Source organism: Chenopodium album, chromosome 10, assembly GCF_948465745.1.
Source record: "Chenopodium album chromosome 10, dcCheAlbu1.1, whole genome shotgun sequence".
Classification (NCBI taxonomy): Eukaryota; Viridiplantae; Streptophyta; class Magnoliopsida; order Caryophyllales; family Amaranthaceae; genus Chenopodium; species Chenopodium album.
Genome location: NC_137843.1, coordinates 38,538,586 through 38,610,674, shown reverse-complemented (window position 1 = coordinate 38,610,674; position 72,089 = coordinate 38,538,586). Strand labels below are relative to the sequence as shown.

The 72,089-nt window shown below is 35.3% G+C and overlaps 1 protein-coding gene across 1 annotated transcript; it reads right to left on the bottom strand.

Moving 5' to 3' along the window:
* Window positions 1-18,986: 18,986 nt before the first annotated feature.
* LOC145562426 (protein virilizer homolog) lies at window positions 18,987-48,807 on the bottom strand. The gene is made up of 28 exons (XM_081622699.1): window positions 48,634-48,807; window positions 48,294-48,382; window positions 45,187-45,310; window positions 41,034-41,693; window positions 40,279-40,647; window positions 40,106-40,210; window positions 37,036-37,218; window positions 35,111-35,252; window positions 34,855-35,030; window positions 34,631-34,716; window positions 34,028-34,076; window positions 32,940-33,006; window positions 32,367-32,845; window positions 31,898-31,997; window positions 31,054-31,187; window positions 29,901-29,968; window positions 29,595-29,811; window positions 29,125-29,340; window positions 28,802-28,957; window positions 28,668-28,721; window positions 28,380-28,582; window positions 25,721-25,784; window positions 23,829-24,151; window positions 22,495-22,678; window positions 21,055-22,410; window positions 20,134-20,865; window positions 19,965-20,036; window positions 18,987-19,303 (listed from the first exon to the last, which is right to left on the bottom strand). The coding sequence occupies exons 1-28, from the start codon at window positions 48,727-48,729 to the stop codon at window positions 19,283-19,285; spliced, it is 6,525 nt and encodes a 2,174-aa protein (XP_081478825.1). The 5' UTR covers window positions 48,730-48,807; the 3' UTR covers window positions 18,987-19,282.
* Window positions 48,808-72,089: the final 23,282 nt, after the last annotated feature.

Here is a 72,089-nt window from a genome sequence, read left to right as displayed (position 1 = left end):
TCAAAGTGGTCGGGTCCTTTTGTGATATCAAAGACTACTCCTTATGGCTCCTTTGAGTTAGATGCAGATGGTAACAAGTTTATGGTTAATGATCATTGTTTGAAGCATTACTTTTGCAAGGAAGAAGTTGGTATCAGCGAATGTATAACGCTTGATCCTTTGGATCCCAAGCATCCCACTTGAAGAATTTTTCTCATGGTCAAGCTAGTGACCTCATAAATAAGCGCTTCTCGGGAGGCAACCCGAGTCTCTAACCCTTTTCTTTTTCCTCATTTCTTGATGCTTTGTTATTTTCCTATCTACAATGTTGGATTGTTGGATTTTTGAATTTTGATGGTGTTGGAATTTTTGATATGCTTTGCCTTAGCATGATGGTATGGTGTTTAGTGTGTTTTGAAGAGAGGTGTTTGTGCATATTGTGTTGCAAAATGGCATTCTTTGAAAAAGCCAGGTGGTTCGACTGAACTCCCTGAAGGTTCGGTCGAACCTTTTGAAAGGTTTGCCCGAACCTTCTTGAGTTCGGTCGCACCTCCTCTAGAACCTCAAGTTGAAAACTTTCTGCCAAAACTGCAGAAATTCATATTCTAGAGTAGGTTCGACCGAACCTAGGTTCGCCCAGACATAGCTGTGTTCGGTCGCACCTGCTCTGGAATCAAAACTTGAAAACTTTCTGCCATTTTTGAAAATTTCAAGTTAGAGAGAAGGTTCGACCGAACCTTGATCAAGTTCGGCCGAACTCACCCATGGTTCGACCGAACTTACCCATGGTTCGGCCGAACCTTTGTCGATTTTTTTTAAAAAAAAAAAAAAAAAAAAAAAACGGGGCTGCTCTTCTTCTCCATTTCATTTCATTTGACCCCCTCTCTCTCTATTCTCCTCCTTCTCACTCTAACCTCCATTACAACCCCCTCCTACAACCTCAAACCTCCAAAATCACTCCAATCTTCTCTTTTTCTCACTTATTTTCCATCCTCTACTCCATTTCTACAATCTCCACCAAAAATTCCTCACAAAAATCCCATCTTTTCATTTCCCCCAATTTCTAGGGTTTAAGTGTTTTGGTGTTTTTGGGTTTCTACTCACTTACAATCAATTGTGGTATGATTTTCTTAACTTTTGCAAGTTTATTTCTTCAATTTCTCATAGTTATACCATGTTTTACATGTTTAAATATGAATTGTGGTATTTTTAAAATTGTTAGTAATACCTTACTTGTTTCTTGTGGTTGTTTGGATTTACATGTTGCAATTGATTTGTAATTGATAGTAGAACGTGTTATTTTCATGATTATGCATGTATACCTTGGTTTTGTTTGATCTCAATGTCTTTGCTTAAAAATGTTGATTTCATGCTAGGGTGTTCATGCTACTATTTGGTGATTGAGAAATTCATGAATTGGATGTTGTTGGAGAATGATTATTATTGTTTTTGGTTTTATTTTGATGGTTTGGTGAATGATTATCACATAATTAGGAGATATCATGCCAAAATTCACCTAGACTTTGTTAGGACTTTTATATGAATGTCATAGGATTTCTTGCCCATGCCTTGGTTTAAATGTGTCCATTTATGCCTTGATTGTATTGTTGTCATCCTTTTTATCTATTTCACAACTCAAGGCAACTACTTTCACGCATACACTTTTACCGTGGCTAGCGTTCTTATGACATCTCTTATCAAATTTTCCTAATAATAGCTCTTGGTAATTTTGTAGAATCATGGTTTTCGGAAAGAGCAAGTCAAAGAGGAAGAGAGTGGGTGAATCTTCTTCAACTAGTTTCCCGCCTCCTCCCGGCATCAATGATCATAGAATAATTGCTCCGAATGAGCATTTTTGGGACGTCTACAAAGCCCTCATCAAGCGTCCCATCCGTTTAACACGGTTCTTTTGTCCTACCACTTTGCAAAAGCTCGGTATCTTGGATGAGGTAGTCTGGTTAGCACAGAATTTTGGTTGGGGCGACTTCATCTATCTTCACGCTCACACCTATGAGCGAGTGACTCTAGAATTCCTTGCCTCTCTTCGCAAGGAAGTCATTGAGCCGGAATTTAATGATGAGGAGCCTCAACTTGTAATACATTTCCGCATGTTCAATGAGGATCACACCCTCACCGAGAGTGATCTAAACGAGATTTTCCATTGGCATGCGACCGGGCTAGATCATCCATGCGAGATGACATCCACTCATCGCATCCCCTACAACGAGCAAGAATGGTGGAGGAGCATATCCACCAGGGATAGTTTTCGGACCAACACATCTAAGGTCAACAACATCATCCACATAGCCTTGAGATATTTTGCTCGGCTCCTCCAATATGTCGTGTTCTTCAAAGCAAACCTCGGCTCAATGGTTAAGGATGAGGTTGCTTGTCTATTCTTGGCCGACAACCCTCAGCGCCTAAAGTTCCAATGCTCCTCCACCTTCATTCAAAGGCTTTTGGATACTAGGGACTACCGTCTTGGTGACGATATTTTTATGGGGGGCATGATCACTATCATTGCCCTCTCCTTGAAAGATGGAGCTTACAAGGAGCAGATAGAAATGCTCCCCTTTGTGCACCAAACCCGAGAGGAAGTCACCGACGAGTTCCCTCCCTATTCTCTCTCCCTTAGTGCTCTCCGTCACAACCGTTTCACCAACTATTCAACAAGCAAGCGCAAATTCATCCTCTTAGTGGACAAAGAGGTTGAATGGTGTGTCCTTCCGGACCCATCCCTCACTACGGTGGACCATTCCTCTCCTCTCAAATGGAAGATCCCCCGGCAGCACATCCCTGATGAATTAAGAAGAACAAGAGCCCGGGGCGCAATTCCTCATCCTCCACCGGTCCACCGCCAGGAGCAAACCGTTCCCCCCCTTAGCGGGGGAGGTGAGGCATCTTCCTCTTCCTCCTTACCTCCTTTTGATATGAATGCCCTCCGTAGTACCCTCGAGGATATCCGTCGGGATAACCAAGCTTCCATTGAACAATGGGGGTACTACGGGAGGATGAATTATGATAACCTTGTACAAACGGGCATTCAAGCGCCCTATGTTAACTACCCCTACCACCCCCCTCAAGAGGGTCCGGTTCCACATTGGGACCCCTATGACCTCAACAACCCTACCCCCAACGTCTACCCCTATTGGGAAGGTCCCATAGACCCTTCTCAACGCATTGGCACCCCACCTTATGATCCTTAACGCCCGGGTGGGTGTGATCCGACTTATGATCCGGCTCGCACAACCATCCCAAACCCTTTTGATGGTGGATGGGGTGACTAGGGGTGGTGTAATACCCCGTATTTTTATGTACTTTTTATAAAATATTTAAGTATTAATAAAATGTATTGTTAAGGGCTCAAGTATTTTAATTAAATATTTTAAAGGGTTAAAGTATTTTAAGTATAAGGTTTTATAAAAGTAAAATATATTTTGGACCAAACGTTTATTAATTATTGGGCAATGTAAATTATTCCTACATACTCTTATTGGAATAACCCATTCCAAAACCCATAACTTAAGCCCTATCCCATAACTTAAGCCCACATTTTTATAAGCTCAAATTTAACCCTACATTCCCTAATCTATAAATACACCATGAATCCCCAAAAATTTCCCACACAAAAAGGTTAGTCTTATTTTCTTTCTCCTTTATTTTATTAATTTGTGGTTTTGATTTTATTGTTTGAAATTAATTTAATTAGTATCAAATTGTATTTTGATGATTAAACTTTATATCAGATTTTATAAAAGTCATAATTTTCAGATTTTGTAAATTTTATAACCTAGGGTTTTTAATTATTGAAAATCATGATTTTATGGTTTTTATGAACAATTGATTTAGTGCTTTTATAGTAATGATGTTTTGAAATTTTGGTGATTATAACTAATGATTAGATTAACTTAATTCCAGATTATTTTGAACACGTAAATTCGTGTTGTAATTTTTAGATTTCCGTTTGTTAATATTAATCTCGTTTTAATCCCGATCAGGTTCTGAACTCATCCGATTTTGATAAAAAAAAGTAGTGTTTTCCATGTGAAAACAACGTTTTAAGAAAGACTCACTACCTTTGGTAGTGAGCACCACCCTTTCGTGGCCAAATTCAGCCTCTAAATATGTTTTCGGGTAGTTTTTTTATTTTTAACGAAGTTTTTTTTATGCTTCTAAACCTATAAAATAATTATGGTGAGTATTTTGTGATTGAAAAAGCTTTGAAATTTATATTCTAACTTTAAAAATAATTTTCAGATTTCATACCTTTGATTTTGAAGCCTCTAATTGCATTGAATTGATATATTTTTGGGTTTTTAACACACTAACTTGCTATATAATGACTATTTCAAGTAATTATGCTTATGGGGTTATTTTATATACTTAAAACAAATTTCCAGATTTATTTACCCACTTTAAAGTTGCTGTAATTTGATATAAAACACTATATTTTCATAAATCTAACATATAAACTTGAAGTTGGGATGTTATATTACTAACCTTGATTTTGGGGACAATTTAAAGGCTTTATTTTGATGATTTAAGAGGTTTGAAAGTAGTTTAGTATTGCTGTAATTTTAAATGTTTTGGTATTGATTTATTTCTAATTGTTTGGTTTAGGAGAGGACTTTGTAGAAGGCGGCTTCTAGTTTTAAAGTGGCCAATCGAATTGTTTACTCAAGGTACGTACAAGTTACGAAACCTTGCTTGTAGGTGCATGTTTAAGGACGGATTGAGAACTTAGTATCATGTATAGGATTGACTGGGTTAAATTGTCTGGTTATACATTGTGAATTTCAAATGATGTGCACTAGTTTATAATGCAAGTATTATGTGTGCTTTAATTATGCAAGGTGCGCTTAAAGGCAAAGGTATGTGATTGGTGTAATGATCAAATTATTACTCATTCATGATTATGTAAACAGGATGAGTAAAGGAGAGATTCAAGTCTTGTAAGATGAGGTTAAGGTTTTGGGGTGCCTTATGCACTCAAGGTGTTTATACACCGAGGTAGTAATGGAATATTTAATAAATGTTGTTTATCACTAATAAATCAAGAATCTAAATTGAAAATTTGCCATGTTTGATTGAATTGTTTGGGATGTTTGTATTGAAATGTATATGAGTCATCACCAAGTCTAAACCTGTAAATCACGTAAAGTGTAAGATGGATGAGCAATAAAACTCTGGAATGGTGCACATCTGGAGTAATGACAATCAGGGGTTGGGGTACATGGGGTATTAGCCGTGTACTTTTATCAAGGTCGTCTGATCTACGAGTCTCCTCTTTCAAATATTATTTTTCTAAAACTAGGAGTTAGGTGAGATCTCATACTAACTACGGTCACGGAGTCGCGCCCGTGGTCGTTGGATGTTTATTGATGTTTCCGAAAGGAGGCATGGGGTTTTTCTTTATTGATGTTCCAAATGGGACATGGGTTGGACAACCTTGTCTATTGCTAAATCCAATGAACTAATTAAATGAGTCAGTCAGTATCCATTAGTGAGGTCTTAATAAATTTAATAGCCGAGTCATGAATTGAGTCTATATTTAATGATGCTTGTGCTTGATTATTAGTAGCATGTTAGGTATTTTCTTAATTTGATTTCGCAGCTTGTATGTACTCACCTTTGCTGACTGCGTGCTTTTGTGTGTGTCTTTCTTTGGTCATGGCCTTCGCCTTTCAATGACCCTATGACGATCCAATTTTTACACTTGTAATATTGGGGAGCAGAATAACCACAGGTTCTTACACATGCAGCATTCATCAGGGTTATGGGACCTTGAGTAGAGAGTTGGTTGTTTGCATTTTATTTCTTTGGCAAGTTTGAATTTATTTTAATTCGACTTTATTTGACACTAATTCCTTTGGGTTTGAATTTATTTGAACACTGAATTTAATCACTTACTACTTTTATTGGGTTTTAATAAGGGCCTTAATGGTTCCAACTTGTAATACTTATTTTGATTTAATTCCTTTGTTTTGAGGTTTATTTAAAACTGCTTTGGTTTTCCGCTGCTAATTTCAGAGATAGCCTTAACATTTGAACACGTGGCGGTAGCACGCCAGTAATTCTCTAGAAATTGTTCAGGTTATATACGGTTTCTCACAGGTTTTTAAGAGATAATTATTGGGGTGTTACAGGTGGCCCTATGAGCACTTTAACCAACCTTTCCACCCACTTATGGACACTCCCGGGTTCGATTTTGAGAACCCCCCTCAACCTAGAGGGCAAGGAGACAGGACCCCATGATGAGGGTTCCCTTCCTTCCCCCCGGAACTTCTAACTTTTAACTTTTGCTCGGGACGTGCAAAAGACTAGTGTGGGGGAGGATGTTTCTTTTGGGTTGGTTGAAGTGTACATAGGAGGGGAGGGTAGTGTGGTAGGGTAGTGGCTTGTACATGAGGAGGATTATTGAGGATTGTGGCCTTGTTGTTGTTGATGATGTTGTGATGATGATGATGATGATGATGATGATGATGTGATGGTGATGATGGTGATGTTTTGATGATGTTTTTATGATGATTTTTGCTGATTTTTGACGATTCCTGATGATTCTTGAGCATTGTGTAGGCGAAGATGCTCCCAAGAAAAAAAAAATCCAAAATTCCCGACAATCCAAATTCCCTTAATCCAAACTTTGTAGATAAATTTTTATTTATTTTTCTTTACTTTTTATTTATTTTTCTTTTTATCTATAACTTTAGTCTTTTTCTTTGGTTTCTAACTTTTTTTTTTTTATTTTTCTTGTTTTGTCATAGTTTCTTTTGTTTTGGCTCACTTTTCTTGAAGCTTGAAAGCGGAAACGAAGGAAGTTAAGGAGAAACACAAGCTCCCTTGGTGAGATTGTATGAAATATCTTGTCTTCCATTTCAAGCGGCATTTGGTGAGACCTTTCCTCTCGTTTATTTGCTCTTTCTTTGAGTGTTTAGTCTAGGTTAGCTTAGGAAGAAGTTGAATGGTTCGAGGATGTTTTCTTTTGGTTCTATGGAACCTGGGATCGTTGATGTTGTTATCGAACGATCACTTGTATGACGATTGGGATTTGAGTGAATTATATGCCTCGGATGTGAACCTTTTTGATTTCTTCCTCCTTTTGTTTTGTTTTCCCCTTTTTGTGTTACAAGCATAATATGACAATTTGAAATGATTTTTGATGTGTAATTTTCTCACCCTTTTGGATTAGTTTACCTCGATGCGTCTTTGAATGCTTATCTTCCTAGTTGATGAGGGTTTGCACGGTTTGAGAATGCTTTGGGTTGAGTTAGACACATTGTTAGCTAAGGTAGCCCGGTTTAGAACTTTTGAGGGCGTTTGAACCCCTAGTTCACGGGAAAGTGGTAAGATGGTTTTGCTTTCTATGGTGGATAGGATTCCCTTGGTTAGTATTTGCTATATTTCTCATCCCGTGTGAGCGTCATTTGTTCTAGCCTTCATCATTCTTGTGAGCGGCACTTAGGATCCTTAAATATGCATGTCTTAATCTTTGTGTTGGCGTGTAGCTCCCAAGATCGTGACCATATAACTCTAGAGGAGGAAGAGGGCATTTCTTCTCATTTTTCTTTGTTTTCTTTGTGTTTTGTTACAAATTTGGTTTTCATTTTTACATTCACCCTCTTGCTAACCAATTTGAGCCTTATTTCCCCTTTCTTGACTTAGCCATATTACAAACCTATCGGCCTATGTTCTACCAACCCTTGTAGTTAGTGAAGCATTGGCTTGTGAGGTTCGAGTTTGATAATGTTGAAATTGAGCAAGAAGGTTGTGTAATTTGGTTCAAATAAGGTTTTGAAAGACTATTCATGAAAAGAGTACGCAAATAGGTTTGGCAAGAAAGTTGAAACTCATGAAAACCAAGCACAAAAAAAAAAATGATGAAAAAAAAATTGTAGTAATGTGGTGTGGTTTGTTTTGAAAGGTTGTAAGTTTGAAGAATAGGTTCAATTCTTAGGATGTTCTTGAGAGATGGCCACTCTTACGCTTCACTTAGGAATTGCCACCAAAATTTTCAAATTTTTTTCCCAACCATAACCCCTAGCCATGACATTACAACCCTACTTAAGACCCTTGGATTCTAGAGGGGCGTGGTCAAAGAACGGTGGAGGGAGATAGATTTCAACCCTATGGAGAGAGTATGCATAGTTGAGATGTCGGGATGACCCTATGATTCCACATAAAATTTTTCTTTTTCCGGTTCCCTCGAGGAACCATGAGGAGCTAGCTAGGGGATGAATTGAAGCTAGTGGAGAGAACGCGGACCGTCTTGGTTGGGGCTAGGGCGGAGAATGAAATCATTAGTTCTCTACGCTTAGCTTAGGTTTGTCTTTCTCAACCTTGGGCATCTTGGAACGTGTTTTCCCTCTTTGAATTGAGAAAGATAAGTATTCTTTGGTGCATTTATTTGCAAATGAGTCCAAATTGAGCATTTCATTACCTTGAGGCTTGATTGGTTTTGCTAAAAACCTTGTCATGTTATGTTTGTTGTGTTTGTCTTTTTGTTCCAGTTTTCCTTGCTTGAGGACAAGCAAGAGGCAAGTTTGGGGGATTTTGATGAGTGGCATTTATGGCACTCTTTTATCCTTTTTCTCTAAGGATTCTCCCCTCATTTGCACTTGTTTGGCCCTTTTTCTAAGCATTCTTACTTAGTTTCGCTTCCTCCTTTCTTTTCTCCTCTATTTTCCCTTTTCTTAGTCTTCTCGCTTTGTTTTTATTGTGATTTCCATGCTTACGCTTTGTAGGAACCATCGGGATTTTCAAGAGGAGGAAGCTAAGCTCCAGGGAAGCTGAAGGAAGCATGATTCAGAAGAGGTTCGGCCGAACCTCCTAAAGGTGTGGTCGAACCAAGGTGTGGCCGAACCTGCTCAGTGGTTCGGCCGAACGTCGAGGCAGGGACAAGATGCAATTTGGCAATTTTGCAGGAGTGGTCGAACCACATAAGTTCGACCAGACCAGGATCAGGGAGGTTCGACCGAACCTACCCATGGTCCGGCCGAACCTACCCTGTAGTCCGGCCGAACCTTCCCTTTTGTTCGATCGAACCTCTCCTTTTTTCAGCTGGCTCTATACGGACTATATAAGTCCCATCTTAGAACGTTTTGACGGGATTTTTAATGGATGAAAACTTAGTACTAATTCCATAGAACATTAGCCTAATATAGAGAGAGAAAAATAGATTGTTATTCAAGCTTCCTTTATTGTATTCAACTTTTCTCAAGTTTTAATCTTTCTTCAATCAAGCAAGGATCCAGTTTTAATCTTTCATTAATCCCTTCTTTAGTAATCTCTTCTCCTTTCCTTTAATATTATTTATTTGTTTTATTGTTACTTATTTTTGTCAATCTTATTAGTTTATCTAGTTATTATTGATTTTATTGATTTCAATCATGTTTTGTTTTGAGTTTCTTGAGTTTATTGCTAGTTTTGATATTATGTTTAATCTCCCTTCTCTAGGCTAAACTTTTAGCTAGGGGAAGGGGGTGGAAGATATGATTTGATATTGGATGAATGATGATGGTTGGATTGAACTTATGCCATATATTGATGAAAGACATGATTTTTATTAGCTTGGATTATTGTTGCACTCTATTTGATGTTTTCTAGTTTAAATGCATGAAAGTGATTTGAACTAGATTAGGATCACCTCTATTTTAATGATTGCATGAGAATGAGTTATTAAAGTGGAGTTTTACGGATTGTGCTTCTTTATTCTCTTGATTTGATTGTAACTAATAGGATGCATGAGAATGATCCTTATAAGTGTAGACCTCTTTCATTGATTTGCCTAGACTATTGCATGAGAATGAATTGTTTAGGTAGAACCTTGTGTTCTTTGGCATATGTTTCATGATAATCACCATTATTCTCCTCTTTCTAATCATATTGGACACCCCCGTATCCCTAGCGTCATTTTCTATTGATTTTAATCATCATTTTCTTGCTTACTTTTAGTTTTAGTGTTCTACTCAACAAAACCAACAAAAACAATCCCCTTTTCACTCTTGCATTAGTGATATTTGATGTTGAATTAGCGTGCTTCCCTAGTGGTTCGACCCTTTACTTGCCACTAACTAATTTAGTGTAGGGTTTAGGTATTATAAATGATTAATTTGGTTAGGGTGGTAGCATAACGACCTATTTAACCCGTGATCAAGTACAAAGCATATTGGGCTATTAAAGAGCTTAATTTGGATGCTAAGCTAGCGGGAAAAAAGAGGCTTTTACAACTTAACTAATTAGATGAGTTTAGGTTGATGGCCTATGATAGTGCACGCGCCTATAAGGAGAAGACCAAGAGATGGCACAACAAGATGATCCTTCCAAGAGAATTCAAAGAGGGTGACAAGGTTTTGTTGTTCAACTCTAGACTTAAACTTTTCCCAAGAAAGTTGAAGTCAAAGTGGTCGGGTCCTTTTACTATTAAGAGGGCAAACTAATTTGGTTCTGTGGAATCAATTGATGAACATGGTGTGATTTTAAGGCTAATGGCCAATGGCTTAAGTTATACCACGAAGGGGCTACGATTGGTGCCATTGAATTATTTCACCTAATCGATTTCGTTTTATCTTGATCAACATATGGTAAGAAGGTTGTGCGGGACCTATATAAAACAGCGCTTTGCGGGAGGCAACCCGTATTTTCTTGCTTATTAGAATTCTTTTCTTTCTTTCTTTTTCTTATGTGAGAGGAGATATGATGGAAGTTAATGTGTTTTAGAGTGTTTTTGCACAAATTGGAGAAAAAGAGTTAGCCAAATTTGAAGGAACAAAAAGTAAAAAAAAATCGGACTCCTTTGTGCTGTAGCACGCCCGACCGGGCGCGAGAGGTGAGTTCTAAAAGAAGGAAATTCGCCCGACCGGGCACGAGAAGAGGAGTGGAAAATCAAGCAAATTCGCTCGACCGGGTAAAGGAGCACCCGACCGGGTGCGAGAGTTGACGTGTACGGAGCAAGAAATTTGCCCGACCGGGGCGAAGCACCGCCTGACCGGGCACGAGACCAAGAAACTTTCTTCACAACAGATCGCCCGATTAGGCAAGATGGCGCCCGACCGGGCGTGAGAGCAAGAAACATTAGAAGAAAGATCGCGCCCGACCGAGCGCGACACACCAATCCGGGCTCCCATTCTCTTTTCTTCTTCTTTCCTTCTTCTTTCCTCCTTATTTACTCCCTATCATCTTCAACCTCCATACTTTCTCTCTCTAAAAACTTAAATTTCTCTAACTTCTCTTTAAGATCTCCTCTCCATCTCTCACCCAAATCCAAAAAATTTTACATATTCTTTCTCCTCTCTTCATCCTCTACAATCCTATACCAATTTTGTTCACATTTGAACAAATTATTTCCAAACCCACATTCTAAAATGGCTTCAAAAAGGGCAAGGACTCAAGGTGGACGTGGTTCGGGTTCAAGCCAAGCCTATGATCCGGAATTGCAGCTCGGGCAATGGCCGACCATCCGAATTACCACACCGACTCAACGAGACCGGCTCATCAAGCTTTATGAGCGTGAGGTAATTCCCTCTCGGTGGCTACACCGACCCACTCTTGAATCTCTTTGGTTGTATGATCATGTTAGGAGTTTTATGAACGATATTGGCATGAGAAAATTTATGGATATGCATTACCCGACATACCGTGAATTAACTTGTGAATTTTTATCATCCTTGTGTGTTGAAAAATCTAGAAATGGCCCTATTTTGCATTTTAGGTTAAACAATAGAAATATTAGTTTAAATTATGTAGAATTTTGCAAGCATTTTTTATCTTGATTCCCAACCCCCTACTGCTTGGCATGCAAATTATAAAATGGAAGATATCTACACTAATTTACGGGTTTACCGACCCCGAATGCCCAACATGCTAGTGCCTGACCTATTCACCATCCCGTCCCTAAAATCTTCCAAAAATTTTCGGGAACTTGTTTTCTAGCTAGACACGAACCGCATAACGCACAAACTAACGAGCTAGCTATTATCGGCCACTATGTATTTGGGTATGGGACATTGAACATAGGTAGATACATAATTCATCACCTAGGTAGACATGCCACAGCTAGTGGTGGTGCCACCAAGACCCCTATCCGATTAGGAGGTCTAATTACTAGGATAGCGGCTAAGAAGGCCAGGTTTAATGAGGCACGGAGTGAGGTATTGACTAACTGTGGGGAGGACACTCTCATGAACTTGAGATACTTTCAATGGTTAGATTGGGTTACTGTAGAACCAACTCCCCAATGGAGTGTTAGGATAGAGTCAAACCCCCTTGGCTATCTTTCCCCATCCTAACCCTGAGCTTACTGCTTTTCCCCCTGGGCAAGAGTCCTACACCTATGACCTTCTAGTTGCCCATGCCCAGGGGCGAGGACCACAACCACCACCTCATGTACCACAGCCTGAGCCCATGGTACCACCATCACCGCCTCACGTCCCACCGCCACCCCCTAGACATGATCCCGAGACCATCTAGGACTTGCAAAGTATAGGTCAAACCATAGGTCGGATTGAGCAGTCCCACGGAGACCTTAAGAGGATGGTTAGCTCTTTAGACCAATGGTTAGGGTATGTTGAGAGGAACCAGGGTAGAGCCCTTTTTCCTATGTATGATGACTATGCTCGTCGGGGTGCTATTCCCGACGATGCTATTCACCCCAATTGGTATCAGCCTCCACCTCAGGGATATGTAGATCCCACTACCTGTGGCCTTTACACTAATTATTCCTCTTTTTCCGGCTATGGCCAAGACTTTCCTTTTGGGGGCCGGGGGGTGGGGGGGCATGTTTACCCTAACTATTTTGGTGGTAGCTCTTCTGGTGGTGCAGGTTGTAGCGACGGAGGTTTTGGAGCGATGGATGATGAGGATGAGGATTAGCCGTGTTGGGCTGATTCCCAAGTCAATGAGGACATTGTCTGATTTTGGCTTGGGGGAGATTTTTGGATTTAGGTATCTTTTTCTTTTTTTTCTTCTATTTTTTGTGTGTCTAGAATAGATTTTATTGCTTTGAAAAATACAAAAAAAATTAGAAAAATAAAAAAGACACAAAAATACAATCTAATGAATGATAAATCATGCTTTCCTGTGCCCCATACATACATGAAAATTGTTTTGATTTTTGGTATATGATGATGAGTATTGTGGATAGGCTGGCTATGATTTGATGTTTGATTGCTTGGATGCCTTAACATGAGTCAATTTTGCCCAACTATTTGTGAATATAGTGCTTGACTAGTTGATTTGGTTAGGAATGTGTGTTAGTTCCTGGTATGTCAATGAATTTGAGTATTGGTTTGCAACTTTGAGTAGTGTTTATATAACTCATTATTATGCACATTGAGGAGAACGAAGGCATTTGTTCTTTTAGGTAGCCTTCTGATGAATTTGGATACATTTGTTCCCTTCTTGCTGCCCATGTTGTTGCTTTTGCCCTTTTCATTGTTTATTAGCTACGTTACACCGATTTTTCCCCATTGGTTACTAGTCTCAAGTTTGGCTTGGGGGAGCTATTAGTGAGTGAAGTGAGGGAGTTTGTGGTGTACTTTTTATTTGCACAATTTGGGTTGTTATGAGAAGTCGTTTTGTTCTTGATTTTGGTTTATTTTTGGTGATTTTGAAAGTTTAATTTCTTAAGAAAAAATAAAGCATGATAGTGAAAAAAAACAGAAGTTCAAGAAAAGAAAAAAAAAAGTGAACTTCAAAAGAAAGAAAGAAAAAAAAGAGCTAAAAGAAAGAAATTGTTCAATGGTCAAGTGTTCTAAGTGAAGGTTGTTCAAAAGAAAAAAAATTGAGTGCAAAAGAAAAAAATCAAGTTGAAGAATCAAAGTTTGTTTATTCACTCAAGTTTTACATTGTTATATTTTTATGAGTGAAATTGTTAGTATTGGGAATTATTGTTGTTGATTGAATTGGATGTTTGGTGAACCTTTGGTAGAGTTAAGTTATGTTGGAGATGATTGGTTATTACTTGTTTTTTACCTTGGTTTATTAGGGTTATGGCTCCCTTAAGCATGGCTTTACTTTCACATTTTCCCAAATTTATCCTACCCTTTTCCCTAATCCTTACATTACAAGCTTTGAACACCTTCAGACCTTTGTGCATAGGGTTGTGTGAATGTGAAATTAGTTGCTTATCAATGCAAAGATTTGATATATTTCGAGTTGACTATTTAGGTTGAGTACATGTCATTCAAACACACGAGTGTTGTGAGTTGGGAGGGCATTGTTCACATAAAGGGGTTGGGATGGAGAGCGATCGGATAGATTTTATATCCGCCACATAAATGAGAGTTGAGTGTGCGAGCACTAGTCTTGAATTCTTTATGCTCTTTTGATTTGCTCTATTTGACAATTGTTAGGGAGGATGAGTGATTGGATGGATTTGATTGGTTAGTTTTGATGCATAGTTATTGGATTTGCCTTGAATTGGTTACTTGGTTTTGATTGTTTCAGGGTGAAGTATGTTTTATTTGTTCATTGATAAGCTCTTTGCTTTGGGACAAGCAAAGGATTGGCTTGTGGGAGTTTGATATGTCTATTTTATATAGTGATTTACCCCGTCCCTTAGTCATAATTAGGAGTATTTTTGGCTCTTTATAGCCTCTTTTATTACTAATATTTGTTTTAGTGTTTTCGTAGTTTTGGTAGTGTTTTGTAGGAAATTGCAGATTTGGAGCATTTTCCAGGTTTTATTTGGAGCCACTACGAGAACTAGAAGATATTGACCGTATTTCATAGCCCAAGGCCAATTAGAGTCATCAAACCGGTGATTAAGGGCTTGATTTAGAAGAATCGAGGCATTGGACAGAATGATTAAAGCCCCAAAGAGGAAATTAGTGTTTGGGCCAAGTTATTATCCCAAACGAGAGTCCAAGTGGTGCCCAAGAGCTCCGCCCGGCCGGATGGAGGCTCGCCCGAAGGCGCGCCCGACCAGGCGGGGCAGAGAAGGAAAGAGTAGTCCTTCGCCCGAGCTCGCGCCTGACCGGGCGCGAGAGACGTTCCCTTGAAGAAAAAGGCGCGCTCGACCGGGCAATGCACCGCTCGACCGGGCGCATGTTTTGGAAGACGATTTCCAACGATTTTTACTTAGTTTCTAAATAGGATTTTTAAGCTTTGTATAAATACGCTTTGTTAGTTTTGATACAATTACCTCTCTTTCATTAGCTAAATTCTCTCTTAAGCTTAGACTTCTCTCTCTACAACTCTTGGCTTTTACACAATTCATTATTTCCGTTAATTTTGGTAACGATTTCTTCCCTTTTATTTTCAATAATTTATTTGCTTTTGTTCATCATGTTTTGTTTAATTGCTTTGATTAGTTTAGATTTAATTATCTATGAGTAGATTATTTTCTAAGGTTGTGGGGATCCATAAATAATATGAAGGGATAATTTTTTATTGTTAATTGTCAATGCTTAATTAATTTCCTATTGATTGATTTAACGCTCTACAATTAGATTAGGCCTGGTTTAATTGTATAAGTTATGCAATATTGATTCGAGATTCGAGATTCGAGAGATGAGAATTGATGTTTAGGCTTAGTTTCAATAGGTAGGTTAATTTATAAATGGTTAAGTCAAGATTCGAGAGATGCGATTTAATACTGGTAGATTAATTCTGTGATTGTAATACGTAGCGAAAGTCCTTTATGATCTGATTAATTACTGCATTGATGATTGATTATTATGTTTTTACCCTGGAATATTGTTTATTGGTGAACCTATACCCTAGGCTTTTATAAATTGATTTCTTCCTATACTTAATCTCCGTAGTTTATTTCTTTTTACAACATTAAATTGGTTACTTAATAATTTAGATTATATTAATTAATTAGGAATAGAAAGACTTGTTTCCTTGTGGTTCGACCCTACTTCCCTATCTACTTTAGTTAAAGGACTTAGGTAATTCTTGTTGATTAGGAGATACGACTTTATCTTGTCACTTTGCTACTACTGTGATCAGAAGTATGATAAGGATCACAGCTGCAGTTTTAAAGAAACTCAGTTGTTTACTGTATAAATTCCAAGTGACATTGATGTTCAGGAATATTATGAGAAATTTGATGAGGATAGCTTGGTTAATGACAGTGAACGAAACCTTGTATTTCTATGAGTGCTTTGTCTGGCAATCAGAACTTCCATACTATGAGAGTGATTGGAATGATGAATGGGAAGCCATTACAGATCTGTCATTAGCTACCAAGTTGGGCTATAAGGTTGAGAAAATTAGTCCTCAATCAGTTACAGTTGCTAATGTAAATCATATTGCTTGCCAACATAAATGCTCTATGTTTGAATGGACAATAAATAAAAAGAATTTTAAAGTTGAGGTTATGCTTATTTCTTTGGCTGGGGGGTGACATGATGTTAGGAGTCCAGGCCAATGGCTAAGTACATTTGGGCAGATCAATTGGGACTTTAAGAAGTTGCATATGCAGTTTGAGTTTGATGGGGAATTGTTTTCCTTGAAAGTAATTCCTCCTAAGAAAGTGCAGGTAGTAGATTGTACACCTAATGCTAAGATGTTAGCTAATGTTGCACAATTTTATTTATTGCAAGTGGTGGAGATGAATGCAGGAAATATAAAAGCCGAAGGTATTCTGTCTGGAAACAAGACTGAATTACAGGAACTTAAGCAGCAGTTCGGTGATATCTTTGCTGACCCTGCAGAACTTCCTCCTCATAGAGATGTCTTTGATCATAGAATTCCATTGGTTCCTACAGCTAGTCCTGTGAATATCAGGCCTTATAGATACCCATTGAAACAAAGAGATGTGATTGAACAACTTATTCAAGAAATGGTTGATAAGGGTATTGTTCAAAATAGTTACAGTCCATTTGCTTCCCCAGTAGTCTTGGTGGGCAAGAAAGATGGAACTTGGAGGCTATGTGTGGACTATAAGGAATTGAATAAAAGGACTATCAAGGACAAATTTTCAATTCCAATAGTGGAGGAGCTTATGGATGAGTTAGCTGGTGCAAAGTTGTTCACTAAACTGGATTTAAGGTCTGGTTATCATCAGCTCACAGTGCTCCCAGATGATGAATTCAAGACTACATTAAAACCCCTTATAAGGCATTTTGAGTTCTTGTAATGCCTTTTGGCCTTACAAATGCTCCTACATCTTTTTAGAATTGGATGAATCGGGTTTTTAAACCTTTACCAAGGAGATGTGTGTTGATATTTTTTTATGATACTCTTGTTTACAAAAGCAGCATAACTGAGCATTAGGTACATTTGACTAAAGTCTTCAAGCTGATGAGACATCATATGATGTTTGCAAAAGAAAGTAAATGCTCTTTTGCAATGGAGAAGGTGGAATATCTTGGTCATTTCATTTCTGCTAAAGGGGTGGAGACTGATTCTTAGAAGATTGAAGCAGTTTCTTAGTGGCCAACTCCCAAATTAGTTAAAGAATTGAGAAGCTTCTATTACAGAAAATTTGTGGAGAATTATGCTGTAATTTGTAATCCTTTGAATGAGTTTACTCAAAAATGGGTACTTTTTCCTGGAATCCTTTGGCTCAGCAAGCTTTTGAAAGTTTAAAAGTTGCATTAGTATCTTCCCCTGTTTTAGCTGTTCTTGACTTCTCAAAACAGTTCATAGTTGAAACTGATGCTTCTCAATTGGGTATTGGGGTTGTTTTGGTTCAAGATGGGCATCCTTTGGCTTATATCAGCAAGACTTTAGGGCCTAAGGGCCAGAAATTGTTAGTATATGAAAAGGAGTTGCTGGCTATTGTTTTTGCTGTGCAAAAGTGAGAGCGGTACCTGATTGGTAATCACTTTTTGATCAAAATTGATCAAAAGAGACTTAAATGGTTGCTTGAACAGAAGATTTGTACACCTTCAGCAGTTTTGGTTATCTAAGATGGGTTTCGATTATGAAACTCAATATAGAAGTGGTCAAGAAAATTTGGCAACTGATGCAATGTCCAGAATGCAAGGATCTGAGATGATATTAATGGCTAATTCAGTGGTTTCCACTGACCTTGTATCACAAATCAAATCAAGTTGTCATTTAGATTTTAACTTGATTGAGATTATTGAAGAATTCCAGGATACTACAAGCTATGCAGGTTTTTTTTTTTAAGAGTGGACTATTGAGAAAGAAGAACAAGATTGTTGTTGGGCCAAATGAGCAACTAAGGTTGAAATTGATAAGTTGGCAACACTCATCTCCTGAAGGTGGTCATTCTGGCAGGGATTTAGAAGGTTGAAATGCTTGTTTCACTGGAAAGGCATGACAAAGCATGTTAGACAATTCATCAAAAGTTCTCAAAGTATGTCTTGCTTCCAAGTATGTCAAGCTTCCAGGTTTGTTACAACCTCTACCTATTCCAGAAGAGGTTTGGGATGATATCTCCATGGATTTCATCACTGGTTTGCCTAAGTCCATAAGAAAATCAGTTATTTTTATGGTGGTTGACAGGCTTAGTAAGTATGCCCACTTTATAGCCATGGCTCATCCCATGGCTCATCCTTTTACTGCTATTCAAGTGGCACAGGCTTACCTTGAGAATGTGTTCAAACTACATGGGTGGCCAAGAAGTATAGTTAGTGATAGGGATTCTGTCTTTTTGAGCATCTTTTGGAAGGGATTGTTTTCTCTATATGGGACAGATTTTTCGATGTCTTCTGCTTATCACCCTCAAACTAATGGGCAGACAAAGGTAGTAAACAGATGCTTAGAGACTTATTTGAGGTGTATGTGTGGTGAAAATCCAAAGGAGTAAAGTCTATGGTTGCCTTTAGCTGAGTGGTGGTACAACACCCACTTTCACACTTCAACTCAACTGACACCTTATGAAGCTGTGTATAATCAGCCACCATCCTTGCATCTACCATACTTGGCTGGTGAATCAGTCAATGAAGTAGTGGACAGAAGTTTGTTGAAAAGAGAAGCTATGAACAACACCCTCAAGTTTCATCTACAAAGAGCTCAATCTAGGATGAAATCTCAATCTGATAAGCATCGGTCACTATATATTTCTTTATGCTTGCTTTTGTTCACAAATATTGAATCATAAAGGTTGACTATTTTTCATGGAAAGGAGATTAATGATCTTGTCATCTTGCAGCTTTGCACTTGTTTTGGCTCAACAATGAATATGGAATGCCAATAAAAGCATTAATTTATCAACAAATTACAATGAACAAATGTACAAACAATTTGTAGACATTGATACAAAAATGAATGGCACATTGATAGTTATGCATATTTCGTATCTAATATACAGAGTGCAGACACAAAATATGCGCATATAATAAGGGCAGATGCAAGAAAATGATCATTCACTGCCTCAGGTTAAAGTTTAGAGATGCCCAAGTTGATCCTGCACGCCACAGAAAACTCATATATCAGATACATTGGCAATCAACAGGAGAAAAAGAAAACATAGAAGTACCCCATGTTTCTAAGTAGATGGAGTCACACAACATATAAAAACAGGACAAGGGAGATACAGAAATACGCTCTAATTCAGCTTATTTATCATCTGAACTTATATTATCCGCTTTCCCTGTTACACAGCTTACATGGAAATGTATAAGATATTTATTTACTGGTGAGCTTAATATTGTCTGAACTTTTTTGAAATTTTACTGCATAAACTCATTTTTGCCAGAGCTTATCTTATCTCAAGAGAATTGAAATTATGTCTTCAATAAGCCAATATAGTTAAATCAAACAGGCCCTAAACTAATTGAAACAAATAATATGAAATAATAAATAAAGTGCTGTATTCAAGAGTTCTCCTCTGTTAACACTCTAGTTACCTTTAAATTAGCTACGCCTACATTCAATATTCAATAGTCTGTACTCTGTAATCAAAGACAATTGCTACCCAACCCAGAAATCTTTAATCACTTTTAAGCATCCAAGCACTAAGTGGAAGTGCTATGCAGAAAGAAGGGATAAGTAATACACATGTCCAAAGAAGAAGTCCTAAGAAACATACTAAAACCCACTGGTCAACATAAAGGTAGTTCTCAAACCTGAAGCATCTGCATCAACTTTGGGTGTTGCTCTAGAAGTTGGCAAAGCTTATCACGATCACTCAACAAGGACTGTGATTTGATCATTGATTAGAGAATCAGAAGAAAAAAAAATACATAAAAATAATAGTTAAAAAAATGAAGCAACAGAACAATGGCCAATACAAACCTGAATTGCCTCAGGAGAACTGAAATATTGTTGCAGTGACATTGAGGAGTCCATCTGCTGCTGGGCGGCAGCATCTGACATGTGATGTGCTGCTTGTGGTTGTTGCTGTGTATGTGGCATGTTCTCTTGCAAATGGGTTTGATAATACAAATGATATGAAGATATTTGAGATTGTTGCAGAATTTGCTGAGGCTGAACCTGCATCTGAATATGGCTCTGTGACATGGAACTACTTTGCTCTGTATGTCCCGAAGTTTGGATTGGAAGTCGTAGTTGCTGAGGTTGCTGAGGGCCAGGAAGCTGTGGAGGTTGTAAGGGTTGCAAGTGGGGAAGCGGTTGCATAGATTGCATTGAGGATTGTGGGGCATGGCTATTCTGAGTTATGCCAGTTATATTATCACTTTGTTGAACAGCAATATTCCCATGCATAGTAAACGGCATTGAAGGTGGCCTGCCAAAACCCGGGGGAATAGGCAGAGATGCATACTGAGAAGCATCAGTTCCTGCATTATTTTGAATATACATCGTGGATTGGGATGTAGGAGACCTGGATGGAACATTCAGTGGAGTAGCTGAGAAAGGAGGGGGTGTAGGAGGAAGCGGTGGCATAGGTCTATTAGAGCTCCCAGGGGAAGAGTGAGTGGTTCGTGCATAGCGTGAATCCGATATGAAGCTGGAAGATCCTAATGATGTAGGGACATTGCCAAAAGAAGAGTGGTAATCATTCTGTGCCTGCAAATAAAAGAACAAATTTAGAATCCACAATAATGAGATAATAATTATAAAAAAAAAAAAAAAAAAAAAAAAAAAAAAAAAAGAACTTTTTTCTACACAATACGAATATAAAAAAACCCCTAGCATCTCCCCCCTCTTTACAAAATCCGAACAAGCGGAATTGAGGAACACAATTTCTTCTCTTACATAAGTTGGATACAGGGGCGGCTGCACATCATTGTGAGGATTCACGAATGGAGATCTGGAGGCTGGGTTTTCAGAGACCTGTGATCTTAAAGGCGAAATTGTTGATGGAGGTGGTGTCGGAGGTAACGGTGGCTGAGTTGGCAAATGTTTCTGCTCATGGAGACCTTGTGATCTACCACCTGACACATTCCCAACCCTTTGGAGATTATTATCAGGAATAAAACTGGGAGGTGGCACCCTCGAATCAGCTGGTACCTGAATCCTTGATGGAGAGCCTTTGCCATATACCGAGGCAGAGAATCCAGAAGTCTTTGCTCCTGCAACTGAATCAAAGCCACCAGAAATCATAGCTGTATTTTTGTTCTTCATCTCATCTGGCTGCTCAAAATATTTCTTTTCTGAAGAAACACTGGGTTCACGTCTCAATTGAATCCCAGGATGTGATACTGACATTCTAGAGGAAAGTTCACTTTGTGTATTCTCAACTGCATTTGAGGCCACAGTTGCTTCCACGTCCTTGGCTTCACTCTCTGATTCTTCAACAACTGAATGTTGAGGACTTCGCTCTGCTGAAGCTGATGCAGTCTGCTGTATGTCATCATCTGCTTGAGGAAAAGGCAGTTTATCATCAGGTTCATTTTCCTCAGCATCAAACACTATATCAATTCCTTGAAGATCATCATCAAGATCAACTTTGAGCTGCTTAGATCGGCTCGACTTTTCCATATCATTATCAGACTCAGGCATAGCCTTTTTCCCTCGAGATGCAGCCTCTACACCTGCTATGGGAACAGCATTTTGACGCTCCCTCTGCCTTGCCATGAATTCATCAACATGAATAGATGGAGGCCGCCCACCAGATGACCCAAGACGTGGAACTGCAATAACATTGGGATTTGAACTCTCATTTCTTTCTCTGGCAACATAGTCATCCACATGCATAGACGGGGGCCTGCTTGTATTTGGCTTGCGTTGTCGAAAGGTGTCTCTCCGAGTTGGAATAGAAGGTACCACAGATGGCCCAGATCCGCGTACATCGGCTGGAGCATTTTCTCCTTTTCCATGTCTGTTGGCTCCATCCACAGCTGATATTTTTCTCTTGCCAAGGAGACCAGCCTGCGACAATCTATTGCGCAAATTTTCAGAGCACTCCCATTGGAATTTATTACCAAACTCTCCAAAGTTCCATTCATTTTCAACCCTTTCAGAACTGCTATCTGTTAGCAAATGTATCTTTGAAGACAGTTTAACATCAGATGACAACAAGAGAACTTCCTCAGAGATAGCATCATCCTCATAAAGTGAATCAATAGGTTTCAGCAGAACTAAAGAAATGCATTTTGCAGATTCCACAACCTGCATATTACCAAATTATGTGAGATCATTAGAAACATTAGCATGTCTGCGAAGGGACATAAGCTGAAGATAAATGAAGAAAACCTGATGCAAGATTGCCTTCAGATGTGATGAACCCGCATACTCATCATCAGTTATCTTTGAACTCAACAGAGAAGACATATCCTGGACATAGTTCATGTTTTCCTCTGGAACACCAGTTGTTCCATCAACATCACTCGAATGCCCAAATAAGTACTTCATGACATCAATTCTATCCTTGTTGAAACTGGACAAAGAAATTCTTTCAGTATCCAAAAGGTAAAGCCATAATTATCCCAGACGTTTAGCACTTGTCACTTTTTGACAGCAAAGTACTAAATGTAATAAGCAAGTGGACATAATATTGTGTGATATTTTGTTAGCATACAAAACATAAAGCATCAGCAGCGGTGCTGAAACCTACAGCAATACTCACAATACAATCAGATACACAATAACAATACTGCATATGTTAGTAAAAAGTTGCACCATTTTGACATTCTGCAATATTTAAAACTTTACGTTGACTATCTTTTACTGATATAAAAAATAAATGGCATTATATAAAAAGTTATTGGATATTCCACAATGCCCATTCTCAAAGTACAATAAAAATTAAAGATATTAATGGTCAAAATTGAGGGTTGACAAACGTGAGTCAAAATGGTACAAATGTTTCTAAATGGAGGAACTATATATTTTGTGCTTCCAGCGACAAGCTTAGTGTGTAATTCGAGTGTATGGACCTGTAAAGCAATCTTTAGTCTTAAGTCATCAAATTCAAGTTTTACTACTACACATGAAATAAACGCTATTCGAAGGTTCACAAACTCCCATTAATTAGTTTTAGTTCCTGTGCAATAAATAATGTTCTTGTGGACTAAAACATAACCTTTTTCTTTTTTATTTTTAGTGGAACTGCAGTATCTAGTAAGTTTACGAGCCAATAGCATGTACATTTATCCCAGAGTCACATCTCTCACAAGTCCCAGTAGTAAAATGTTAGCACACCCTTCAAATAGCTCTCAGAGATATATTCCATAACAGTGTTATCAGAAATGCCTATGATCCGCAGAGACTGGACAATGATAGCTGTTTGGAAATTACATGTAGTTTATTTTCTTCCAAAAAAATAAAATAAAAAATAAATTTAGTTTATTTCTCTTCCATTAGTTTACTATAACTTAAGAGTATATACAACTTTGAAGCTTTTTGTTTCTTGTCTATTGATCTAGTCTATGAATCATTTCATCATCATTATCCCCAATGCTCATCATTATCCCCAATAACTTTTCATCACAATGATAACAAAGAGCCTATTTCAAGCAGACTTGGTTTTCAACAGTTTGAAGGGTTGGAGAGAAATGGCAGGAAATAAAACAAGCAAAGATAATCACCTTTTCCCATTCATACAAAATCTCAATACACCAACTGACAGCAGACCAATAGCTTCAACGGAATAAGTGGATAGACCCTCATTCTCAATTGATCGATATAAATTAATCCAGCACCGTAGCAGAGGACATTTCTCCCATTCAGCATCAATTATGCGATTGTAAAACTCATGACTTTCCTGTGATCTTCCTGATTGGATTTCGCTGTCATTACTGGATCTGATAAAAAGGAAGATATCGAGCAAAGCACTCTGACCTTCCGCATGAGAGGCTAGTTCTTTGAAAGTGGCTAAACAAGCAAGCAATTCACTACCAGCTGGTAGATGCTGCAGTATCCCCATAAACATAAAATTAATTGACTAATTAACGGAAAAAAAGCATATAATAAGCATAACATATAAAAGCAGATGATACAAAGACAACAAAATAGTGCACATTCTACCGTATCTCATGTTTAGAACATATGCAGCAAGAACACAATTGCTTTGCATGAATGCATTAGTAAATATGAATAGCTATTTTGCATAAATGCATGATGCATTGGTTAATGCTTCTTCAGTTCTTTAATAATCATAGCGTTTTGATTTTTGCGCATGTTGATGCAAACATTTGACCAATTATAACTTAAATTTTATAATAGTATAATTTTATAAAAAGTTAATATTTAAAAAATACACATTGAGACTAATCCAGCCTTTTACAACATAAGTAAAATTGTTTTTTCAAATATTAGCACAAAAAATATGATCAAAGTTAATTTAAGCACAGTGCAAAAGTCAAACTACTATATTTATTAAAGAATAAAGGTAGTACAATACTTCCTTGCATTAGTTGCATAGATGCATCAGAATACTTTCTCTTTTAGTTTGTTTCACCAACTTACAATAGACTTGAAAACCAGGAAAATTTTGAAATATGTGGGGGTTTAACATAAAACAGGAAAAAGTAAGGACCCGTTCTGTTCACCTTACTTTCACTAATTTCAGGAAAAGAGATAAGATAAGTTTGGGAAAATTAAGTTCTACTAAGTTAAGACAAGGGTTGATGAAGGCTAGGTCAAATAAGTTTTGATAAATTCAAATAAGATAAGTTTATACTTCATTATTTTTTTATTACAACGTTGGTGTTTTCACGAATTACACATTAGTAAAAATTAAATAAATTTAACATTATGAAAGTTTAAATCGAGATGAATCAAACAAGACCTCACATGACTATGTTTTTTACTAACAAATAAATCACAAAGAATGTGTGTGTGAATAGTGCAAAATCTCAAACGTTGTGATTAAAAATAACAAAGGGAAATTTTAATTGGGTGAATAGAACACACCATATGTAAGTTAAAAAGGTGGGTAAATGTAGAGAAAAGGTGAAAAATGAAAGAGTGAATGGAAAGGTGAATAAAGTGTGGGGTAAGGCGGGTAAGATCGTTAAAGGTTTTTGTATAAAATGAAATAAAGTAAAAGGTAGAGGGAAAAAAGGAAAGAAAAAAACACACACACACAATATTTAATAGAAATTGGGTAGTAAAAATAATGATCGGGGCGGCACTTGTTTTGCATTAATGCCTTAGCATATATGAATCTCTGAATGAAATATAGCTTGCTCCCAGCACCCCGAACTTTGACTAGCAGCTGGCGCACCACCAACTATGGATAAGGGTGCCACAAATGCCATTAATTACCCTTTAACTACTAGAAATGTTTCAGTTTAAGTGCCAAAAACACCCATTAATGACACACGTTGCACCTACTAGTCAAAATTCGATGTGCTTGGTGCACCCAAAATACAGTTCATGTTGGACCATTTTTGCCTATATTTTACTATAATTTAAAACAAAATATGTTGCACGGATAAATAAATAGAAATTAAATAATGTGTAAAACTGCAAATACCTGACAGAGTCTTAACACATAGCTAAAGATTACAGCAGAATCTTCAGTACTCAGGGTCTCATTGCTACAAAAAACAGCAAAACTATTTAGTCATTCAATCCTTTACCTTATGCATTCAAGTAAAAGAAAAAAAATTAAATAAAAATAAAAGTAAAAATAAAAAAGGTAAAATGAACAACTGCCACATCTCTCAAATAAGATACAGAAAATTTTATCTAACATATAAAGTGAAGAGGGGTGTTTTGGGAGATAAATTTCACTTTCCCAAATTACCCTTTCTCACCTTTTTATAAAAAAACTACCATCCTAATTTTTTTTTTTAAATAAAGAAACCCCTCCATCCTATCCTATTTTTTAGAATAATACAATTATACAAGTACTTATAGTAAAATACTCTATGACTTCATCAACTGTTTTTATAAATGACAATTTTTTGATAACTTTTTTTTTACTTATAATTTTTTTATCAACATTTTCAAATTTGCACCTAATAATACTAGTAGAACCTAATTGGTTCGTATATTGCGCGAACACACTCATTGCGTGTATTTCTTAGCTTGTAATAGCTAAAATAAAAGCCAAATAAAAACATTACGATCATCCTGAATAGTCATCGACAAAAAAAAATTGAAAAAAAAAAAAGTTCCTTATTGCAATAAAATCTGCCAATGATAGGTAGCCCCCCCGGAAAAAGAGCTTTACATGAATGCATGATCTAGTACTTCAAGTTAGTACACAGCATTTCAGTACATACTAATAAGAATTTTTTCACCTAATCAACACAGCAAACTAGAGCTCATTGTTAATATATAATATCCTAATATAATATCATGCTAGTTACTCCCTCAATCCTAATTTAATCTATACCCTTCCTTTTTATGTTTGTCCCAATTTAACCATTACACTCCCTTTGATGAGAAGAACCCACTAATATTATATTCTATGATGCATGGACTCGGATAGGAAGATTTGATACCGGTACGGATCGGAGTGTCTGGTACTCAATACAAATATTTCAGGACACAGGGACTTTGTACCTAGACACGGCAAAAATCTTTATTTTTCAGAATTTTTTTTTCCAAAGAAAATCTAAATCAAATATGAAGTCTTTATTTTATTTTTTATCAACATAAGAAAAAATCAATAAGTTATTTCGTACTGTAATAACTAATAACTACTACCTCCGTTTTCCTAAATCTTACTCACTTTCCGTTTTCATCTGTTTCTCTAAGATCTACTCACTTTTACTTTATTCCTTTTACGAAAACTTTTTACTCAATTTTTTATCATCCACAACTCCTGTTTGTGCTTATGTGGTGCATAATTTCTTTAATAAATCTTACTCTTTACCTCTCTTCTTTAATACTAAAGTATCCACATGTATGGTCCCCATTTTTACCCTTTTCTTTATATGTGTAGGTACAAAGTACCACTAAGCAAAATGGAGGTAGTTAATGTAAATAGGGTATTATTTTAAGATTATAAGTTAAATTTTATGGTTAATATTTTGTAAAAAAATTTATTGACATTTAATTGTTATAAGGTATTTTACTATTTTTATTTACTACTTGCTAGAAAAATAAATAAATTAAACAAAGATTAAAATAAATGAGATAATTACTTTAAAAAAATTCAATGAGAAAAGTCAAAGGCTGACATCTCAGATTAAATGAATATAAAAAAGAAGGATAAAAAAAAAAAGTAAAGGGAATTACGTGGAGGTATTCCGTCAACCCCAATCCACAGAAAAAAAAAAAAAAAAAAAAAAAAAGTATTAATTCCCCCCTACTTATGAAGCACAAAGCTACAGGGGAAAAAGAGGGGAAAAAAACAGGAGGTTTCAATCACTGGTGAAGTGGTGGTGGGCATTGAATCGGCAACTGGTGGTGGTTGCTTCAGTCTTCACTTCAAAGAGAGAAGAGGGATTGAGAAAGTGAGAAGATGGAAATGAGACAATAATGAACTTGAGACCCCAAATATGTTTGGATCCGTACCCAAATGTTGAGCGCGCCATACCCAAATTCCAGTTCCATACCCAAACTCGGGGACGTATTTTAGCCGTACCCGTACCCAATCTGTCCCCGGTACGAGAAACACCAGTGAATTGCCGTCCCCGTGCTTCCTAGCCACCCTTCCCTTCCCCAATCTTTAACTAACAAATAGTTGAGTTATTTTGCTAACCTTGGCTGCCTTTTAGCATATGCGATTAGGACATATGTGGTTTAGATGAGTTCTTTAAAAAAGTCTCCTCTAAATCTTGATTTTGAGGCTGGTAGATCATAAACTGTGGGTTGAGACTAGAGACTAAGAGAGGTGCATACATTATGAGTTATGTTGAACCAAGACCCAATGGCCCTAGTTTTTGTTCATGCTAGTGTAGCTTAGCCTTAGCCAATGCTTAAGAATTTCAATCTTTAGATTTCTTGCCTTTTTTTTTTCTTCTTTAGTGTTTACTGAGATGACAGTTATACACCACACCCCACAAACTGCTATTTGTTGTTATCCTAATACTTTTCAGTATTTGATGTATGTACATGTTAGTATATAATTTCTACCCAACTTTTTATGCATCAGTGGAAAATATCACACGAGCTAGTCATTAATGTTGAAATAAGCTATGATATTTACATAAGCTGAGGAAACTAGTCCATTCACTAACCTATTCGACAAACGATGTAGCTTTTGAGCAAATCGAGTTTCACATATTAAAGACAAGGACTTCAGCACTGGGAGGCAGCAATTATAGATACTGAATCCAGAATCTAGTGAGCTTCTTCCACTTGAAACAGACTTCACATGAGCATCAATTTTTCCAAGAACTTTTGTCAGAATCTGAAGAGAACCTTCTTTCAGGAGCAATGACTGTCGAAAAAGAAAATCAAAATCAGCAAAATTACAATAAAAGAGGTGACTAGGCCTTACAAAAATGGTAGGTAGGAGAAACAACCTTAGCAAGTGGATGTTCAAGCAAGAGAGAAAGGAAATCTAACAACTTGTACCCCTGCACAAACAAAATGACTCGTCAAAAAGATATTCAGCACATCTAAAACAAGACACAGTGCAAACAGTTAATCAGATCACCTTGTATGCATCTATCTCATCCAGAAGTGAAGTTCCAATCAAGTGATTCTGAATCCAAGAAATAATAGGCTGCAGAAGTAACATTGCAAATTCTGTCCTTTGACGTGCAATACGAAGAATGAGTATACGAAGCATATCTGGTACCACAACCAATGACTACAGAAAGAGATAGAATCAGATAAATGGACATAAGGTGAGACATATAGATGCTAGCGTTGCCAGTTGAATGAAAGAAAAACTAGAAGACAAGCTCTCTCTAATAAACCCCCTCCCAAGAAAAAATGGAATAAAGATATAAACCATGATTTCAGAGAAATACGTACGCTAACAGCATAATGAAGGACAACTTGTGCAATTTTGTCCAGGTGCGGACTTAATTGCCCAAGAAGAACCTCAACATATGGGTGCTCTAGGTACCAGTTCACTTTCGTCTCCTTTAAAGGTCCTAACAGTGTCCCAACAGCCAACGATCGGGCAGCTGTTAGCAAGGGCAAACCATTCTTCCAATGCCAGATACCCTCGTCGGGAAAGAGATCAATCTGGAAAAAAAAGAAAAAGAAAAAAAAAAAAAAACCAAATAACTCAAACATATGTACGGTTCTGCAGTTTTGGACATGACAGTTGAATGAAGAAAACAAAGAAATCAAACCACTATAAATGAATGCTAATATTAGAACAGCAAAGAGAAAAGCTTCTTTATACACCAAAATATATATATAAAATTCCACCACATTGTTTTAGATAGTCATGTGGCAAAAGTTTACCAGCCAATGGACCAAACAAAGTTACATACCAATAAATACAGCATGCTGAAAGTTTCCTTTGGACCCAATGTTAGCAATGAAGCTGCCTGAACACTATCAAGAAGCGTATGGAAAAGACCCGGAGCCCAAGCATGTGCAGGCCAGCAAGCAAGAGCTGACACAATTAGATGGCAAACTGTTTCTAAACCAAGTGCAGATTCAGGATAAGATGAGGATAGATCCACAGAACAAGCCGCTAATTTGGGGCTGCAAGATGTAAGAATTTATATTCTATCAAACAATGTTAGGGCCACGCTTTCCAATTGGAGAGAAAAAGAAGGGTACAGCACAATTACCTTAACTCACGGTGCAGCCGGAGAAGGACATTCATTAGTTTGGTGTTTCTATGCTGCTCTTTTGCTTCCTACAAAAGTAATTTCATAATTATAATAACAAATATTAAAAATAATAATAACAATAATTATATATTGCAAATATAAATAAATGCAACACTGGGGAAAATATGCACGCCATGTCATAACAAAATAGCATTATACATAAAAATTGAAGAAAGAGAGCTGTCAGTAAAAAAAAAAATAATAATAATAATAATAATAATAATAATAAATAAATATATAAATAAAAAACTTCTTACCAACAAATGCAAGGCAACACTTAATGAAGCATATACAGTGTCTTTTAGATAAGAATTAACTCACCAATTTATAATAAAGCTTTTATTACACTTGGCTTTTTTGTAGTATTAGTGAATTTGAGAAGCACTTACAGCTCAAAAAAAAAAAAAAAAAAAAAAAAAAAAAAAAAAAGGTAAACTAAGGCCACGTTCACTTCACCTTATTTTTGCTAAACTGAAATTATTTTTATTGATCTGAAATTATTTTTGGTGAACTTAAATTATTTTTACTAACTGAAATTATTTTTGCTAAAGTGAAATTATTTTTACTTAACTCAAATTATTTATACTAAACTGAAATTTTTTTTAGTGAACTGAAATTAATTTTACTGAATTGAAATGATTTTTACTGAATATTATTTTTTGAAGGTGAAGTGAACAAGGCCTAAAAGGACATAAAACAAGAAGAGGACCTTATTTATGGTAATCAAATTAAGTTGATTTTAAACTACCACACATATATAGGTTTTCATTTACCGATTCCTTGAGATATTGGTGATATTAAATTAAGAAAAAAAAAAATTGGATAATATTTTTCCTAGATTACGACACTAAAAAAAATTACTCCAACAGTCCAACCTCTACTAGATTCCACATACAAAGTATATTGAATGCAAGATGGGAACACAATCTAATAATTCAATAGTGATGTTAACCACCACTCTTTGTAATTTCAACAAATAATCTAGTTTGATTTGAACCTCGTATCAAGTAAAGTACCATCAGTATGAGTTTCCACTTATGCACACAGGGTGAAAATCATATATACCAAATATCTGGTTGAAGATGATTTTTAAAAATAATTGAGCTATAACCTTTAATCTTTGCAGAAGCTCTATAAGTAGCAGAAGCGAAGGAATTAAGAGATCAATCAGGTACTTCTCTCGATTACGCTCCAGCAATAGATCAGATGTAGAACTGCACTCTACGCCATCATCAACAAGATAATCTGTAACAATAACAAATTCAATCACACCAGAAGTAAACTTTACCCTAAATATTTAAGTCCTGTGAACATTGAAGCTACTTAGTCCTAAAATAAAGTCCATAATTCATAATGAAAATGTCAATCTTCATATATTAGACATAGCACCACTAGTATACTTCCTTGTAAGAGATGTATATCAATATACCATCAAAATCAAAAGGGAAATGTCATGACATATCAACACACTAACAAGACGTTAACAGAAAAGGCTCATTGAAATTACAGAAGAGAATCAATACCACAAAGTTATTTTTGGAGGTTTTTTTTTTTTTTTTTTTTTTTTTTAGGGTTTTCTCCATATGTAAACAGCCGAAGCATAGACTTACTACAAAGAATTTTTCAAAAAACAAACTATTTCTTCCTACCTTCTTTGTTCCCCCCATAATTTTTCAATATGATTATCAGAAACCTAGCATGAAATGTGATCTTTTCAATTATATACATAGCAATTTATTAACTATACTACTTGTCATTGTTATGACATCAAGGGGGAAAAAATCAAATATAAGGGCAGGGAGCATTATTCAAGAGTAAAAAAAATAAAGCATTAATTTTGTGATCAAGAAGAAAAAAATTTGTTGACTTCTTAATTGCCTCACTGGGGCACTAACAGAAGCCATCGGTCATCAAGAAGATTAGGCTTACATCACCCATTTCAACAAAGTAATTACCATAATTATTGGAGGATCTTTCAAGCATCAATCTGGAGTTGACAAGGATTATATAGACAACCGTCATAGCACCTTCATCAAACAGTGAAGTAGCAACTTCCTGTGAAAATAGTAACAAGAGAGAATTTAATGGAGCATATAAGACTTATTGTAAATACTGTCAAGCTTTTAACAATTTCCAAGTCCTACTTTATTGAACATTTTACAGGTCCCATTCTAATGTAATGAGCATCCTGTATTCAGCAAATTTTACTCTAAGTTCTTTGTGCTATGTGCTGTGCAGAGATTGAATCAGAATCATCATGATTCAGACAATCAAGTAAAGTGCATATAGACACCCGATACAACTATTTAGCACAAGTTACACCATGTGAAAGCGACTAGGGAGGTCCGGTCTCCAAACTACAGATAATATGCACGCTAGAAAGACAATATGTTCCTACAAAATGTACACTATTAAATTCCATACCACATTCTCAGAAATGAATGCCAAAATCCTCACTGCTGTGATTAACTGAGCCACTGACGAATCACGAAGCACAACCCCATCAAACGACTTGTCAGAAACAAGTTTCCCAAGCAGACTTTCAACAACATTGACATCGGATTCATTAGATGTATCTCCAACGACATCCTCCACATCCATTGAGTCTGAGACCAGAATGTTTGTAGAAGTTATTTTAGCATCACCTCCTGAAGCCAAAACAGCTGCGTACCGTAGAAGACCAACAGCCCCATTTTTATGGTAAACAACCCCAGCATCTATCCACTCCAAGAGCCTACTAGGGGCATCTTTTCTATTAGACCCAGGAGAAGAAGAATGCAAAGCTTTATGGAGATCAGTTGCATGGTCGATCCAAACACTCACTGAAGATGAAGTTGGATCCGTAACAATGATCTCACATATCTCAGCAGAAGCATGAAAGATAGCAAGATTCAAAGGTGTGCCTAAAAGCCAAACAACAATTAATTTGTCAATGACAAGATAAGAATATTACAGTAGAAATGTGACTCTTATTACATAAATATCATATTATAATACCACAGGACAAAGAAACTGTTTCCAACTCCTTGGCAGAATGCAGCGCTTCGATCAAAATTGTAAAAGCCTGCAAATTCAAATAAAATATAATTAGAGTGATTATGTTTTTGCATTATCATGTATATTAATCACGTTTATGAATACTACCTTGCAGAAACACTCATACAAGGAATTCTTTACTTTTATGAAGGATAATTAAAATGTCTGAATTGGCAATGGCAGTTCATTCATGTAATAAGTGTGTCAGATCCACAGCATGTAGACCATTACTCCATGATTCATGCAATAAATAATGAAATAATTAAACTACATATATATACTTCATCGCATAGCATTAAAAGAGTTATCAATAGCAAATCATCCTTAACTGAGCCTATAATCAAAGAGCTACCCCTACCTGCAGAAAATACAAAGAACTTACCCATATTTATCCATATCTTAACTCTATTTTTATCAGTCAAATATTAGATAATAACACGTAAACAATATATATGTATCCACATATTATTAGTGTTTTTCTTCTCCCATGTCTACATAAACATTTGAGTAGGAGCAATCACAAGGAGAGAGGAATGCTTATAATTGAGGATAAACAAGATTTACACGCTAAATCTTACATTTAACCAATGGAAACAGTTTAATATTTTAATTTAGAAGGAAATATCGACATACAAGTGTTACATGCAATTATAGTTTATCAGGAAGGAATTTCAAATTTTTTTACCAAAGGCCACTAAGGGGCAATATTCAAGAATTAATCTGCTACCCCAGCTAAAATGAGAAAGAGCTCAATTCCAGCAGCATGACAATACATATGCCTTTGTTTCCACATGATGCACCCATTCAGTTTACTCTCCATTAAAAAGCTCAAAATTTGACCACGAATTCTCACTATCATGCAAGGGAAAACATAGTCATGTAGGAATCGAATTAAAATCGTACCGACACGTTTTTAAAAATTATCTTTTTATAATTTTATGTTAATACAAAATCAGAGATATCGACTTAAAGAAGTGTGTTGAAAAGAGTGAAAAGACAAACAGGTAAAGCAGAAGAACACGGAGGGAGTATCATATATCAATTCATACCTCTGGAAAGTGTGTGAGAGCCAATAATGCTTGACGCCCACCATCAGACCTACATAAAGTTGCACATGTAAGCAAGAATTACTAGAAAGAATAATTGACAGTATATAGAAAAAGGTGAGATGTAATCCCGGTCCTTTTTTACTAGCAAAAATTTACAAGAAAAGTTTATATGAGGGCCAATAAATTCAAACAAGAGAAAAAAAAGGGGGCCAACAAATACACTTCATCCAATCCTTTAATATTGAAACACTTATTTCTTTGGGAAGTTTCATAAATATTACAACATTTAGGAAAACAAAATTCTCCATTCACATTGCAAATTACTCAATGTACACTTAGTTTTTAGTACTTTTTGCTGATTTAATGCTTGAAATTCCATGGAGTAGTTTGTAATTTTGCCTTTATCGCACTTCCTTTTCCCTGCTACTTAAAACCTTGTATACTCCCATCATTGAACTCTTACCCACATCACGAAAAAAAAAAACAGTGGGAGTAAGATTATGGCATGTTTTGCTTTTCACAATAACAAGAGAACATGCAATAAGAAGTTATGGCTGAGAGGGGAGGGAAATGAAAAAGTGAAGTTTGCACAGCCTAGGCTACCTGGATAGGCCACAAAGCTCCCACAGCACCCAAAGAAGTTCCTCTGAACGTGGCGTTGATGTAAGCAAGCGATCAACGGCATAAACCTGATCCACACAGAATAAAGCACCAAGAAGTTAGCAACAACCACCTTATTATTCGAAGATGGATGAGAGTAAAACAAAAGAAAGAATAAAACAATGAGGAGAAATTGGAAAAAATAAATATTCAGCAAGGCCACTAACCACCCTCAGATGCATCTCAAGGTTTATTCCAACCTCTTGCAGATGGACAAAGAACCCCTTTGATACCAAAGCAAATGCATATCGGAGAGGAATAAATTTATTCACATCATCATCCCCTTTAAATGCACGAATGATTGTCGAGGAAAGATCGGGATGCTGCAATAGGAAGACAAGACCTGCCAGATTTAATGTATGTTATTAACAGCACAACATAAATAGAGAATAAATAAAAGCAAAAATGAAACATTTTAACAACCTGAACGGCAAAACATAAGCGAAAGAATTGTGGCTTCAATAGAAGATGTCACATCCAAAAAAGCTTCGAGATCATGTCCTCTTTCAGCCCGCAACTCTGTTGACGATATTATTGCAACTGACAAGGGAAGAAACCCCCTCTCCTACAATAAAAGCAAATCGTGTCAAACCCAGCACAGACAAACAGTGGGTTCAGCCCAATTAAAAGATTCAGAAAAAAAAAAAAAAAAAAAAAAGGTACTCCCTCCGTATTTTATTACTTGCTCCTCCACTTTCCTTTTGCGGCCGTATTTTATTACTTGCTTCATTTCCTCTTTGGGAAACCTTTTACAATATTTTACTAATATCTTCTCTCCAAGTGGACCCCCCAACTATCATACTTTAATATTTTCATATTCTCTCCTCCCAACTATCATACTTTATTTTTCCACCAACCCCACTTCCTTCATGTTTTATTACTTTCTGCTATTTCTCCTAAATCTCCGTGCATGGAGAAATGGAGCAAGTAATAAAATACTAAGAGTATGGTATTTTTACAGGCAGGCCGGTGAGAAATGATGGAAGCAAGAAAGTAAAACATCCAATGTCAATAGACCACAACATGAACTCTATCTTTGTCTATGCTTGGAGCATGATGCCAAAGTTTTCAGATTTAAGCATAAATTCAGCTTATAATATAATTGGCTTGATATAAAACAAATTAATTTTCCTATATTTGATCAGGTTTCCAATCATGAGTTTTCTCATAATAAATTTTTCTATAGCCATGCAGTAAACAGTGTATGCATATGCCTGTTTATAAGTTAACTTATATGTGAGCAGATTCATTCTTTTGCAATAAATTCTACGTATAGGAATCGAAATTCAGGAAAATATGACAAAATCAAACAGATACTTTTTTTCTTCATGATTTGAGAAAATGATGAAAGAAAATAAATAAAACAAGAAATTACTGAGCTCAAATTTAAAATCTTCTAGCAGTTTTTTTGAAAAAAAAAAGAGTATAACAATTGATATATAGCATGTGACATCACGCCTCCACTGCTGGAACAGCAACCAAAAGATGAACAAGACTTCAATTCATATCAAGTTTATGCCCTTTGAAAACTAGATCACATCAATCGATATTTATAGTGGTGGCAAGCAGCAAGTTGTGGTGGCGGAGGAGCAAAGTGGTGATCGTTGAGGCAGAGGCGGGCAGTGGTGGGAACTGGGAAGAGAGTGGGTTTGGGCAAGGAGATAGAAAGAGAGTTGTGAGGAACTGAGAAACTTTTTTTTTTTTTGGCAAGAGGAACTGAGAAACTGTATAAAACAAAACGCAAGAAAATTGGGAGACTGAGGAAGGGTCATTTAAAAAATTAAAACTACACGTGTATGGGCACTTGTAAAATGCTTCATATATAGGGTCAAATCTGGATCTGTAAGCTTTGTGAAACCCAAACTCTTGGTTACAGCCAATTCCAAAAAAATCTGGAATCTTACACAGCATAAGGAAATAATTAAAAACAGGATGAAAGTGTAATAGATCAACAGAAGATAATTCTGCAGACTTGATTATCAATACCAAATCTGGATCTGTAAGCTTTGCTAAACCCAAACACTTGATTTTAGCCCATTCCAGAAAATTCTGGAATCTGAACTTACCATAAGGTAATAATTAAAAACAGAAAAGTGTAATAGATCAACAGAAATTAATTCTGTGGACTTGATTATCAGTACTTTCAAACTATCCAAGAAATTTTAGAAAAGTATATTGCCTTGAGAGTTGAGACATCTATATAGGTATATGAACTACAACTTCATGACCTCATATCGCAATACCCTGATTCTGGAAATTATTGTTTTTTCTTTTTAACAGATTCTGGAAACAATGTTAAATAAATTAAAAGAGGACACTGAGCAAGAAGCTATACTGGAAAAAAATACCTTCAAAAGCGAGAGCAACTTTGCATCAATTTTCTGATGCAGAAAACGACAACTTGATGAGGCGATAAGTTTGCTAGATGCTTTGAAAGACAGCAAACCTTCAGGTGCTGTCACCATTAATGAGCGGATGGCACAGGCTGTAGGAGAAGGATCCTCAACCCAACCAGATGAATTAATCATTTTCTGCATATACAATTGTCAACAAACAGAAACTAAGAATAAGTGCAACATTACAAGAGAACTAGATAACACATGATAGACATCCATTTCCTAGATACTACAAGACATGCAGTTGGACTACACCAAAATTCAACAGAGAATAAAAAGAAAAACCATCCCTCAATTGATTTTTTGACACATAACATAATTAAATTCAACTGTAGAGAACTTACAAATAAAGAAATTGCTTTTTTGACAGATAAAGAGAGTCAACACCTATAAACACAGCCAAAAGGTGCTAGTTGGGCACACAGCTCAACAACTGAAGTCAAAATATTCAAAATACCTACAGTGCCATAATGTAGTTCTATAATCTAAAAATTAACTGTTGTGGATTCAGGATCCTTTTATCGATAAAATAAAAGGGTATAAATTGAGCACCCTAATGGTATATTTTTTTACATCAAATGGACTTCACAAAATCTAGTAATATAATTTAGAGTCAAACGGACCTAAACAAAACGATTTGATCAAACGGAGCAATTAATAAACCAAACTAGAACCGCAAGATTGGGCAAATAAGCATTGCAATCACATGTTATCACAAATGACAACCTAAGACTCCTTATATAGTCAATATAAATCTAAAATAATCTCAAACCAATCTAAATAAATGAGAAAGTATACACCTAATTAGACTAGGACTTCTAATAATAATATACATCTTTTATTTTACACATTAAATCACTATTAAGGGATTAGTAAAACTTTGACTCCTAACAAAACATCAAAAAGATACGACTTATCCTGATTTTACTAGGATTAGGCCAATCCTAGTAGCTTCTTTGTACATCAAGCATCCTTCATAGCCCAACAACCCTCGTACCAAAACAGCCAAATAACCAATCCCAAAACAACAGCATATAGATAGCAAAATGATAATGTTAACTTTGAGTATTGACCAAAGCCACTCAGATCCACGTCACCTAATCACACATTTGGCATAATCACACAATATTTACAGAAATGATTTTTTATATCTGAAATTTTGTTGTTGTGGCAATAGAATCTTTTAATCTTATTTTGGTAGTTTCCTACCCATTTTGATGTTCTATAAGTACCAAAATCTAGTTGCTGTCCTCAAGACACCATCATACCCACTTTGGTAGTTTAGAAAAGTTCAATACATTTTAATTCACACCCTTAAGGCCCTAACAAATAAAAAGACCTTGAACAGGCACAGGCAACAAGCATTTTACAAATTCTCCTTAGAGCTTGAAAACATTAAGGTCACGTTTAAGTAGTCAGTTTGACATCTTATTTACTATAATCATCACATGATAGTTCAAAAAAACTGACATTTTGACCCTAACTTCATTATTCATGTCACTATTCACTGCATTCCATATTTCCCTTGTTTGGTTGGGAGCAGGTTCATGAGAAACTGGAGGTTTGACTAAATGAAACCATTCATTCAAGAGTTTGGTGTAAAGAGGTTTGTATAAGCAGATAAAACCCAAAATTTTGATTTTGAAGCAGAGACAAATTGCACCTTAAACTGGTATTTAATTTTATTTACATGATATTTGAAAGGATAGAAGTAACAATAAGTTTCCCTATAATTATTAGTGAAACATATAGAGCAATTAGCTTTAATTATAAATTGACTTGGCCACCCGATAAATTCTTGCGTGTTCATTTTTTCAATAAAAATAAGATCTGGTTAAACAAGTTTGGAGATCAAGGTGAGCTTAAAAAGAAAACTATTGGTTTCCAAGTTCATTAGATTTGAAAAATTGTTGGTAAGTGATTTAGAGAAGATAAGCAAAGACTATGTCACATGAGACTGCTTGCAGTTACAATATAATCAATCGGTTTCATGGGTTACAGAAAGATAAAATAAATTGAGAAAATAGTGAGCATTACATTGAGACACCAAGAATGGTGGAGAAAGAGCCAAAGAGAAGACAAGGAACTGAATACAAGGGAAAACGTGAAAATAGAGAGGGGAAAAAATAGAAAGGTCAAAGGACGAGAATATAGGCTAAAAATTAGGATGGGCTAATAATTGGGATATTTGTCCATTCCATTGTATTTGTTTTAAGGGAATTACTCCCCCCTTCCCTATTTTTATAATAATTTATATTCCATTTCTGATTTTCTCATTATTCCTCTTTTCCTTCTTTTCCTTTTTATTTATATCTTATAAGAAGTATGTATTAATATATTATCCATAATTATCTAATTACTCCATCACTAAATAATGCACCATTTGCTTTTTCATGAACTCCAATGCACTACTTTGACCATGAATATCTTTAATCGTGCATACTTAAAAATTACAAACAGTTGATATTTTGAAAATACATTTTGAGACGCTTCCAACAAAATCTCACTTGACAATATTTTCTTTAATATAATAGTGAAATATTATGGTCAGTTTTTAATGTTTGAACTTAAAATGAGAAATAGTGCAATTATTTAGAAATGCAGGTAAATTATTTTTATTGAAATTAAATTAATCTATTAATAAAAAATCCTCAACAATAAATTAAGCTAATGTCCTTATTGGTCATTTACGTGACCAAACTGATAATGAAAACAGCTAGTCAAACCAGCTATATCAAACAGTCAACTGCTAACCACTCAGGCACGCATAAACAGGACAATAATTGGAACGGCCAAACTTTTTTTTGTATTCCATGACATTAGTAAATTAATTATCAATGTGCTATTACTTCTCACTTTGGATACCAAAAAAAAAAAAAAAATTATATGCCACCATTGAATACCAATGCAAAAGCTACTCTGGCATACAAAACATATTAAAAAAAAATCTTTAAGATGGAATAATGCCTACCCTAGTAACACCCAAAAAAAAAGAAAAAAATTTGAACAACTTGATACTAACCAAAAGCTTCCTTAGCTGTAACTTGGCGTTCATTAACAGGCTTAAAGTCGTCATTGTAGCATTACCGTCACCTGAGAGTCCTCCCAATATGGATAACACTGCATACTGCCAATCAGAATAATGAGAATAGCTCCTTGTATCATAATTAAGCGTTCAGAAGCCAGAAAATATACCTCATATCTTGAAGCAACTTCATAGAAACGCAACCGCTGAAGGATATAAGTCGCCAATCCAGCAATATCATGCCGTTGTTTTTGCATTACTAACTTTAACAGTTGGCTATATCCCTCACTTACACCAGATGGAACATTTTCACCTTCACGAGGCCACCAACCTAAGAAACCTTCACACCCAACAGAGTATCGAGTTGCTTGTTCAACAGCCCCAAGAAGCATCAAAGTTACAGTCGCACTATTTTGCATTTCTGAGCTAAGAAAATGTGCAAGCTGCTCCATTCCTCCACCATTTACATAATGAAAACAGCTTTCCTTTCCCGAGCATAGAATCAGAGATAAACTCAACCAAAGAAGTACATTATTACTCTGGAATGAAAGGAAAATCAATGAAAGAAGGGATAAGTCAGATGTCAATGTATCAAAGAATCAACAAGAAACCGTGTATAGAGAATTAATAAAGTGCAATACTTCCCATTCATGATATTAAACAACGCCCAAAAATATAAGAGAAGGAAAAAAGCATCTCCCACATTTTATAAATAATATAATAAGCAAAGGTGGAAACAAGGATTGCAAAAATATTGGTACTGTGAAATTTAAGAAGTACAAAGAAGCATCTGGATTCTGGAAGCATAATATAATTTTATGTCCTCAAGCAAAACATGACCATGGAGGAGGGCAAAAATTCTAAATCATTAATATCCAATCCATTTGACAAGACTTTCCACACCATTAGGAAAATCATACTTTACCTGTGATAAATGAGGATGTCCAACAAATGCAATATCCCTATTAAATGGGAAATTCTGGAACAACATATCCACCAACTCTTTAGAAGTGGCTAAATCAGCTTCAGACTCTAGAAAACTGCACTCTACCAAAAAATCTCCATATACATGACCTGTTTCAACATATCTTTTACAAAGATTGAAAAGATTCCTCTGAGCCTCAGTGAAAACATGAAAAGAATCTTTCGCATTTGCTAATGCTCCCAAATTTAACTCTTGCAGCATGATTCCAGCACTAACCAAGTCATTTGTGAAGAAAGATGCAGCTGATGAAGTAATTATAGCCATGACCTTCTGACTTATATCACCAAAATTTGGTATATCCAGTAACTTATATATAAGTTGCAAAAATTGCCGCATCTCTACAGAAATATCTATCGCTGGAAGTATTGAAGACAAGGCCTGCAGAGAGGAAATTGCATCCTCAAATTTAGGATTTCTAGAATGTAATAGAGGTGGCAGGTCCTCAAGCTTCGCTTCAGAAGAAGAAACAAGATTCGCAACAGAGTTGTCCAAGTCAAAGTCAACATTAAATTGCCCAAGATCTTCAGCTGTGTTTCCATATACAACCAAGCTTAGACTCCGATAACTGCCCCTCACAACCAAATGATTAGTCACCACAGCCTGACAAACCGTAGCATATGTCAGTAACAAGAAGGTTATTCTGAAAGCATGTATGTTTCTCTTTTTTTATTTTAATTTGGGGAAGCGGGGTGGGGGTGGGCACTCAAGAATGAATAAAACTCATCAATAATGAAGAAGTGCCAAATACCAAACCCATGTCCACAAAGATAAATGAACAGTATTTTGGGAGGAGGGAAGTACACAAGAATGAATACATTTAATCAATAAAGAGATGTGCCAAATACCAAACCCATGTCCATAAAGAAAAATGAAAGGAAAACAAGAATAGTGCTTCAGCAATCCTAGTAAGGGTGAATTTAAGGTCCAGGATACAACCAAAAATGAAATGAATAATAACATTTAAACGGAATAACAAACCAGGAGAATAAACTATGTGGGAAAGAGAGTGACAGAATAAAACATAGTACAATAAGCCTAACTACCTCTAAATCTCTAATTCCTTGCCATAACTATTCCAGACATAAATTTGATATCTTATATGGACATGGACGCTTGGCTGTAACCCTTCTAATAAAAATAACACTAAAAACCTTGATGTGTTTATGATAGATAGTTAGATACAGCTAGAATAAAGTGTAAGTAGCTTAGACATTATGGAGGCACTCTTTTAAGATAGAACTTATTATATCATCAATGTGCAAAGTAATGAAGTTGCTAATTGAGAGCCTTTTTATTATTTGAACAAATCTCCTTTCAAATATTTAAATGGAATTTTACTTTCTAGCATAGATACAAGATATGTTGATGAGTAATTTAACAAGATAAGGAAGATCAAATGTTCTTAACTTTTTAACGTTTCAATGGCTTCATGACATAAAGAATAGATTATAATTGAAAAATTCCTAAAAACATAGTCGGCCAAAAGTCTAAATTTCTAAATTCCACACATACATTCAGGCACAAGAGCCTTACAAGTTTCAAGTGCATGAAAACTACAAAGTGAAACACTTATCATAAAAATTATGCACCCCACCTTAAGGCATCAACCACAAAGTTGTCACAAAAATATGTTTTATCAAAGGCATTTGTCCTTAATATCTTGTGACTCATACATTTACGTTATATAGATGTGACTAAGCAAAAGCCATGATGGATTAAAGAAGAAACCATACGAGACTAATATAAGCATTCACCATTACATTAACAGCCATGCTTTTCCATTGCTACATATTTCTATGCACTCCCTTCTTTATCCAACTAGGAGGAATTCAAATGTTAAACTAGCTGGTACAAACCACAATAGCATGCCACATGACTACCAAGCACATTTCTCATAGAAAATGTTTTATTTTTAAGATTAGAAGGGAGCTCAAATGAAGAGGGGGGAGGGGGGGGTAAGGAAAACACTCAAATGAACTTTATGAGATTTGATTACCAGACTACAAGGCTTTAAGGTTGGGAAAAATGCCACTACTCCCCACCCCAATGGCTCAACCTCATTTCTCATAGGATATTCATAGACACTCCAACTCTAAGAGTTTAAATAAGCCCTTAACCCATAATAAACCTTCTTGAGAAACATAAAATCAGAATTCTAGCTTCTAGCTCCGAAGAAGGTGACACGGAATAAGTATTACTTTTCCAATTAGAAAATTTAGAAGTATAAGCAACAATGTCTCTAATACTTCCTCCGTTCCCAAATATTACACCATGGTAAAGGGACACAAAATTTAAGAAGAGGGGAGAGATAGAGAGTAATAAAGATAGGGTCCATATGATGAGGAGAGAGAAAGAGAATTATGTGCAAATAGGGAAAAATGATAATTATTGCAATATTTGTGGAACAAAGGAAGTAGTAGACCAGGTGCCCTTAACCAAAGGAGTGAATCCTAAACGGCTAAAACCTTAAGTACGAAAAAAGGTACTAGATAGCCACTACAAGGCACTACAAAGGAAGTAACACCCATTATAAGATCCTTTTCCAAGTAATCATATAAGAGAAGAAAAATATTTCTTTACATATTAACTGACTGAAAATAATATTTACAAGGATTCTCCAAAATATTACTACCTCCATTTCCATTTACATCCAACACTTCCAATAAACGAAAAATGTCACAATACTTGCAACACACCTTTTAAAAAAAACTTTATTTTGCCAAATTCACAATTTTACCCTTATTTAAGCAACTTAATTTCATTTAATTAACCCTCTCCTTCCTTATAAATCTCTCTCTCTCTCTCTCTCTCTCTCTCTCTCTCTCTCTCTCTCTCTCTCTTTCTCTCTCTCTCTTCCTCTATTTTCACCAGCATCCCAGTTAACCACCCACTCTAACCTCCACCCACATCACTGAAATCAACCCCCCACCTCCACCACTCTTGCTGAAACCACCATCAACCTTTACCCTCACCAAACCTCTACCCACCTTCACCAAACCCACTGAAACCACCACCCACCTTCACTATTTTTTCGCCAAAACCACTAGATATTCAAATCCTATAAACTTCATTCTGCAAAACTGGCCAAACTACCACCACCATTTTCCATGAATTGAGTAAATGGGGTAAATTCAACCTGTGGTAGTTGAAATTTGCTTTAGAAACTTCAAAGCCCTTCACCATTGTCCCCAAATCCATTACAAACCGCATATACTTCATTAAGCAAAACCAGCTATTTTCCATGACTCAAATAAATGGGCTAATTTCAACCCATGATGGTTTAAATTGATAAGAGGCTTTGGAAACTTCAAAAGCCAAACCTATCCACCAAGAGGTTAAATGTAACCTAGTTCATACTTCCTTTCTTGATTTTTTTTCTCCTCTAGTGGTCATGAAGGTGGTAATGGGAAAAGAATGAAAAGAAGATGGGTTATTTTCACGATAATAGTAAGTCATTCAACCATTATTTTTTCTCCAAAAAAAATTGAATGGTTTTCTTTGATGATTGTAGTTTTCAATTTTTAGTTTTTGTGCAAAAGTGTGTGCATTTGCTATCAATGTCAAGTCGTTGATTTTATACATCCTTTTACAATGATCTATGGTGCAATGGTGGTTGCAGATGTGGGCATTAGTGGTGGCGACAATGGTGGTGGAGGTGAAGGCTTAGAAAGTGTTTGGTAATTGGTAGAAAAGAGGTTATGGAGATGAAGGTCTAACTTAAGTGTATTAAGTATAACTCGACTCCACTCTCTTAAAATGAGTGAAATAGTGTGTTTAAATCAAATGACGGATTTTGCTGCATATCAAAATCTTAAATGCGTTAATTTTACTCACTAAACCACACATTGTTGATCCAAATCAAAACACCAAAAACTATAACGCATAAACACTCTAAGTAAGGAAAATGTAAACAAAATGCTTAACTTTATTGTATCTACTACATTAAAATATCAATTTATTTTAAGAGAATTGTCATTTCACTATAAATTTTAAAACTATGCCAAATGCTTCATTCTAAAAACACGACTTTGCGTGAGAAGACTTACGTCAATGAGCACATATACAAATTTACAAAACATGAAGCATTAACTACCTCAACTTCAAGTACATTCGATGATGAGTGTGAATATAGAAATGGTTGGCAAAGACGCCTGAATCTCGCTTCCCCTTCACATTGAACAAATACTTCCAAAGCAAATGAAGGAGGTGAAGTAGCCCTGGAAAAAATAACATTAAAGACGATAATATTCACCATTAATCATCCATGGGAAAATACACAAATGTCTATAAGATTATTACTACTTCAAAACTAACTTAGAAGAGTAAGTACTCCCTAAGTTCGACTAGCTTAATACTATACACTCTTGTTCCTAGGAATGCATAGAAAAAGCGAGTGGACAAAAGGAAAAAGTGAATAAATTAAGAGAGATGGGGTAAAACAGGTGAGTACAAGAAAAAGGTGGAAAAGGTAAGAAAAATATTGTAGAAGGGTTTAAAATGCAAAATGGTGCGAATTGTGTTAGGTGGGATGGGTAAGATAGTAAAAAGGGTTTTCCAAAAAAATAGAACAAGTAGATTTGAAACGGCTCACAATGGAAAGAGAGACGCACTATAAGTAGTTAATAATGCAAAAAATTTATTATAATAAAACTAAAAATAAGAAGAAAAAAGATAACTAATTATTGCCTTCTAGTACATTTCGCTATCAATTACATACATGGCAACATCCATGAGACGCCACCTTTTAGACTAAGACATTGTTACATCAACCCATGGGTAATCTACCCACATGTGATGGACCTTAAAAAATTACGTACTTTATTTGAATTGTACTAGCCCACTTAAAGATGTTCGCTACATTAGATAAGTAATTTACCCACATGTCCTACTGATTAGGATGTTTACACTAAATATTCCTTAGTTAAATTTAAAAAATTAAAAATAAGTTTTATCCGATTAATATACATTTTTCAAAAATTTAAAAAAAAAATAGACCACAAATGAGTAAAAATAAGTTTAATACGTAAAAATCAATTATAATCAAGAAAATTAGGTTTTAATCAATAAAAATAATTTCAGTGTAAAAGAAAATATGTGAAAATAAATGGACCTTAGGCCCTATTTTCCTAGATCCCCACCTAATTTTTACTTATTTCAGATATTATAAGTTCATATAATAATTTCATACTCCCTCGATTTTTTTTTGTTTTTGATGCAACACTTCCTTAAAAAAACCGGACTTTTTAATGCAATACTTCCTTGAATGGAAATATACTACACTATTTTATTATAGCTATCTCATCTCATAGTCCTACTCCCACATAAATCATACTTTTTTATTAATTCTCTTTTCTCGCCTCACCTTACTTTACAAAAATATTACTATCTCTATCCCAATTGACATGCTTTCCTTATCGGACCGTCCAACAAAATTTTACCTTTTCCTTAAAAGGAATAGTCCACTAATCTATTATATTTTCTCTCACTTGTTATAGTTACTACTTTTTTCCAACTTTTATGAAAACAATTAAAAAATCTCCCCACTTCCACCAACAAAAGTAATGGCCCTCACACCACTACAATAAAAAAAATTTACCCCACCACTAACTTTAATATAATACCAAATTTAGCAAAAATATGTAAAACTCTATGGCAGTCAAACCGTGTCAATAAGAACAGGGGGTGTAACCCACCTTTTTTTTTTTTTTTTTAGTTGACACGTTTGATTTTGGACATTATTCACATAAGTTCTATTGCCTTACTTTTGTATTAAGTCAACATAGTCATGTCAGTTAGATTCATCTCAACATCTATTTTCCAAATAACAATTTTTTATAATTTTTCTAGCACATAAATAACAATAAAATTTAAACAATTAGTTGGCTTAGTCGGCAAACATGCCTAAAGGAAATATGTTGATTAAAATATAATGAAGTAGATATAAGAAAAGTTCAAGGTAAAAATGGGTGTTTTATTTAACTGATTTTCAGTTGAATTTATCTAAACTTTTCTAGAACTTATTATTGCTTATTTTTGTTGTAAATTGAACTTGGATTAATCTAAATATTTATTTTCTTAAAATAGAATCATCAAAAACTGATTTCATTATATTTGTTTATGAAAAGTAGTGGAAATAAGGTGATAAAGTTTAAGATCAAGATAAAGTCAAAGTATGGCGCTCAATTCTACCTCCACCTAATTTCACTAAATTCAATTCTAACTAGTTCAAACTTCACAAGTTAAAATAGTATATTTTTAACCATTTACGGTCTAATAAGTTTGGATAAGGTAAAAGAAAGTCTTATAAGTTCATATAAAATAAGTGAAATTCATGTGATAATTAATAGGACTTCGGTTGAATATTATACTTTAGGCCATGCTTAGGCCAAGTGGTTAAGTCAAACTAGGAAAAACATAAGAGATTAGAGGTGATGTCAAACAAGATTAAGTGTTGACAAATAAAATAAGATGACATAAGAAAAGAGAGATGGTGAAAGTATTACCCTCGCAGTGAGGGTAATAGTTACCAACTGTCACCATGTAATCACTATTACCCAAAATCAGGGCAATGGTTCTCCTTATTTTCACCTCCCACCACACCATCATTACATAATCTCCTGAAAATTACGGTTACACCAAAAATATCCCATTCCCTTCTTATAAATACTTATATTCACTTCCATTTTCTTCCGTTCGACTTTTATCACCCTGTTAATAAATTACCTTAATCCAAGCATGCCCTTAAAGATGTTAAGTTAATAAGCATGCCCTTAAAGATGTTAAGTTGATAAGCATGCCCTTAAAGATGTTAAGTTGATAAGCATGCCCTTAAAGATGTTACATTAATGAAAATTGATAACAGTGTTGCATAATTATTTGGTTTTCTTACACCCAAACTCCAAAACACTTGATTCGATTTGTGTTCACTTTGTTGATTGCGACAGATAAGAAACTCTAAATCCTTCAAACTACCCTTGTCACTATCTCTATGTTTCCGCTTAAAAACACATCAAAAACCCTTGACCTAAAAAACTAAACCTCTACACTAATTTCGAATTGCATTTTCCAAGTTACGAAAACAAACACGAAGCTATTAAGTACAAATTGTCTTGCAGGAGAAAAGCAATTAATTAGCATTGAACATTACAATCAGGAAAAAGCAAAAATGAAAAGAACGAAAAAGAAAGAAGTCATATATACCCCAGAAGAGAGACGGCAGACGAAGCCGACGACGCATTTTGCTCCAAAAACTCGCAGGCAGTAATCACAATAGATTCAGCAAACATGACCTAACAAAAATCAAACGGCATAAATCACAAAAATTGACAAATTCAAAAACTTTAACCAAGAACCAATTCGAACCTCCAGCACATATTCACCATATAAAATCAAATTTATAGTAATTCATAGCAACCCAAAATCCCCAAATCACAAATTTCTAGGTATAAAAGTGGCGGGAAATATGGAGCATAAATCAAAAATAAAGAAAATAATAAAATTGCAAGAAGGAAGAAGAAATGGAAAGAGAAAGAGAAGTTACTTCGTCAACATATTCGTCTAATTGAGGGTGAACAAAGGTTTGAGCGAAGAGCACACAGGCCCGTCCCTGAGGCAGTGCAGGAGGGGCGGCCGCCATAACTGTGTATCCAACAAGAGAGTGAGAGGAAGAGGACGGATCCACGCTATTGTTTGCTAATTGCTCCTTATACAGTAAAAATAATTCAGTACGAGTACTTTTTTTTAATTTACGAAAACTCAAATAATAAGCTAACTCAAACTAAAAAAAAAAAAAAATACATATTTAACTAAGGTTAGTTATATTCTCGTTTTAATAAGTGTTACAATTTAATAAGTATTTTAATAAAATAAGATATAAGTGGGGGTATTAATGCCAGTAAGGGGGGTGGAGGAGGGGGATAGAAGAAAGGGTTTTTAAAAAAAAATATTAACTAGTGTGTGCGTTGTCCCATGTTATTTTGAATAATTTCTTTTTTTTTATATATAAAGTGTTTGAAGTGTTAATATTTTGGAATGTAATGTTGAATATTGAAGTGAATATCAATCTATCTATATACTATATTAAAACAGGGTACACAAGCTTTAAAGCTGACACATGTTATTGTTTTAGTGTTCTGTTTTTTTTTTTTTGGTAAAATGTATAATTGTTAAAGATCCAATTATTAAAAATACTCCAACATATATAATAAGAAAAAGTGTCAGGAATATTATGACCTTTCAGCGATCCGCTCAAAATATAACGACCTTTGGATTATCCCGTAATATTACGATCTTTGATCCTCTTCTGTCATAAATAGGATGAAATACTATTAACCTGTTAAACAGGTAAACCTAGACACGTGGCACGTTCTGATTGGTTAAGATTTAAAAAAAATTAAAATTTTATTATTTGTTTTTTTAAAAAAAGGAATAAAAAAACCAGCCCCCCTTCCCGTACCTGCAGACCCCACCCCCCCAACCGGCCGACACCGATACAGCCCCTACCCCCTCGTCGCCGGCCAGCGTCGATGTGGCCCTCACCCCCCCCCCCCCCCCTTCACCGCCGGTTGTCGTCGATAATCCCCCCTCATTCATCACCATATCTGCCGCCTGTCAGGCTCGAGTCCCTCCGCTCACCCTCCCACGACATTGAGCAACCACCCTATTCCACCACTTCCTCCTCCTTCGTTGTCTTTTTTCATGACCCCCTCGTCGAAACCATGCCCCACCTCAAAGACCCCAAGGTCATGTCCTTAATTGTAATACCCCGTATTTTTGAAACGTATTTTCTAATTAGTATTCTCTTTAAAAGGGTATTTTAGTAATTTATTTTACTATTTGAATTTTGGAGCCAAAATGATATTTGAATTTCGGCGCCTAAAGTATTTTAAAACTTAATTATTATTTTTGGATTTTAGATAAGATTTATTATCCATTTATTTTATTTTAAAAACCGGATTATTTATATATATTTCGGATATTTTAATTAAATAAAAATTATATTTTATTATTTATTTAAAAGGGCCGAAAATTCCTAAATTATTAACTATGATTTTCGTATTTTCTTAGTTATTTTATTTAGTGAATAATTGGTATTTTCCTAATTAATTATTTATACAAAATATATTATTTACACAATTATTTTTAATCCTTAAAATCTAGCAAATATTTCCTTAAAACTATAAGTGGAGGTCTAAAAATATGAGCATAGATATGCTCAATATTTTCGGCCACCATATGCTAATTTTGGGTTAATTATTTTGTTAGTTTTGTATTTTAATTATCTTCCTCAAATTCCTTATTTCCTTAATTCCTATTTTCCATCTCACAAAGATTTGATCATCTTATTTTCCTACCTTATTTCATCTTTGATTATTCCCCAAGTAATCTCTTTTGCCATTTTATTTTCATGACAAACACACTTTCCTAAATTCTATTATTCTTAATCACCTTAATATCAAAAGTTTCCATATTTTTTTATTCACTTCTCCAAGTAATTTCCTTAATTCTTTTTACCATAATTCTTCCCATATTCTCTAGCCATAATTCTTGCATGAGCTAGCTTATAAATACCCCTTCATACCTCTCATATTATTCACACCAAAAACCCAATTCTCTTCTTCTCTCTTATTCTTCTTCTTTTGCCTAAACCTTTTCATACTTTTCTTCTCCTCTTTTTACACAAATTATCCCTTTATTTTTGAAGCCAGTTTTCGAGCACTTCTGGTCAGTTTTTGGGGGGTATTGATGTTCACAGAAGATTGTTTCTCTCGAAAAATCCTTGAGGTTAGGCTCAAGAATCACCCAATTCGGAGTTATATTGAAGGAGTTATGACCTATGCAATTTCTACCTATTCTTTCCAACAAAAATTCAATTCTCTTTAATCTTATTCCTTTATCTTCTTCATGGTTAGTTTTGTAAAATACAAATACCTATTTCAAAGTTATAATTTTATATTAAAGTATTATTTTAAAAGAGTTTTATAGTCCATGCACATTAGATTTGAGTTTATGTTGTGATAACCTTATGGTTATGTTATTTGCAAGGTGTATTCGTGATTGAACTTTGAAAGTGTGAAGTGTTGATTGATCTTCGGAATCAAGGTTCTTAAGGTTCTTTTTGTGTGGTTTTTCTAGCAAGGATCAAGGTACGTTTAGGTGGCTAGATACCTTTAAAGGTGATTGGTTTGAATAAAATGTTTTGAATGATTTTATAATGATTGAATTAAATTGATTTGAATTATGATTTATGAATAAATTATGTTTGGAGATATTGACTTTAATATTTGTTTTAATAAAAGTATTTTGAATGATTGATTTTTTTAAATCATGTTTTGAATGATTTGAATTACTTATCGTGTTTAAATAAAGGAATTGATTTTAAAAGGTTTGTTGAATTAAATAAAAGGTTTTTCAAGGAAGAGTTATTGATTTTGAAAAGTTATTAATATGAGATTTTATTCTCAAGTATCTATTTAAAAGGTTTTGATTTTGAAAGTATGTGGAATTATTAAAAAGGAGTTTGAATTATATTGGAATTTTTTGGATATTAAAAGGATTTATTGAACCATTGAATTATTATTATTAATGTTTTATAAACATGTTGGTAATCCCACTATGCGAATTTAGTTTATTGATAAAGTCTTGGACTTTGTATGACCGGGTCTTTCCTCAAGAATAACCTTGTAATATAAGGAGACTACCTTGAAGGGTGTGCACACTTGGGTGAGGAATTGGATTAAAAGAAATTGGTTCTTAATAAAGGAATTGGTTTTATTAACTATTATTTTGAATATTGAATCATTGGAATCGGTTTTGGAATAATGAGTTTGGAATTTATTGAATTAATTATTAGAATTGATTTTTAAAGCATGTTTGCAAATAAATTGAGTTTACATTATCTTGCACTTATCGTACTTAGCATATTTTGTTAATCCGTATTTCTTATTTGTTTTGATTCGCCCTGTTTACCGTAATGGTAAGCAGTGTTGACTATTTTCAGGTGGAGTCATGAATGAGCATATGGGAGTCCAAGGATTTGCTTCACCTAGTTTAGGAATGTTGGTCTCGTCTTTATTTGAGTACTCATAACAATGTTACTATTTTTATAAGTATTAATACAAGAAAGTTGAGTTTCCGTTGCAAGTTTTGTTATTGAGTTAAGTATTTTGAGTAGCCTTGCGTAATCACACGGCGGTAATACACCCAAGCCTATCTCTACGGTATAATTATACGTATTATACTAGTATTTCCGTAGAGGGAGATTTGGGGGTGTTACATTAATTTTATCAGTGATGGGTTTTTTTGGGAGTAGAATGAAGGTTAGGAGGTTGCAGATGGTGGTTAAAGGAAAGGAGGAGGAGGCGGTTCAAGGGTAGGGGTCGGATGGCGTCGACGTGGGGTTTCAAGGTGGTCAGGCTGATGGGAGTGGGGGTAGGGATCAAAGGGTGGCGCCGGCAGAAAGGGGTGGTTGTGGGTTTAATTTTTTTTAAGAAATTTGTAAAAAAAAAGTTAACCTATTACAAAGTGACACGTGTCGCTCTGAACGATTAAACAGGGAACCAACCAGTTACGCCCCATTTATGGAAGATAAGGTTCAAAGGTCGTAATATTCCGGGATAATCCAAAGGTCGTTATATTTTGAGCGGACCGTTAAAAGGTCATAATATTCCTACAATTTTTCCTATATAATACCCTTGATTTGCTTAATATTGTTTATCAATCAATATTATTCATGGATTCAACATATATTTAGTCCATATCATTTGACTTTAGATTGCTTAAACAAGTAGAGTATATTCTCTTATTTTGTATAGTATATTTTTGCTTTCCTTGTAATATAATCCATAAATGGATATTGCATATGATCTAGACTTGTTATAAATGGATGTGATTCTATGTGAATAATACAATCAACAAGATAAACTATATATAATTCAATTTTTTACTAAAATATTTTGTTACAAAACTCTTACAAAAACTTTTGCATGCCCCCGATTTACAATAAATTTATTGTAAATCGACGGCTCACACTGCAAACTTTTTTTTTTTTTAATTTTCATAAAAAAGACGTGAAAACTCATACCTCAAATTTAGAAATCGCAGTGCAATAACAATGGAGGAGAGAGAAAGTGAGAAAACGCAGAGAGAAAACGCGAAAACGATTACCTTGGGGCTTCGATCATCAATGGAGGATTCATCAGCAAAATTCAATACATCGAATTGCAGTAATCTGATCCACGATTTTCTACAAAAACAAAGGCAAATTCAAACTCCATTGTTAGGTGATTTCGACCTAAATCGCACAATCATAGAAGATGAAATAGAGAATTTTGTAGATGATAACATGGAAACTGCTCGAATTGATGGTGATAACAGAGAAGCTGCTCGAGCTGATGATGATAATAACATGTTTAGGGAAAAGCAAATTCAAGTGCCATTAATGAACGAGGATAGAGAAAGTGTAAGCACAAATCCTGACACTAGAGGTAATCAAATTTTTGGAGGTAATGAAATTGACAATGCAGAAGAAGCAATTGACAATGCAGAAGAGATAGAAAATCAAGTGGTTCCTCGTAAATCAATTTATTCAAATTCAGCACAAACATCCAAATCAAATGAAACTGAAGGTAATTTCTATAGAATCAACCTTCTAATTGTTATGCAGAAACGTTACCCTTTGAATGCATAAAGGTGACCCTTTTATATGCTCAGATGTTACCCTTTTTCTACAAAAGCGTTACCCTTTTTATGCGCAGATGTTATCCTTTTTATGCATAAAAGTGACCCATATAAATGACGTAGGGAAAAGTAGGTCGTTATCTAATCTTCCCTAGAGCCAAACAAATTTAAAATCACTTAACAAACCTAAATACGAGTATAGAGGTAAGTCAAGGGTCGAACCACTAGGAACGGTTATATTTAAGTATTTCCAATCTATGCCTAAGCTAGGGTGGAGTCAAGGGTAAAGAGGTAACACTAAACAACTACTAAACAAGTAACAAACAAATGAAACACTAGGGAATGGGGATCAACAAGTAATCAAGACAATTGCAACAACTAGGGAAGAACATGCCAATGAATGGTTGTGAAGACTAATGATAAGAGCTATCAATTGGAATCAAATAGCTATCTCCTATAAGTCAAGCTAGGGTTCACTATGAATGACTAACAAGGAGAATCACGATCCAAACCAATCGATAATTGCAATTCCTAAATCAATGGGTCGTGTCATTAGCAATCGCAATGCAACCTAGCATAATTCTCAAGGCCTAATCAAACTATATACATGCAAACTTTCATTAATCACTTTAATCTCAACAATCAATCAACACAATTCCCGAATTAATCACAATCAATCAATCATTCAAGTTTAACCTAATCCCTAGCCAAACAACTACTCAAAAATCATCATCTAATCAATAAGCAACTAAAGAAATCAAGAATCAACAAAATATGGAGAACAATTACACTAATCAAGAATCAAACATCAACATCAAATCAAACAAACTTGAAATTAAACAAAGCAATAAAATGAGATAGAGTTAGAATTCCTCATTGATTGATTATGGAGATCTTCAATACAATTGTCACCTTGAATCTTCAATCTCTCAAATCCCCAATGAAATTCCTCACTTTCTCTCTCCAAATCTACTCCTAAACTAACCCTAGATCTAGAGAGAGAAGCTCTCAACCTAAGCTAAAATATGAGAGAGAAATTCTAAGCTAGTCTAAAGTTGTTCAAAAATAGAAAGGCCTCAAGTATATATAGCAAAGAAAAACAAAAGGGTCGAAGAGCCACGGTGCGCACACGCAACAGGCCCGTGCACGCGCTCCGAGGGGCTTGCGGGAACGCACAGGGGGGTCTGTGCACGCACCCCTGCTGCATGCTCGTTGCTAGCTCGTGGCCTCTTTGCGTGAAGCTTCAATCCTAGAGCTCTCATGCATCCCTATAGTCGACGCTCTCATGTGATGCACGCGAGGAGGGCAGCCTTGAAAACTTCATTTTTGCGCTTTCATGATCAAGACATGCGATGATGGTGATGCACAAGAGCGCCAATGCCAAGAATAGGAGCTTGCTTCTTATCTTGAACTCTAGCCAAGCGAATAATATGAGATCTTGTCTCGAGCATCCAAAAGACTTGGAGAACCTTCAAAAGTAGATCCCGAGACCCGAACAAAGCCTACAATAAAAGAAAGTAAAGCGAGTAAAGTAGAAAAGACGAAAATACCCTTATTTCACAAGAAAGCACAAAATAAGAGAAACGAAGAAACTAAAGCATAAATGAAAGAAACTAAAGCATTATTTAAAGAGAAAACCTATAAATAGAAGGAAAACGTCTTAAAATGCTACCATATTAGTGCCATAAATGACACTCATCAAATTCCCCCAAGCTAAACTTTTGCTCGTCCTCGAGCAAAACAAAATCCAACCCAAGAGAAAATGATAACATTATTCAAGCAAAGAAAGAAACAAGAAAACTAGAGAGGATGGGAATACACACTAACTCACTTTCTTAGGAATCACGGTCAATTTTAGCAACAAAAGACAAGCCATTTAAACCCCTAGATCGCCCTAAAGGACGAGTGATGCTCTCGTAAGGGTTTTATAAGAGATTAACCCATAACTCTCACAAAGCAAACAAATAAGGCAAATCATAAAAAGGAAATCAAAAGAAAAGTAAAGAAAACATATGTTCTTGAAAGGACTTTTGCAAATGAACAAGCACAAATAGATGCAATTCTTTCTAAACAAGTAAGGGAGTGCACGTTTCAAGATATCCAAGGTTGATTGAAACATAGAATATGCTAAGCATAGAGAACTAATAAGACACAATTCACCTTCATCGATCTCAAAACATTTTACCACAATCTCCCAATTAGCTTCAAATCTACCTCTAGCGAGCATCTCAATGATTCCTAGAAGGAACCGGAAAAAGAAAGAGATTTTGATTTCAAATCTAACTCCCCTCCAATATGATTTCTCTAAACAGAATGATATGTTGCTTCTGCTTATCTGATATGTCTGTATTAAATCATAGATGCAAATCCAATAGATGATTCTAGTTTAGATCTTAGAGGATCATTTGTTGGTGTGGTAAGTGAAAATTTTGAAGAAATTTTGGAATTGTATGAAAAACATGTTGCTATACTGGGGTTTTCAATAAGAAAAGCATACAACAATATACTTCACTCACACAAAGATAGTAAAAGTGAAAAATATTATGTGTGTTCTGCTGAAGGAAAGAGAAATTCAAGTGACAAGAGAACAAAATTTGTTGAAATGGTAGATGAAGAGAATGTAAATGTGAAAACAAAAAAGCCAAGACAAGTAGCCATTACACGATCTAATTGCAAGGCAAGCATAAGAGCAAAAGTAAATAAAGAAGGACAGTTTGAGGTGGTGTCACATATATTATAACATGACCACGAGCTAACAAAGTCACAGTGACATTATTTGCATCGTTCTGAAAGAAAAATGACAGAAGAAAAAGTTGAAGCAATCAAAACAATGAAATCTTCAGGTCTGACTACAATGGACACTTACAATTACATGGCTACAAAAGCTGGAGGAGAACAGAATATAGGGCATAGTGTTGTAGATCACCTAAATTTCTGTTCAAGGTTAAGAATGGAGCAAATTGAGGCTGGAGATGCTCAAACTTTAGTGAACATTTTAAATCAGGAACAATTAGAGGATCCAAACTTCTTTTTAAGAGTGAAGTTTGACAATGAAGGAAGAATTTCCAATATCTTTTGGAAAGATTTTAATGATGCTAGAAGACTATAGAATATATGGAGATGTTCTTGTCTTTGATACAACATACAGAACCAACCGGTATAATCTTATATGTGCTCCATTTGTTGGCATAAACAATCACTAGCATAATTGTATGTTTGCATGTGCTTTTATTGGGGATGAAAAAACATAATCGTTTGTGTGGCTACTAGAAACCTCTTGAAAGCTATGGAAGATAGAACACCAACTTCAACATTCACTGACCAAGACCAAGCAATGGCAAATGCAATTGAGCAGGTAATAAGTTTATATTTACGTGTTACCCTAACTAATAAGTTCTGACAACATACAATATTTGACCATTAAACCACAAGTTACCCATTTTAGTGCATAAAGTGACCCTTTTTAATGCATAAAGTGATCCTCTTATTTTGAATGTAGGCGCTTCCTAATACAAGGCATAGACTTTGTATCTGTCGTTTGGAACAAAATGCAATAACCAGCTTTGGGGATCTAAAAAAAGACAAAGAGTTCAAGTATGCATTCAACCAGTATTTAAAGTGGTGTGTGACAGAACAAGAATTTGAAGAAAAGTGGTAGGCAATGATGCAGAAATATGACTTCACAGCACACTCTTGGTATAAAAGAGTGTACGAATTGAAAGAGAAATGGTGTCCTGCCCTTAGTAGAGATTTCTTTTCAGTTAAGTTCTTATCGTTACAAAGGAGTGAAAGCACTAATCATGCTATAGGATTCAAAGCAAGTAAAGCAACTACCTTGACAGAATTTTATACCATATTTAAGAAGATAATGAATCATTGGAGAAGCACAGAGAAATATGATGAGTTTACCTGTAGCAAGTCAATATCATTCACTTCATTGCCACTGGCTGGAATTCTAAAGTATGCTACATAGGTAAAAAGTTAACTTAAAAGTACATAAATAACACAAATTATATAGCAGCTTATATGTAGCTACATGATTTTGGTGAACAGGTTTTCACTTTGTCACTCTTTAGAGATTTTGAAGAGGAGTTTGGATACTCTATGGCAACAACTGTTCAAATGATAGGAAGAACCGAAGAATGTCTACTTTATCAAGTAACTTTAGAAGACAAGCCATGGTTTGCACATCAAGTAAACTATATACATGAGAGCCAAAGTGTAATCCCCCGTGATTTTGTAATTATTATAATTATATTTTATTGATAATTTTATGATTATTTTTCTATAATTTTATATTTTTATAAATATTTTGAAAATAAAGTAATTTTAAGTTATTTAGTCATTACTAGCTATTTTCAATAATCATTCTACCATACAAATTAAGAGCTTAGTCCAAATTACCTCAAGCCCAACTTTACATCTTATTTCTAAACTTTGGCATATATTTGGGCCTAAACAAGTCATCCTAATTATATTTGGATTAGGTTATCCTAAAACCCACTTCTTATTATTTATATCCACTTACAATATTATTCCCTTTCATTCCAACCTTACGTAAGTTGCTGCTACTGCTTTCCCTTTTGCTTCCCCTTGTTTTCACGACTTCACAAAAAAAAATAAAAAAAAAATTAAAAAAAATAAAAAAAAAATAAAAAAAATAAAATAAAAATTGCTTGTTGCCCGGCGACACCAGCCACCACCGACACCGCCACTGCTGCTCCAGCGTCCACCGCGGCCCCCCTCGACAACAGTTCGCACCTCTCTCCTTTGTCCCTCTTGTTTTTTCTTCTTTTGTTAATTCAACCCAAGTTTAAATCTTTATCAATTTTGTTATTAAATTGTTATTATTATGGTTTGATTATGTATATGAATTATAAAAGATTATAAATTTATAAGTTTTATTATGTTTAAACTATGAAACAAAATTTCAGATTTATTTAGCTAAGAAAATTAGGGCTTAAACCTTGATTTTTCATGATTTTAGGCCTTAAAACGTGTTAATCAAGTTACCTAATCATACTACGTTTAAATTATGTTAAAGTTTAATTATTTTGATGGTAAATAAAATTTCAGATTTTTAAAGATTTGATTTTGGGTTTTGATTTGTATTAGTTTCATATTTCCATGTTTCTAATTCCGTTAAATGATTATTATGAGTATGTTGTAACTATAAAATGTTGAACTTTGAAGTTTAATTTCATAACTTAATTTTCAGATTTTTGTCTATTTTTTTGAAGTCTTTAATCACTTCAAACTAATAGATTTTTGGGTTTAAAGTCTACTAATCTACTATGCAGCAGATAAGAATTTCAATAACTTTAAAATACTTGTTTAAAATTAAATTTCAGATTTTTATAATGTTTAAAACTTGCTGAATTTTCATATACAAAGATGTATTTAAAGGATCTTTTTATGGATATTCATAGTAATATTTCTAAGCTACTAACCTAGACTTTAGAGAGGCTTAAAGATGTCGTTTCAATGAAGCTTTTAAAGTTAATTAGTATTGTTGTAAATTTGATTACTTGGGTATTGATTGAGATCTTATTGTTTGGTTTAGGAGAGGACTTTATAGAAGATGATTTTTAGTTAGTAAAGTGGCCAATCAACTCATATATTCAAGATATGTACAAGATACGAAACCTTGCCTTTATTAGAAGCATATTTAGGGATGTATCGAGAACTTAGTATCATGTATAGAGAAGACTGGGCTTAATTGTTTGGTTTTACATTGTGATTTCCGTATGTTGTGTGTTATTCTACTTTGCAAGTGTTATTTATGCATTAATTTTGTAAGATGCGCTTAGAGGCAAAGGTACGTGAATATGTGGAATGATTTATTTATTACTCGTTCATGATTATCGAGATAGAATGAGTAAAGGAAGAATTTAAGTCTTATAAGACGAGGTTAAGGTTTTGGGGTGCTTTATGCACTCCATGTGTTTATGCACCGAGGTAGTTAAAGGTTCCAATAATAAATACTGCTTGTCACTAATAAATCAAGAATTGAATTTGGAAACTTGGTTTACTTGATTGAATTGATATTGAATTGATTGTGTTGTTTTGCATACGAGTCATCACCAAGTCTAAACTTGTAAATCACGTAAAGTGCAAGATGGATGAGCAATAAAACTCTGGATTTATGCACATCTGGAGTAACGACAATCAGGGGTTGGGGTACGCGGGGTATTAGCCGTGCACTTTTCTAGAGGCCGTCTGATCTACGAGTCTCTTGTTTCAAATACTTTTCAAAAACTAGGAGTTAGATGAGATCTCATACTAGCTTAGCTATGGTCACGGAGTTGCGCCCGTGGCCATTGGATGTTTTATTGATGTTTCCGAAAGGAGGCATGGGGTTTTTCTTTTATTGATGTTCCAAATGGAGCATGGGATGGACAACCTTGTCTATTGCTTATGATGTAACTACTATTAATTAGTGAAGTTTTAGTAAGATTGACAGTGGAGTCGTGTGTTGAGTCTATGATTTAATTGTGTGTGATGATTGAATATTAGTAGCATGCTAGGGATTATTTTATTATATATTTTACAGCTTGTATGTACTCAGCTTTGCTGATTGCGTGCTTTGTGTGTCTTTTTTTGGTCATGGCCTTCGCCTTTCAATGACCCTATGACGATCCAATTTTTACACTTGTAATATTGGGGAGCAGATTAACCACAGGTCTTACACGTGCGGCATTCGCTTCTAGGTGGTGGGATTTTGAGTGGAGTGTTGGTTACTTTTCACAACTTATTTTGCTACTTACTTTTGAATTTATTAAATTCGGTTTCATTTTATACTACTTTTACTAATTTGGGTTTTGAATAAGGGCCTTAATAGTTCCAAGTTGTAAGACTTAATTTGGTTTTGTTTATTGGTTTTGAAACTTATTGATAACTGAATTAGTTTTTTCGCTGCTAATTTCTGATATAGCCTTAACGTTTGAACACGTGGCGGTAGCACGTCAGTAATTCTCTTGGATATTGTTCAGGGTACTCATAGGTTTAAAGAGAGAATTATTGGGGTGTTACACAAAGTGTATGGTGTACTTGCAAAAATTTTGAAGCATTTGGATGGTTATGTTATCATTGCATCAGAATTCTACTTCTACATTCAGTAACAAGAATACCATATAAGTATGTTACAAAAAGATGGACTAAGTTTGCAAAAACAGAGGCATGGAATAGGTTGAAGAATCAAGATCCTACACAACCATATATACCATGGAGGCAAACAATGATGAGGAAATACTACAATCTAATCTTAAAAAGTCTAGAAATGAAGAGACAAAAGCATTTATGGAAGAAAGCTTCAGAAATAGTCTAAATATGGTGGAAGACTTACTTGCTACTACTGCTTAGAGAGAAGAGGGTGCAGAAGTTGCTTCTGACATTCCCGATGTGGCAGACATCACCTAGAGCAATAATGATGTTTCTTCGGCATCTAGTATAAGCACAAGTGTACCAACAATACTTGATCCTAAAATAGCTGTAACAAAAGGAAGAAGCAAGAGAGCAAAAGGAGGGCTTCAAAAAGGCAAGGGATAAAAAGAAACCAGCACTACCACCTCCACATTCTGAATTTGGATCAAAGACACCCAAATACGACTCTTTTAAGAATTTTTTATTACCTGTTTTAGAACATTTTTTTATCACTATTATTTTACTTTGTATTGTTATACTATTTTTTTTTTTTACTCTATGACTAGTCTGGTTAAAATTTGAATGATTCTCTTATTAGCACATGTTGTTTACTAGAAATATAAACAGAGTAAATACATACCCTTTTAACATAAGTTACCTTTTCTACCCATAAAAGTTACCCTTTTTAGCGTATAAAGTGACCCTTTTTAATGCATAAAGTGATCCTCTTATTTTGAATGTAAGTGCTTCCTAATACAAGGCATAGACATTCTTCAGTTCACCCTAGCATTAAATAGTTACCCTTTCTACCCACAAAAGTTACCCTTTTCATGCATAAACGTTACCCTTTAATTTTTACCCATAAAAGTTACTCTTTTCATGTATAACGTTATCCTTTCTACCCATAAAAATTACTCTTTTTATGCATAGACGTTACCCTTTTTATGCTCAAAAGTTACCCGTTTATTGCATAAAAGTGACCCCATATTAAACTGAATTGAACCTTTTACATGTATGAAGTAACTCTTTTACCTACATGAAGTGACCCTTTTTAGTGCAGGAGTGACCCTTTTCATGCATAAATGCACAATTAAAAAGAAAGCTATATACAAAATAACATTTCAAATTACTTAATGTAAGCACATACATTCAGTTTTTAAAACAAAACCACCAAAAAATACATTTAGTTTTCAAAAAGAAAAAAACCACCAAAGCTATACCATAGAAAATTTAATTACATCACTGAACTTGATGTATGCACATACATTAAGTTTTCAAAAAATACATCTACACCTAATCACTAACAAGTCAGTTCACTCTTTAGAAGGGAGTGTACTTCTTAATTTACCTTTTTGCCCGTTTTTCTTTGGGATTTTCTTCTGCTGCCTCTGCATGTGCCTTTTCTTCTGCTGCCTTTCTTCTTTCCTCAGATTCTTTCTTTTTCTTCTCAGCAATTGCAGCCTTTCTTCTTTGTTCAATTGCCGTGACATAATCAACATTTTTCTTCCTCTCATTGAACTTGGCTAATTATGCCAACACGTCAGCCCTAGATTCATTCATATCACACAATACAAGCGTGGTACAAATCTTTACACGCAAAATTTTTCTTCCAGAAACCTCACAACAGAGAAAAAAAACTTATCAATATGAAATTACTTAAAATATCAGAAAGGGAAAAACAAAAGAAAAATAGATGAATAATTATTGTTTTGAGTTTATTTAATTTGAACGATTACCAACAAAATGGAGCATGTGATACATGACAAACACTCCACAGTCCAAGTTGTCAATCTTATCCTTTCTCCATTCCAACTAACAATTTCAAACTTAATTATAGGAAGGTAGTTGAGTACTCTTTGGATGATTTCTTTTGCCAAGAAAAGCACCCAATTGACTACACTGATAAAAAATATAAAAGTTTACAATCCATTGAATACAAAAAAAAAAAAAGTTTAAATTGAAACAATAAATCAACAGAAACATACCACATGAGAAGACAACTCTCTAAAGTAGGCAAGACTAGAATCACGCCAAATAATATTGTCAAGATAATGTATCAACTCTTTTGCATGAACAACAACAAACAAAACATAGTGATCCTCAACAAGAATAGGACTATAGATCTGAAACAGTAAAATTAAAAGTGGTTTAGACAAAGTATTTCACAGACATAACTCTTTTAAGGGTATGACATTAGTTTAGCATGAAATATACCAGTTCAGCATCCATTATATCACATTCAGGATTCTCGTAGCACACCCACCCTTCCCATATACCGTGCAAATTGTTAACAACATTAGAAATGTCACCTTGCCCAATGTTGTCACAAATAAACAACAATGCAAACTATTAAAGTATAAGGTCTTGTTTATATATAAATATAAAGTTAATGTCTTTAAATATAAAAATATCAAGTTACTTACACTTTGCCTCCGAGGACCAGAAGACTTAAAACATGCTAACTCATTCAAATACAGAGCAAAGCAATCAACAATGCACCATCAAATCTTAAGAGAAGCGGCAAGGGTGATGTGGGGTAATTTAGGTCGTTGAAATCTAAAGCACCACCAATCAAACAAATAAGGAAATCAAACTTACTCCAAATATAGGGCAAGTCCGACTCGTACCACGAGGAATGAGGGGGAGAATGTTATAGCCTATAGTTAAGCTACTTCGAAGAATTAGAGGTAATTCATGATGTATCTAAAGGTTCAATCGACTAAGCAATGAAGAAGATCAATATGGTAAACACTAGGGATTAAGGTTCCACATGCAAGTTCAATGATCATGCTAAATGACGAAGAACTCAATCGATTCAAACGTTGTAAAGGAAAACAATAGTTGCAATCAATAGGATTCAAAAGTTATTTCCTATAAGTCAAGCTAGGGTTCACTATGAATAACTAACAAGGAAAATCACAATCAAATTCAATCAATTAAAGCAATTCTCAAATCAAGGGTTAATTTCATTGAAAATTACAATGCAATCTAGATTAATCATTAAGGTTGATCACTCCTATTCAAATCAATCACATGCACAACTATGTTAACCAATTTAATTGCGACAATTCAATCAATCAAGAATCATTAACTAGCAATGATCATCAATCAAGCATGCTTCCCCTTCTCCCTAGCTACTAATCTGCTCACTAAACATAATAGGATTGAAAAAACAAAAAAAATCGAATCACAAACATCATTATTTCAAGCTTAATCAAGAAGAAAATCAAATCAAACAAACTTTCAAACCAAAGATCAATAATCAAATCAATACAAGAATTAAAGGTAGAATCAAGCAAAGGGTAAATTCAAGGGAAGAAAATCTCACTAATTATCATTAATTAAAGAAGAAATCCAAACTTAATGAAGTAATTTGAAGTACAAATCAAGTATTCAAGTGTTTCTCTCTCTACTTTTTCTCTCTACTAAATCTGGAAAAATATATCAAGTACTAGAAAAAACGTCATCCCCTAAAAAGGAAAGGTCAAAGGTATTTATAATAAGAGAAAAGTAAGGGGACGGGAGGCTGTGGTGCGCGCGCACAGCAGCCCCATGCGCATGCACAGAGGGGCCTGCGCGCACGCACAAAGGGGTCTACGCGCGCGCACCCATGCTGCATGCTCGGCGTGCGGCTCCCCTTGTTGCTAGCTCGTGACCCCTTTGCGTGAAGCTTCGATCCTAGCGCTCTCATGCATCCCTATAGTCGACGCTCTCATGTGATGCCTATAAAATATAAGGAAAAAGTCCTAAAATGCTAACATATGAGTACCATAATTGACACTCATCAAATTCCCCCAAGCTAAACTTTTGCTCGTTCTCGAGCAAAATAAAAGCTGAAAAAAGGAATAAGAAAGCAAATGACACTCACAAGATAGCTTATTCAAATAAAATAAGGAAGAGAAGAAGATTGAGAATATACACTAACTCGTTCTCCCCATAAGCTTCAAATCACCCTTTAGCTAGCTCCTCATGATTCCACAAAGGAACTGGAAAAAGATTCATTTTGTGGAGTTAGTGTCATCCCGACATCTCAACTATGCATACTCTCTCCATAGGGTTGAAATCCATCTCCCTCCACCGAGTAAATGACCAAACATCTCTAAAGTTCAAGGGTCTTTATTAAGGTTGTAATGTCATGGCTAAGGGTAAAGGCGAGGAAATAATTTGAAAATTTGGTGGCAATTCCTAAGTGAAACAAAAGAGCAGCCACCTCTCAAAAAACGCACTCAAGAAGTCACCAAACATCAAACAAAAATACCAATTAATGCCATCTCCCCTAAGCTTATTCAACACTAATACATAATATATACAAAAACGAAGTAACGTTCCCCCCCCCCCCAAGCTTGAACAAAGCATTGTCCTCAATGCGTAGAATAAGGAAGAAAATGAAACTAACTAGAATCTTTTTGAGTTTTTCGGTTATTTTTTTTATTTGTTTTTGTTGTTTTTTTTTTACTAATGCACTTATATGCACTTATTTGGTGTCCTTGCCTTTTTTTAACTATGGACGGCTTTTTCTGTCATTCATCTTCATTTCTTTTTTAATCATGAAACATCATTTGATTTCCTTGGAACACAACTTGCTTATGAAACTTTCTTTTAAAGACAAATCAACCCAACTTTCAAAGATTCACATGAAACCAACATTCAAAGTGCTCATGTTCTTATACAATCAATCCAAAACTCAAACCTCACATGCCAATGCTTTACTAACTAAGAGGGTTGGTAAACATAGGTCATAAGGCTTGTAATGTGGTATAAACAAGAGTAGGAAATAGGAGGCTCAAATTGGTTAGCAAGAAGGTTTATGCAAAATAGAAAATCAAATATGTAACTAAATAAAAAAAAAATAAAAGAAAAATGAGAAAAGGTGCCCATATCCTTCCTTAAAGATGCTCGGTCACAATCTTAGGAGCTAAAAGACAGCACAAGGATTAAGACATGCATAGTAGAGGATCCAAAAAGCCACACAACAAGAATGATGAAGGCTAGAACAAATGAACCTCACAAGGGATGGGAAAAATAGCAAATACCAACTAAAGGACTTTAAATCCACCTATAGGGAGCAACTCCATCTTACCACTTTCTCGTGGATTAAGGGTTCAAACGTACTCAAAAGTTCTTAACCGGGCTACCTTAGCATACGTTATCCTAGGATCAACCGAGGATACTCTCAAACCGTGCGAACCATTGCCATTTAGGAAGGGTAATATCTAAAAATGCAAGTCCGTAAGGTTATAAGTCCAAAGCAAAAGCAAAAACAAGAATTAACTAGAACTTTGCCTCAAAAGAAAAATCTTTTTTTTATTTTTTTTTTATTTTTAATGTTTTATTGTTATTTGTTTTTTATTTTTTTTTGTTCTTTTTTAACACAAAATGGCTTTTTTCAAAAAGCATTTATAAAAAGAAAAAAGGAAAACAAAAGAAGAAAAGAAAAACAATAAAAAAAAAGGAAAAGAAAATAGAAGAGAAAGAAAAGGAAATAGAAAAAGAAATAAGAGAAGGAAAATAAAAATACAAGGAAGCAAGCCAAACATATAATATCCCAATCATCAAACAAACGGTCATTCGGCTACACCGCCAATGACCCCAAACACACTAAGGTGTTAATGGCAAGCAACCTCGAACCGTGCAACTCTTCCTAATCTAAACCTAAATTATGCACTCAAAAAGAAAAGGAAAAGAAAGAAAAATAGAAAGGTCTCACCAAGCGATCCCGATGTGAAAGAACAAGCATGACAACAAGTAATTCTCACCAAATTCCATGCGTCGAATGCTCCAATCAAGGACCTGAAAAGTGAGTCGAAAAGAAGCAAAAAGAGAAATACCTACACAAAAGAATGTTAGTAACTTCATGAAGAAATAAATGAAAGGAATAAAAGAAAAACAACTAAACTATATCAAAGAAAATTCGGAAAAAAGGGATACGAATATGTGAGATAGTAGCAAAAATCATCAAGAAGCAAAGAGCATAGGACACAACAACCATGCGAACAATCAACAACATTAGAAAATAACAACACAAATAATCCATCATCATGAAGCTAATAACTACCAAACAGAAGAATAGAGAAGCATGAGACAAGAGACAACAACATCATCACTAGCACAGAGAAGAGACTAGAGTGAACCATAAAAGCGAAGTGGAGAAAGTGAAGCACAAGAATATCAAACATATAATACCCCCAAGCTTGAAATGAACTACCCCCTGTATACACCTGATTGTGTCTCCCCATAAACCAAACCCACTGATGAGTACTTTTCACGTCATGAATATCGAGCGAGGTGAAATGTTGAAGAGTCTCGTGAATTCTTCTGTTTTCTAAAATGTTTTAATAAATTTCGAAAATCATTCATTTCGTAGCCTATTTATGAAAAACGTCCAATCCAATTTAGTATAGTCCATAATCAGGGTCCAATAATTGTGCAGTTGGATGGAGCTTGAAAATAAATTTTCAATGATATATTATAAGCCCAATTCTGAGTTATAACGAGGAAGTTATGGCCAAAATACTAAACTGACCCTAAAATGAGTTTTATGTGCGACCCAATGATCATGTGGAGGGTCCATTAATCTTAATTATATTCCTAAACCAATTAGGATTAATTGGAAGCTTCTATATATTTCTAAAAGATTTTAATTATCCTTTTTGAAAAGATAAGATTAAAGAATTTGAAATTGAATAAAACTCCTCTTTTTGAAAGTCTTAATTTTATTCGAAATGAAAGATGTTCAAAGACAGTCAGATATTATATTTGTGCCTCATAAATTTTTATCCAAATATTAAATGGTTGGATAGCTCTTGAAAAGCTCTTTCCGATGATATATTATAATATTAATTCTGAGCTATAACGAAAAAGATATGAAAGAAATACGGAACTCTATCCAAAACTGACACCCTTCCACTATTTCGGCCATATCTATTATTCTACAAAATATTTTAATCTGATTCTAATTGGTTGGAAATTAGAAATCAAGAGCTTTCCAACGACATATTATATGCCTTATTTCGACTTTTGGATCAAAACTTATGATAAAAACAAAATCCGCAAAAAACTGTCTTATCGCGCCGCGATAAAAGGAATTTTAATCCGATTCAAATTCTGACTCTTTTCTTATCGTTTTTGGTCGTTTTTCTCTATAAATAGGGCCTTTTTTCTCCGTTTTTACTCACCAACAATCATCAACGATCATCTTCTATTCTCTTCTCTCCCTAAGCTAGAAGCTTATTTTCTCTCTCTTGATTTCTAAGTCTTGCCTTTTCAAGTACAATATTCCTCATTCACGAGACTTAGACACACCTAGCCAAGCTCGAAGTTGCCTTCACCCTAGACGTGAAAGATTGATAATTTCTGAGGTTTGGTCCCAAATCCCTTTTTCAATTATTTAAATTAATTGTTTGATTTAATATTTTCATTTAAGTTACTAGCGTGTGTATTGTTTTGATAGAAAGAAATACGAGACAACAAAGTAAGTAGTTTTGTTTCTATATATCTTTTGAAAGCATGCTTAGATTTTTTTAATTCCTAGTATCATGTTAGGATGTCTTTATGATTCCTAGTATCATGTTTAGGGTAATAACTAATATTTCTAATATCATGTATGTTTCTAGTATCATGATTAGGTTGCTTCCTATTTCTTATATCATGCTAGTATCATGTTAGGATTAAAGCTTTGATCTTTATTGCTTAGTGACATGCTAGGATTTGTTATTAATCATGTTAGTATCATGCCTAGAATCTTGCTAACATTATTATGATTTGATGAGATTGATATTATGATGATGATTTGTTGTGTCAAATTATATATATAACGGGTTTTTCACCATATGCCCTTAAGTTTTTTTTTTCTTTTATTCACCATATACCCCTAAACTTTTTTAAATTCATCATATATCTTCGAGTTTTCACAAAAATACACCATATACCCTTAATGACTAATGATTGTTAATTTTGTCAATCATTAAAGTTAATTTTGAACCGAAGCCACCCTAAGTACATTTCCCAACCCCCGAAACACCCACATTCCTTTTCCCACCCCCAAAACCACCCTAAATTTTCTTTTCTCATCCGGATATGGTTATAGAGATTTGGAGTGGTTTCGGAGCTGGAAAAAGGAGAGGAGTGGTTTTGGGATGAGGGGGAGAGATCTGAGGTGGTTTCGTGGGCTATAGGAGCATAGTGAAGCTCGGTCAATCACATGGATATGCATGAATGATGCATGATCGAACTATAGACCTACTTTGAAGTTCAAGTATAGAGCTTCCGGATATATTAGTGGATTCCTTTGACATGAGTGGAACATTGATTTCATTCAATGGATGTTATGGCTGTGGTACACTCAAACGTCTGCCCGTAACTGGAGATTATAAAGGGTGTTTCCCGGTTATTTCAGAACTTGAGTGGGAGCTTTGGTTGCCACAAGATTGGATTGAGTCTGCCTATTAAATAGGAATGTGTCTTGGCTCCTTGAAGAGGGAGAATTCAGAAAAATGCATAGCCGTGCTCAAATGCATTACATAGTAATCATTTGTTATGTGAATCTTACTCAGTTTTTCAAGAAAAGATTTGTAGACTAATATGATCACGACATGAGATGCAATCATATTATCAAATCGACACACATTGACTTAAGGAATTTGAATGTTGCGCACTTGTCTCAGACAAGTGGGAGATTGAAGGAGTTATGTCTTCGATAAGTGCAATTACTAGATATATCAAGGATCACTATTATGGAGATAATAAGTTCATTCTCTTGGGGCGTCATCATCTGTTGCTAGATTATGAGAGATGATCTTTGGGCTAGTAAAATAGTCCAAAGCCCACTAGAATGGATCCTATGAGGTCACACACAAAGGTATTAGGCTAAGCAAGTAAGAGGCCCATTAATGGGCCTTATGAGCATTTAACTAATCATGAATAGGATTGGGCTAGTGTAGTTTGATTGGGATTAGGAATTGGGCTTTGTCATGGACTCTTATTTAGAGATGGGATCTATAAATAAAATCCATGCCTAGGGTTGACAAGTTAAGTCACAATTAACTTACAGTGAATTGTGAATCAAGGCAACCAAAATCCCAAAACCCTAACCTCCCTCTCTCTCTCTCACGGCAGTCCTCTCCCCCCCCTTTGGACTTGCGGCCGGCCACCCCTAGTGGCGTTCGTGGTGGTTCGTGACTAGTTCGTTGTTCATACTTCTCCGTAGAAAGTCGATTGAAGAGTTCGATCGCGACTAACTAGCATTAGTGGAGGTCTTAATCCGTGCCTGTGGACCAAGTAGAGGAATCACGTTTGAGGTTCTTTATCTCCCTTTGTTCTTGCTCAATCACTAGTGGAATCACGCTTCAAAGGTATTAATTCTAATTCTTTATGTGTTATGCATGATCTTGGGAATAGGTGCTATATGAATATGATTCATGTTTTCCACATTTGTACCAATAAACTCCTACAGGCCCGACCTACCAAAGGTCTCAGGGTTTGGAAAGGGCATAGGGTTCGAAGGGTTATAGGTAAAATCGCATCCACCAGGCCGCTTGTAGTCATAAGTGGCCGGGGCGGTGCCAATGATTGCACTAGAGGGAATATGAGGCCCTTCCCAATACGGGTAACAAAGAGAAGGTCCTTGGATGGGGTCATAGGGGACCTATTGGGTGATAGGCCCTTGTTGGACCGGGAGGTAGGGGTAGTTCAAATACAGCTCGATCTCACCTCTCCTTACATGTAAATCATACACTTGACGAGCATGGTAATCATAACCAAGAACAAAATCATGCCCCAAAGGCGTAGAGGGAAAAACATTAGCAATAGAATCAATCTTGGCATGTAAACTAAACAAGTTAAGTGAGGCGAAAGAAGTAGAAGAAGGGATAGATATACCTCCCCGCTCATTCGGGGGCAAAGCTTGAAAATCCGCTAAAGGTGCATCATCGGAATTGGTGCGTGAATGATTCGTCTTTCGCCGAAGAGAAGGATCAATCTTACATTCCGGGATTCTCCAAGTAAGAGTGTTGTTCTTTGTCCTCCGATCGGTGGCCTCCTTGCTTGGAATCACGAACCAATCCCGAACACGAGAAACCTTCCAAATGAAAAGGCCCGGCCTTTTTGTGCGCTCAAGAAGCTTTTGATTTATGAGGGCATAAATGTTAAAGTAGTGCGAAGGGGTCTTCTTACGAGGATCACTAATAGGCGGAAGCTCACTAAGAAAAGTCTTATAAGTGTCATCGAGGCAAAGAGCAAGAATAGAGACCATGCCCCCGAGTTGAATGCTACCCGAAAGTGAAACACCGTCTCTAATGTCAAGGAATCGATTTATCAAATGTTGTGTGAAGTCAACTATCTCAAGTTCTCCTTGATCATGGTCGGCCATCCATAGCCAAATAACTCCTCTCGTGAGATAGCACCTAAAGAATAATCCTTAGAGCAAAGAGCATAGGTGAGGATGCGATTGAAATATCGCATGGTCGGATGAATAATGGATGCGGCTTTAGAAGTTTGAGGCTCATATTTTCCTTCAATGGAGATGCGCCGCCACCATCTTAGCTCGTCGTATTCATGGTCATCATTCATCTTACCATGAGTCGGGTATACAAGATGATCTTCGTCCATGGAGGTAGGAAATCGAAAACAAGCACCAAATTGAGACTCCGAGATTCGGTGATCATTATTGAATAGTTGGAATGATAAGGTCCTCGAAGAATCACCATTATTTTCTCTTATCACTTCAAGAGACGAGAGGAATTCGAAGGTCAACCGGGCAAAAGTGGGCGCATTGAGATCCAAAAATTCTAGAAGCCCCAAATTTCTTAGCAAGAAGCCGAACATCTTTGTCAATTCCTAACATTGTTGTTGTTGCTTGATCATAGAAACGAGTAGACTTGAGCTTCCTTTTTGTCAATTGAACAAATCTCCCCAATGTAGCTCCTTTGAAAATTCAATGCCATAGGTTTCAACAACCTCGGGAGGAGGAGGGACAACATGCCTTGATGGGGTTGTGTTAGTATTGGTGCGAGCCATTTTCTTACGGTATAAAGAAGCCATCTACAAGGAGAAATGGCAAGCATAAGCGATTCATCATGAATTTGGGATAAACACACACAAGAGCATAGGAAGCAAGACAATCACCATATTATCATAATGAATAGCTCAAGAAATTGAAACACAAAAATGACCCAAAAA

Bases quoted from the DNA above. Each gene is read 5' to 3' on its own strand.
- LOC145562426 (XM_081622699.1), bottom strand. From the start codon at position 48,729: ATGGCGGCCGCCCCTCCTGCACTGCCTCAGGGACGGGCCTGTGTGCTC. The intron at 48,383-48,633 runs GTAACTTCTCTT...GATTTTTGTTAG, and splicing joins TAGACGAATATGTTGACGAA to GTCATGTTTGCTGAATCTAT. The intron at 28,722-28,801 runs GTGATCTGATTA...TTGTTTGTGCAG, and splicing joins ATGAGATAGATGCATACAAG to GGGTACAAGTTGTTAGATTT.